General features: G+C 42.0%; 2 protein-coding genes and 1 long non-coding RNA gene across 8 annotated transcripts; 1 reads left to right on the top strand and 2 right to left on the bottom strand.

The window, feature by feature from the left end:
• Positions 1–20536: 20536 nt before the first annotated feature.
• Positions 20537–24610, bottom strand: LOC141497859 (uncharacterized). The gene is made up of 3 exons (XR_012471466.1): positions 24401–24610; positions 23283–24282; positions 20537–22808 (listed from the first exon to the last, which is right to left on the bottom strand). It is a non-coding gene; the product is annotated as an uncharacterized LOC141497859 (long non-coding RNA).
• LOC141497833 (5-hydroxyisourate hydrolase-like) lies at positions 20545–24760 on the top strand. Of its 5 annotated transcripts, none has more exons than XM_074200688.1 (5): positions 20667–20820; positions 21721–21854; positions 21944–22083; positions 23343–23478; positions 24451–24760. In XM_074200688.1, the coding sequence occupies exons 3-5, from the start codon at positions 21953–21955 to the stop codon at positions 24538–24540; spliced, it is 357 nt and encodes a 118-aa protein (XP_074056789.1). In that variant the 5' UTR covers positions 20667–20820; positions 21721–21854; positions 21944–21952; the 3' UTR covers positions 24541–24760. The 5 variants fall into 5 exon arrangements, with proteins under 5 accessions (XP_074056804.1, XP_074056789.1, XP_074056796.1 ...); XM_074200681.1 differs by lacking the exon at positions 20667–20820 and adding an exon at positions 20831–21117; XM_074200703.1 differs by lacking the exons at positions 20667–20820; positions 21721–21854 and adding an exon at positions 20545–20634.
• A 303-nt stretch (positions 24761–25063) lies between these two features.
• DRC4 (dynein regulatory complex subunit 4) lies at positions 25064–50351 on the bottom strand. Of its 2 annotated transcripts, XM_074200656.1 has the most exons (11): positions 50242–50351; positions 40726–40827; positions 40182–40379; positions 39754–39960; positions 37661–37715; positions 36814–37019; positions 35947–36114; positions 35415–35501; positions 30718–30927; positions 28539–28604; positions 25064–25473 (listed from the first exon to the last, which is right to left on the bottom strand). In XM_074200656.1, exons 1-11 carry the CDS (start codon positions 50242–50244, stop codon positions 25324–25326), a joined length of 1452 nt encoding a protein of 483 aa, XP_074056757.1. In that variant the 5' UTR covers positions 50245–50351; the 3' UTR covers positions 25064–25323. The 2 variants fall into 2 exon arrangements, with proteins under 2 accessions (XP_074056757.1, XP_074056764.1); XM_074200663.1 differs by lacking the exons at positions 37661–37715; positions 39754–39960; positions 40182–40379; positions 40726–40827; positions 50242–50351 and adding an exon at positions 37271–37360.
• Between the last annotated feature and the right edge of the window lie 9260 nt (positions 50352–59611).

Genomic DNA, 59611 nt, shown 5'->3' on the forward strand with positions numbered 1-59611 from the left:
AATACCCTATAGCAAAAACTGTAACCTTTAATATGAAACGTTTTTTTTAATTCCTAAGGAGGAAGGAGGTAAAAAGGATCTCGATATCACAGATGTCACAAAGAATGTCCTTTCCCTTTCCTGGACGTCAGTTAACTCCAGATTTTGGCAAATGTTGGGACCCCTCAGGTTTCACTCTCTTGGGGATTGACAGTAGAAGCCAATGGTGATCTCTTCCTGTCTCTGTTTTCTTATTTCTAAAATGAGGAAAGATAATCCTAAGGAGATATCAGCTGAAATTCTCTTTAGATGTAGGGACCAGAAAAAGTCAGATGCCAAACTCACCAAGGTCCCCTGAGAGCAGAAAGAAAAGAGAATTGGAGCTCATTCCTGGTTTCCCAGCACAGGCTGGTTGGGTAGTCTACCTCACCTATGTCTTATTTGAAGTCAATCAGAGAAAGAAAACCAACAGTCACAAAATGGATAAATTAGAAGTTGGTTATTTATTTTATACAAGGATTGATTTTCTTCAATAACATGCTCTTCCTGTGCTTTTTGAATGGTTCAGATTTACAAATAATTCTTCAAGAGTATAAGTATTATAGAAAGCAGGGCATACCTATGTTTTTGTACCAGTCCCTCAGAGGTTAAGTCTCTACCTCAAGTTGTCATTGCTAGAAACCAAATAAAATAAAATAAAATGAAATTTTTAAAAAAGATCATTTAAGGGGTAGTTAGGTGGTGTAGTGGATAGAGCACTGACCTTGGAGTCAGGAGGGACCTGAGTTCAAATTTGATCTCAGACACTTAATAATTATTTAGCTGTGTGACCATGGGTAGTCACTTAATCCCATTGCTTTGCAAAAACCAAAAAAAATTTAAAAAAATTAAAAAAGCTGTCATTGCCAGGCTGTCTGCTTCTGTCCTTGCTCCTTTCTCCTGACTGCCCTGCCTTGGTTTGGGGTCTTATAGTTTGTTGACTGTAGTGAGTAAGCTTTGGTCTACATTCAGGCTCCATAATTTCTTCTCCGGATGTGGATGACATTTTCCATCATAAGTTCTGTTTGTTTTATAGGTGTTTTGTAAGTATTAAATATCTGAATCCACATTTGAACTAAGGTCCTCCTGACTACAGGACCAGTGCTCTAGCCTCTGTACCACTAGCTACCCCTTCAGCATAAGTCTTTAAGAATAGACCTCCTTACTCACTAAACTGCTGAGAGGAGCTGCATCCAACATAGTTGATCATCACACAACTGGACTCTTAATGTGTACAATGTTCTACTGGTTCTGCTCATTTCACTCAGCATCAGTTCACACAAGTCTTTCATGCTTTTCTGAAGTCCACTCCCTTATAATTTCTTTCAGAACAATAGCACTCCATCATATACCATAATTTGTTCAGTCATTCCTCAATTGATGGACATCCCCTCAATTTCCAATTCTTTGCCTCTACTAAAGGAGCTACTATAATATTTTTGCGCATGTGGATCTTTTCTCCTGTTTTATGATCCCTTTGGGATACAAACCCAGTAGTGGAAGGGCAAACAATTTTGAAAGAATTAGCAGTTCTGAATAGTATAATAATCATTCACCACTCCAGCAGACTAATAGCGCCTGATAAGAAGTGAACTCGGTGAAAAGTGACCCATTTTTTTCTGGACAGAGCCAAAACAGAATTTTTTTGCTAGACCATGCTTGTTCGTAACAGCACACACAAAGGGATTTTGTTTTTTGTTCTCAACTGGGGGTGGGAGGTTATGCTGAGAGGAAGAGAAAGTAAATTCTTGCTGATTAAAAAAATTAAATATAATTAAAAAAAAAGAAATATGGTCAGAACAAGTGCTTTAGGAAGGTTAGTCAAAGAGAGTGTAGAAAACAACAGATTGGAAATAAGGAAAAGATTGGAGGCAAGACTTAGACATTAAAAATCAGGGAAATGTGGAGTTTTTGAGGAGATATCAGAGTCGAGCCTCTCTCATTGTGTCAAAGGCCTTTAGGATCATCACTACCCTCACCACCTGAGTTAAGAGGATTTTCAAATTAAGGACAATTTTATTCCCAGGTCTGTGTACTCACTCCAGTCAATAAACTATTTTCACTTTTTAAACTTGTTTTATGTTTTTTTCTTTCTCATGGTTTTTCTTCCCTTTAGTTTTGATTTTTTTTACAACATGACTCATTTAGAAATATGTTAAACATGATTGTACATGTATAATCTATATATTATTCACTATCATAGGGAGGGAGGGGAAAGAAGGGAGGTAGGAAAATGTGGAACTAAAAATCTTACAAAAAGATGAATGCTGAAAATTATCTTTGCATGTAATTGGAAAAAATAAAATGACATTCAAAATTGTTTGCCTTTGCCATATTGTCTTTCTATAAGTTGCTCTCTTGGTTCTGTTTACCTCAGTCTACATCAATTCATTCAAGTTTTCTCAGGTTTCTCTGAAACCATACCCTCCATCATTTTTTACAGCATAATAGTATTTCATCACATTCACATACCATAAATCATTTAACTTATTCCCAATTTATTTCCATTCTTCCCACCTCTAAATGTTTTATTTTTGTACATATTTAATTAGTTTATTTTGCTTAAGACTAATCCCTCCCCAATTTATCCTCCCAATTTTAGTAATGCTAAAAAAATTCTTAATGACTAATCTCCCCTTCTCCCTTCTTCACTTTTCTATTTCCCTGTTGAGTGAAATATATTTCTGAACTCAGCTGTGTTTATACACACACACACACACACACACACACACACACACACATATTATATACATATATATATATATATATATATATATATATATATATATATTCTTTCTTCCTTTGATCAGTTTATATGGGAATGAGGTTCAAGTTTCAGCTGTTCCCTTCTACCCTCTTTAACTTGTTTATTTAAATGTCTGTCTGACTATAATACTATGCCTATCTGAAATAATTTTCCTAATCTTCTTTTTCTTTCCTTTCCTCCCCAGCATATTTCTCTTCTTGTTACATTCTTCTTTCAAAGTCATTAAAATAGGGGCAGTTAATATAGGGGCAGTTAGGTGGCATGGGGCAGCTAGGTGGTGCAGTGGATAAAGCACCGGCCTTGGAGTCAGGAGTACCTGGGTTCAAATCCAGTCTCAGACACTTAATAATTACCTAGCTGTGTGGCCTTGGGCAAGCCACTTAACCCTGTTTGTCTTGCAAAAAAAAAAAAAAAACACAAACCCAAAGTCATTAAAACATAATAGAACAACTATCTAGTCCTTGAATCTATTTAGATTCCCTCTATTACCGCAGATGATGATAGGAATCATCTTGCCATATTAGAATGTAAGCAGTTTATCTTTTTTTTATCCTTTATCATTGTTCATTTGTGTTTATATTTTTATTTTTATTTTCACTCCTGTGTTGTTACTTCAGAGTTTCTCTGAAGCTCTGGTGTTTTCATCAGGAATGCTTGGAAGTCCTCTGTTTCATTAAAGATCCATTTTCTGTATATACCCCTTGATCCCCCAATACTACTACTGGGTCTATACCCTGAAGAGATTATGAAAAAAGGGTAAAAACATCACTTGTACAAAAACATTCAGAGCAGCCCTGTTTGTGGTGGCAAAGAATTTGAAATTAAGCAAATGTCCTTCAATTGGGAATGGCTTAACAAACTGTGGTGTCATGGAACACTATTGTTCTATTAGAAATCAGGAGGGATGGGAATTCAGGGAAGCCTGGAAGGATTTGCATGAATTGATGCTGAGGGAGATGAGAAGAACCAGAAGAACATTATAAACCCTAACAGCAACATGGGGGCAATGATCAACCTTGATGGACTAGCTCATTCCATCAGTGCAACAACCAGGAACAATTTTGGGTTATCTGCAATGGAGAATACCATCTGTATCAGAGAAAGAATTTATGTGGTTTGAACAAAGCCCAAAGACTATTACCTTCAATTTAGGGGAAAAACACCATTATCTTATTATGTAATTTTTCTATCTCTTATACTTGATTTTTCTCCCTTAAGGATATGATTTCTCTCTCATCACATTCAACTGAGATCAATGTATACCATGGAAACAATGTAAAGACTAACAGACTGCCTTCTGTGGGGGTGGGGGGAGGGAAGCAAGAATGGGGGAAAAATTGTAAAACTCAAAATAAATAAAATCTTTCTAAAAAAAAAAGATCCATTTCCCCCTGCAAGTAGGGATAAACTTAGTTTTGATGGCTAAGTTATTCTTGGCTATCAGTCCTTATTCTTTGTCTTCTGTGGGATCGTATTCCAAGTTCTCTATTTCTTTATAATTTTGACTGCTAAATTCTATGTGATCCTGACTGTGGTTCCTTGAAACTTGAATTCTTTCTGTAATTTGTTGTATTTTTCTTTGACCTGGAAGCTTTGGATTTGGCTATAAAGGTCCTGGAAGTTTTAAATAGTGGGGTTCCTTTTATGTGATAGCCAGTGAATACCTTCTGCTTCTACTTTTGTACTCTGGTTCTAAGAGATCTAGACAATTTTCTTTTTTTTTTCTGTTTTTTTTTTGCAAGGCAAATGGGGTTAAGTGGCTTGCCCAAGGCCACACAGCTAGGTAATTATTAAGTGCCTGAGGGTGAATTTGAACTCAGGTGCTCTATCCACTATGCCACCTAGCTGCCTCTAGACAATTTTCTTTTAAGATTTTTTTTTTTTTTAAGATTTCTTGAAATAGGACACCTAGTTTCTTATTCTGACACTTAGGTATTGAATGGTCATGGCATTCAGATTTTTCCAATGATTCTTAACTTTTTTCCTCCTAATTCTTGTTATTTTTGCTTTGTGTTTTTTTCTATTTTTTCCTTTTGATTTTGCTTAAACTAAAATTTCTTGTTGTCTTATGAAATCATTGGCTTCTATTTGATCCATTCTAATTTTCAGGGAGTTTTTTACTTGGTTAAGGATTTATACCTCTTGTGCCAAATTATTTTCTTTCTAATTCTTTCTTCCACAGCTCTCATTTCTTTTCCATTTTTTTTCATTTAGTACTCTCATTTCATTTATCAAAATATCTTTCCTTTTTTTGGTGATTTCAGATTTCTTTATAATTTTTTAGATTATGCTAAATTAACTTGGTCTTCAGTTGATTTTCCCATTTCTTCCTTTTGAAGGTCTCTGTTAGACTAATCATTTGCAAACTTACATTGCTTCAGCATCTCACTGAATCTCCATGCCTTGAGGTCATCCTGTACTCTCTAAGAATTGCTTCATTTTTGTAACATCAGGGGCTGAACTGCTGCGACTGGTGATACCTTGTCTAGGTTATTTGGGGTTCCTGGTAAGTGATGTCACATAGCTGAAGTTGCCAGTAAAGGTATGACCAAGAGTATGCTCAGCTTCTGATGTGATGGTAACCATATGAGGTGGTGCAACTGCAGATCATGGGGTTGATGCTGGAGAGTGAGCTGTTGGTTGTAGCCCAGCTCTCATTGGGGATGCCTGGTGACTAGAGAGAGGAGGTCATCTGGGAGGTTCCTGCTTCCTCCATAAGGTATCGTTTATTCCTGGACTTAGGAGGAAAGTAAAAGATGAGAGGCTGTGTTGCTTTCTTAGATAAAACATTTTTAAAAATGTTTTTATTGACGTTTTCTGTTTTCTTATATCATTATAGTTTCCCCCAGTATTCCTCCTCTACCTCTTTTAGAGAGCCATCCCATATACCAAGCAGTGTTTTTGTTTTTGTTTTTGTTTTTGCAAGGCAAATCCCAGCTAAGTAATTATTAAATGTCTGAGGCTGGATTTGAACTCAGGTCCTCATGAATACAGGCTGGTACTCTATCCACTACACCACCTAACCACCCCCAAATAGTGTTTTATAAAAGACAAAAAAATAAAAGGAATAAGAAAAAAATCAGCCAATCAATCCATACATTGAAAAATTCTGAAAATGTGCCATGTGCAACACCTATGAACCTCCCATCTCCACAAAGGAGTGCTTTGGAGGTGTCTTCTATACCTTCACATATAAATATTTTAACTCTTGCTTCATCTTTTCCAGGTATTCTGGTTGAATTTGTGCCCAAGATATGTTTTACCTTGAGACTTTGCTTGTGAATGATTTGTAATCATTCTCTTCTGGGTTTGGTTCTTGGGCATCCCTGTCAACAAAATAGTTTTTTATGGTGGATTTTTTTTTCTTTTTGGTTTGCTCATTTTTTTCAACCTACTTCTTAATTTGAGTCTTATTTTAGGGAAAATTTAGTACATTTCTGGAGGGAAGGTCTGGGCTAGTTCTGTTGTCGTTTTCTTGAGTGTTGTATTATTTCAGAATCTCAGGGACAGTTCTAACTTGAACCTGGTGAGCTTTTAGAGCTCCCAAAATGGTCTGATCCAGGGCAAAGTTGATTGTTGCCCCCCTGATCTGAGCTCTGTAAGGTTTTTGATCAGAGTTTGAGTTTGAGCAACAATGAGTGTTATTAGTTTGTTGTTGTTCAATAGTTTCAGTTATATCTGACTTCATGACCCCATTTGGAGTTTCTTGGTAAAGATACTAGAATGATTGTCCATTTCCTTCTCCAGCTTGTTTTACAGATGAGGAAACTGAGGCAAAAGGATTAAATGACTTGCCCAAGGTCACACAGTAAGTTCCTGATGTTGGATTTGAACTCAAGAAGATGAGTTTTCCTGTCTCTAGGCTGGGTCCTCTATCCACTTTTCCATCTAAATACTACTAAACTCAACCCCTATCAGTCAGCTGGAAAGTTCTAAATGGTTCTAAGTGACAGAACTACAAGTTCTGCTTTGACCTGGGATTCCTGCCCTGGTTATTTCATCTTCATATTGGTTTAGAAGTTAGAACTGAGATCCTGCTTTGCTCCTAGAATCTATTTTTAAATTTGCCTTACCTAGGACCCCCAGTTGCCTCTTACCCCAGAATATTACCCTTGAGCCGAGATTGCCTCTAACTAACCCTAAACAGGTTAGTGGGTGACAAAGTTGCCATCTGCTCCCATAGCAATGTCATATTGATGGTCTTAGAACCTCATTCTACCCTTGGGCACCGTCTGTAGGCACTGAAACGTTTCTCAAGTGCCCACGGACCCCTCTAACTCCTGATGTTGACCCAGAGTAGAAAAGTAACTCACTGTGACTCTTGTTTATTTGAATTAGGATTCAGTTCACAGCATTTTCTAGATATGTTGGGAGGAGTTAGAAGTAAATGAGTAGAAAAAATTCTTCCTGCTACTCTACTATCTTCCAAATTGTCTTTCTAGTAAATAACCTTTAGTGGCTTCTGATTACCTTTGCAAATAAACTATAAACTGTTTTGAGAGCTTCCACAATGTGGCTTCAGTTTATCTCCCAACCTTATCCCACACTATATCCCTTAGTATACTTTTCATTCAGCCAGACTAGATAACTCTCTAACCCTTGTCCTCAATGAGGATAGACTCAAAGTCTTCCAAACCCAACTCAGATGCCACCTCTTCCTCCCTAACCCTTCAGAACAAAACTGATCTTTCCTGCTTTAAAATACTCGTGGACATTTATTCGGACCTCTCTTTTGCATGTATACTTATCTGGGTGCATGTCTTTCCCCTTTAGACTGTGGAATCTTTGAGAACAAGGTCTGCACCATGTTGGAATCATAGAATTTAAAGGTGAAAGCAACGTTAGAGATCATTTATAAGTGTCTTTGCATCCCTACAATGTTTCTGCACAGAGGAGATCCAAGAAATATTCTTTGAAGTGAAGGAGTGAATAAATTACTCTCCAGACTCCAGAGCATAGTCTGCCACTACTGTTAAGACCTACAGAGGTTAGAATGATTGAAGTTCATGCTTCCCCAAAGGACAGTAGTGTAGCCAGTCTTCTCACATGATTTTTCACATGATAAGAAGTCTCTAAGTTAACTTTTGGAGAATTTCTCACTTCTCTGGCATATTGCCCCCACTGAGATAATCTTGGAACTTTATTATCTGATCCCAACCACTCTGTTGCCCTCAACCCCCAGAGATGAAAGGTTCACAAGACTCAAAGAATGAATCGTCTTTTTTATAAGTCAGAAAAAACAAACAGAGCTTGCAGAGAGTATCTGGAAAACAAGGCCACCCACTTATGATCAATGCTCTCTCAGAGGCTTCAGTCTTTTCTGGTCTTACTATGGATGGACACTCAGTTTCTATTGCCATAGAATCTACATTATATATAGTATATAATTACTCATTGCGAGTGCTCCCTCAGCCAGCTACACAGACAGCACCCAGCATTTGTTGGTCTGCCTACAGTTCTCCAAAGCTCCCAGCGGATGGCAAGGGGTGCCTAGCCCCACTGGTCCTTCAATGGTTTTCTGCCTGAAGGCCACTGGCTCTCTACTGCCCGAGAGTCATTGGCCCTCTTCTGCCAATTAGAAGTGTCCCACTCATGGGAACAGCTAGGTGGCACAGTGGAAAGAGCACTGGCCCTGGAGTCAGGAGGACCTGAGTTCAAATCCAAATTCAGACACTTAATAATTGCCTGTGTGACCTTAAACAAGTCACTTAACCCCACTACCTTAAAATTTAAAAAAATCCATTCAAAGAAGTGTCCCACTCAGGATTCAGTCCCAAAGCCAAGTGACTCCCTTATCTTGGTGGAGGAACTTAACTTCACTGCCTCCAGATGTGAATGCAATGTCAAATGAAGTAGCTCCATTCTGGACTTCTACCTGGAGTTCTATTTTTGCTTATCTCCATTAGATCATGTGTTCCCTGAGGGCAGGGATTGTCTTTTGCCTCTTTTTAATATCTCCAGCATTTAGCACAGTGTCTGGTACATAGTAGGTGTTTATTAAATATGAACTGACTCACGGACTAAGCGCTAGACTCTCCAGTGGCCAGGAACATTCTGCCTCTATGTCCCAAATATCAATGTCAAGTTAGGTCTGTGTGGTCCCACAGTCCTACAACCTCTCTTCCCCATCTTGTCCACATCAGTACCTTGCATGGGTCTATATTTGGTCCTTTTAAGCATTACAGGGGAACATGTTCTGGCTCTAGCAATGGAGGGGCTGAGTTTGGGTCCTGCCCCAGACATGGTCTATATCAATAGGGCAAGTCACAGTCTCTCTAGGCTTCCCTGCCACATCTCCATGTCTTCTCCTGTGACATTGTAAACAGTAGGAATTGTCTTTCTTATTCTTTGTATCCTCAATACTAAGCTTAGTACCTGCCAGACAGTCGTGTTTAATAAAAGTTTATTGGCTACTGAAGGTGTCTTGGTATCCAACTGAGTAAAACTCTTCAAATTAAACAAGATTTGCTTCCTATGTCATTTCAGACTGGCAGATGGGAGTGGGAATAGGGATATGCCAAGTATTTTCTTGGCATTGCCCATTGCAGTGGAAAACAAAGTTTTGCTCTCCACACAACTTTAGAATCATAAAATCTAGGAACTTGAGAGGACTGTAGAGATCGACTAGTAGTTCCTTACAAATGAGTAAACTGAGGCCCAGAGTTGGTAAGTGACCTACTCAAAGCTAGTAGCAAAAATTAGAGCTTTCCACCATACCACACCCTCTCCATTTGCCTGATGATAAAGTGTGGTAAAGATGGGAAACTCGGGAAACTCACTCTTTCAACCAAACAAGCTTTGGGAAGAAAAGAATCAGTTATTACTGAAACAAATAGAATGACTCAGAGCCCCTCCTTTCTTCCCTCTTTCCATCTCCCAGGCCCTAAAGGCATAGGGAGGGAGTTGAGGACAATGCAGCCTACAGTGTTCTCCGTTCTATTCTCAGGTTTCAGGGGGAGTGCCTTTCCCCTCCCACTGTCCTCCTAGGGCCATCACCCAAAGGTGCCTATCCACAGACTCAGCCTCTTGCAGAGAAAAGTTGGAGATGGCCATTTGACAATGAAACCATGTCCCTGTGCTTTCCCACCCTCTTCCTACATAGCAAACACTCCCTTAAATGGTGCTATAGATTGTCTCTCTACCTTCTCGAGGCTAGAGTCATTTGACTCATCTTCTGAAATCTGGGAAGGAAATCTTAAAATTCTAAGAGCTGGAAATGGGTGGGGAGGGAAAGAGGAATAGCAAGAACAGATTTTGGTCATACTCTAGTTTCTAGGACAAGTCATAATTGTGGGACTCAAGTGCTTTTTATATACCTTTCAAGATCAGAACAATGGCCTTTTTGGAATGGGCCAGAACTTTATCCAATTAAAGTTTTACCTCCAACTAGCCTCTACCATCTCAAGAAATGTGATTTATTGCTCCCATGATGAGGGTGGAGGTGCATCACCATTCTTCCCCAACAATAACTCATAGTATTTTAAGATTTATAAAGTACATTGCCCACAAAATCTCTAGGAGCTAGAGTTGTACCCTGGTAAGTACAAATACCAAACAACTGAAGTGATTGGTTCAGGTTCACACAACCAATAAATATTTGAACTAGTATATCAATCAAAATTTTTTCTCACCTTGGTTTAATATTCTTTCTATGACAGCTCTACAGTTCTTATCTATATCTTGAAATAAATATCCTAGTTTATCTACCCAAAGTAATTTGTTTTGGTTTATTTGTTTTTGCAAGGCAAATGGGGCTAAGTGACTTGCCCAAGGTCACATAGCTAGGTAATTATTAAGGGTCTGAGGCCACATTTGAACTCAGGTCCTCCTGATTCCAAGGGCTGGTGCTCTATCTACCTAGCCACCCCTACCCAAAGGAATTTTTTATTTTTTTCATTTACTATGGATTCCAAAATAGTATCCAGTAGTGTTATATTTTGTTCTTACTACATGATAGACCCACCTTTAGTGACCATTCATGTTCCTGATGATGTCTTTTATGCTCCTCTTTGAGCATTCTCAATATGACAATATGGTGTAGACTGCTTAGAACCAACATGCATTTTCTTATTTCTATTGGGGTTACACAGGGTCTCATTCTCTACTCCCACTGCTACCATTCTCCTAGACTATCAGAATAGCCTATTTGGTCTCCCTGCTTCAAACTCTTCCTTCCTTCCCTCCTCCATTTATGGCCAAAGTCATCTTCCCAAAGCATATAACCACTTTACTCAACAAAGTCTATTGGTTCCTATTGCCTCAAGGATCAGATATGAACGCGTTTTGGAATTTGAAATTTAAAGCTTTTTCATAATTTCATCTCTTTTTTGATTTTCTTAAACTTTGCTCTCCTCTTAGAATACAATCCTGGCATGGTAGCCTCCTGTTCTGCACCCACAATACCCCATCTCCCATTTTAGTACCTTTTCTGTATCGACCATCCTCCATTCTTGCCATGTATGCCCTCCCCACCTCCACCTCTAGGAACTTGAGTTCCTAGAGTTAAGGTGACTCAGGGTTAAGTGACTTGCCCAGGGTCACACAGCTAGTAAAGTATCTGAGGTCAAATTTGAACTCAGGGTCCTCCTGACTCCCAGACCAGAGCTTTTTTCACTGCTGCCCTTTCTGAGTTTTTTGAAGAATCCAGCAGAAGTGCTACATTCTATAGGAAACCTTTCCTGATTTTCAGTTTCCTTCTCCTTCACTAATGACTCCCTCTCCCATAATTACCTTACATATATTTTAAATGTATTATACATATATACATATATATGTACATATATATATATATATATGTGTATATATGTATTGTCTCCCTCATTAGAATGGAACCTTGTGGGGGTCAGGAACTATTTCACTTTTATCTTTTTGCATCTCTAAAGCATACCCCAATTCCTTGTATACAGTAAGTGCTTAATAAAATGCCTGAAAAATGCATTCATTCTGTTCTGTTATTCCCAGCTACATAGCATTGCCAAGTAGAATAGTGCTGTCAAAGAGATGGTCTTAGGGTGGCTAGGTGGTGCAGTAGATAGAGCACTGGCCCTGGAGTCAGGAGTACCTGGGTTCAAATTCAGCCTTGGACACTTAATAATTACCTAGCTGTGTGGCCTTGGGCAAGTCACTTAACCCCATTGCCTTGCAAAAAAAAAAATCCAATACAAAGAGATGGTCTTTAGCAGTCCATGATAGACAACAGTCTAGCCTAATGAGACTTGTCCTTTGTAACAACATCTTGGATTTTGAGCTCAGAGATCACCTAATCCAACATCTTCATTTTATTTATTATTTTTAGACTTTTGCAAGGCAAATGGGGTTAAATGGCTTGCCCAGGGCCACACAGCTAGGTAATTATTAAGTGTCCGAGACTGGATTTGAACCCAGGTACTCCTGACTCCAGGTCCAGTGCTTTATCCACTATGCCACCTAGTCGCCCCCCATCTTCATTTTATTGATGAGGACACTGGCCCAGAATTGAATTACCCATCCCAGGTCACACAAGGAACATGTATGTGATCAAGTGGGATCTGAACTCTACATCTCTCAATCCACTTCCAGTATTTTCCATTGTAGGCAGCATGTTATCTGGGCAGTAGTGTTAGGTTAGTCAGAAGGCTCTGATTTCAAATCTTCCTTGGAGTAAGGTAAGAATCATGAAGTGATGAGTTGAACGACTATGGACAAGTCAGTCCATCTCTCTTAGCCCCTTTCCTTCTCTGTACAAAGAGGAGGATTAGATTTGATGGCCTACCTTTTATTTTTGTTTTTGTTTTTGCAAGGCAAAGTGACTTGCCTAAGGTGGTGACCTACTTCTATGGCTTTCTTTTTTAAGCTCAAAACCTAAGATGCTATTGCTATGACCCTATAAACTTCCAGGGTATCACTGGGACTAACAGAAAATATGTTTTGAGGTAGAGGAGGCTTTCCTGAAATCACGTTACTTTTTGACTATGACCCTGGCTACACTGCCTAGAAAAGCTGTCCCCTACCCATAAGCTGACCTCCCAAATCCCCCTTCCAGTGTGCCAGGCAAAGGAAAGTTGATGGGAGCCATTCCAGTGATACCCCAGGACCTACTTTTCTCCATCCACAGACTCACACCCATGAAAATGCTCAAGAAGGAAAAGCTGTTAATGATGAAGCCAAACAAGTCAGTCCTTTTCAATTGGAGGAAGCTTTTCAGAAGTATAGGGAGGACAGGGTAAGCGGAAAGAGAATTAAAAAAGAATTTGTTATTAAACCAGAACACTAAGGAGCATCATAGCAACTCTATCTCCATATTTTTTCTCCCTAGAAAAAATGAAGAAATAAAACAAGGAGGCAGCAACATCCCCTCCCCTGGACTCGGGGGGTTTCTGGGTACTTTCACCAAGAGTCAGATGTGTGGGAACAAGTTGTAAATTGTTAGATTGACTTCATCCCAGTTGAACGAAGCCTTGTGCCTGTGGGGGTTTAAGTAAGTGCTGCAGATGAGTAGATGACAAACTGTAATAGCAGAGTCAAGGCTGAGTTTGAAAGACAACTAACACCTACTGTCTTGGAACTGAACCTTCGGTTCTAAGCTTCCTCACCAACACTTGGGCAAATGGTGAGCACACATCTGAGGCCAGGGCCCAGGTTGGCTTCCTTTCCTGCCTTAGGCCTCCACCTGGTGGTTGTTTAAATTCTAGCAACAGATGAGACAATAGAAGCTAAATAAATTTGATTGATACATATACAAACAAATATAAACTAAAACATAATATGTACATAATAGACTAAATTATGCTTAAATACAAAATAAATATTATATGTATATAGATATATATTATATCAAATATATACATAAACTAAATGATCTACATTTGTATACAAAATATACCTATGATGATGATGATGATGATGATGATGATGATGATGATGATGATGATAGGATGCTTGTTTTTCTTTTTTTTTTAGGGTTTTTTTTTTTGCAAGGCAAATAGGGTTAAGTGGCTTGTCCAAGGCCACACAGCTAGGTAATTATTAAGTGTCAGAGGATTTGAACCCAGGTCCTCCTGACTCCAAGGCCGGTGCTTTATCCACTACGCCACCTAGCTGCCCTGTCTTTCTTTTTTGAAAAGGACTGTGAAATCAGGTAGGTGATACCATGACAAACAGGTGAAATGAATTTGAGTAAGGAGGGCTGGGCTAAGTCACCAATCCCACTTTCTCCTCCAGAGCCATCTAGGTCCAGTGGTCAGATATGAATCAGGAAGACTGGAGATGGCCCTGGTTGTGAGGCAATCAGGGTTAAGTGACCTGCTCCTAAGGTCACATGGCTAGTAAGTGTCAAATATTTGAGGCTGGATTTGAACCCAAATCCTCCTGGCTCCAGGGCTGGTGCTCTATCTACTTCCCCACCTAGCTGCCTCATATAAATATGTATATAATATATATTATATACATAATAAATTAAATATCAAATAAACTGATATACTAAATATGTATATATAAAATTATGTATTGTTGTAAAATATACATACTGAAATGCTAGACAAACATCAAATAAATTAGAATATATTAAATATATATTCATAATTTCTGCTGCTGACTAAAAGGTTCTCTTGAACAGGCTAATAAAGGGGATGGTTTCTAATCATGCTATCTATCTAAAGGCAACAAGGATCTCATGGAGCATCTTATCTTATAGTACTTAGGATGAGCAGAAGAAAAAAGCACCCCAGCAATAACTATAGTTTACAACATAAGACAGAAGAAAAATTCTATGAAGACTCAAGAAGAACCTTCAAATTAAATCAGTAATTAACCTTTCCACATCTTGGGGGTTAGGGATGTAATACCCCAAAAACTCTATATAAAATTTTTTGGTCCTTCCTTAGTATCAGAAAGAAGTCTGAATTTTAATGGTATTAAAAATAAAATATACTTATATTATATAATACTATATATAGTATGAATTTCTGAGTTTCTAAACCTTTTTCTGTGTTATCCACAAAATTCTCCCAAAATTCACATTTAATTTCTTTTGCCAGCCTGATATATAGGAAAACCACCATGCAGAAAGTCTTGCTTTTATATAAATATACAATATATATATTTAAATACTTGGTGACATCAGTACAAATATTACAAAGATGAGTATAGGAGAGGATGGCCAAAAACAAACCAATATAGGTTGGGAAAAGTGACTTAGGATTAAGAAATAAAAATGCTCATAGACATGTAGAACACATAGAAACTATGTCTATATATGATGGATAGTTTCCTTTTTTTAATTAATAAAAAATTTTCTCCTCCTCCTGACTCCTCAGCACCAACTAGAAAAAAAAATAGAAAAACAAAACCTTTTTAAGGAATATGCCATCAAGCAAAGCAAATTCCTGTATTGTCCATGTCCAAAAATATGTCTTATTCTGTACCCAGAGATTATGACCTCTCTGGAGGTGAGTAGCATGATTCATTATCATCAGTTCTCTGGAAATGTAATTGTTCTTGGGTTCTTAAATCTTTTGAAATTGTCTTTAAAATGTTCTTGCATAAATTGTTCTTCTGTTTACACTCATTTCACCCTGCATACAAATCTTACTAGATTTCTCTGAAACTATCCTTTTTTTGGTCCTGTCATACAGTAAAACAGTGTTCCATTAATTCATATAATTTGTTCAAATCATTCCTCCAATTATTGTCACCCCTTTAGTTTCTAGTTCCTTGCCACTACCAAAAAAACTACTTTAAATATTTTTTGTATATGTGTGTCTTTTTTTCTGATCCTTTGGTTTCTCTGGATAATTACACCTGTCAGAGGTATCACTGGGTCAAAGTTTATACACAGTTTAGTGACTTTGGGAATATGGTTCTAAATTCATTTCTAAAATGACTGAAATAATTCACAGCTCTACTAACAATGTATTAATGTGCCTATTTTCCCACAGTATCCCCAATATTTGTCATTTACCTTTTTTTTTTATCATGAATAATGTTTTCCAAGAGGAGAGCCAGAGTGTGCTTGGTCATGGCAACATTGGATAATATAATTTTTTTTTGCAAGGTAATGGGGTTAGTGACTTGTCCAAGGCCACACAGCTAGGCAATCATTAAGTGTCTGAGGCCACATTTGAACTCAGGTCTTCCTGACTCCAGGGCTGGTGCTCTCTCCTAGCCTCCCCTGGATAATATAATTTTAAAAAATGAAATTTACTCTATCTTGAGGGGAATGTCCAACTACCAACATATCATTTCTTGATTAGCTCTGTTCAGTTCATCCAAGTAAAGATCATAATTAAACACCAACTTAGTAATTTAAAAAATATATAGCATGAAATTAAAAATAGCCTTGATCTACCCATTTAAACAAGTTACTGATGCAGAAGAATGGGAAATGTATAAAGGAACAGAAATCCACATGAACTATCACCACTTTGAAAAGAGACTTAACTAGTAATGCAAAGCATTGTCTGAATTGATACAAATCAATTCAACCTACAAATACTTAATTTTTTTGCTAAAAATATGGCAACCAAGGACTGCTTTAGAATAGTAAAACCTCTTTCAAACTCTTATAGAAGTTGTGATCATTTATGAATAGTATCTTTCATAAAATACAAAAGTTGTGGAAGGGAAATTTAATTTTAAATTTAATAATTTATTTTTTCCCAATTACACAGAAAAACAATTTTTAACATTCATTAAAAAAATTTAAGTTTCAAATTCTCTCCTTTCCTTCCTCCCCTCCCACTCCATTAAGACAAGCAATTTGATATAGGTTATACATGCGCAGTCATGCAAAACATATTTCCATGTTATTAATGTTGTAAAACACAGGCAAAAAAAAAAAACTAGAAAAAAGGAAAAAAATATTCTTCAGTTTGCATTCAGATCCATCAATTCTTTCCTTGGAAATAGATACCTTTTTTTTTTTTATCATAAATCCTTCAGAATTGTCTTGGATCTATTTGTATTGCTGAGACTAGCTAAATCATTCACTGTTGATCATCATATAGTATCACTGTTCCTGTTGCCAGAGAGAGGGACAGCTGTGGTTTGTTTAGTGAGGAAATCACAGAACTCTCTGCCTCAGGGAGGTAAGAAAGACAGACTTTAATTTACAAGTTGCACAAGTTTCACAAGTGACTAACACATTCACAAATTAGGTTCTTTGGAGAAGCAGCAAGATAATAACTTTCAGAATGGATTTAAAGGACAGACTGATTACCAGAAGCCAGGGGAAGAAGGGCTAGAGAGCGAAGGCAGGAAACCATTGATCCCTAACAGTAGTCACAGAGCAACCAAGTTTAAGTACTTTAGCGAAGTGAAGGCAAGTTTCTAAGAAGGTTAAGCAAAAAGAGACAATTATAAACTGGGAAAGAAGGTGAGTTTCTAAGGAGATAGTAGATTCTAAGGGGATAGTCAAGTTAGAGAGATAATTACAAGTTGGGAAAGAAGGTGAATTTCTTTTTTTTCCTTTAATTTTATTTAAGGCAATGGAGTTGTGACTTGCCCAGGGTCACACAGTGTTTGAGGCCAGATTGGAATTCATTTCCTCCTGACTCCAGGGCTGATGTTCTATCCACTGCACCACACCTAGCTGCCCCCAAATCCTTCCAGGCTTCCCTGAATTCTCATCCCTCCTGTTTTCTAATAGAACAATAGTGTTCCATCACATATTTGTACCTTAGTCCCCCAAAAGGTGAATAATTTCTAATCTGTCTTAGTACTACATATCTGTTGTTCTGGTTCTGATTGGATATATGAGGTAAGAGTTGGTGACTGGAAGGATGGTGGTTTCTGGAGGAGTCTGGAAGTGGTAGAGGAAAAAATGAGTTCTCTTTTGGAGATGTTGCATCTGAGGTGCTTATAGGATATCACTATTAATGCTAATATCTTTTGTTATAAATCATGGAATATCACATTCTCCAAAGAATAAAATCTTAAGAGTCACCCAAAGGCCAGTGGAGACACATATGCTAGGCACAAGGTGATTGATGGAGAGAGAGGTCATTTCTAATAATGGAATCTAAGTATATTTCATGGTGGTGCCAGCATCTAAGTGGGTCATCACGTGGACGGATGAATTTGGAGGGATGGCATTTCAGGTAGAGGGAATTGTATCAGCAAAGAAGCAAAGGGAAAACTTCAAGGAAGTTTGGTCAAGGCTAGGTTCAGTTCGCTTAAAGTTTGTGTCAAAGTATAAATATCCATTTACCATATGCTGCTATTCACCATTGCTACTCTAAACTAATTGTGGTTTTTCAGGTACAGAAGGATACAATGCAAATCAAATGAATTCAGTAATATTTATTAAATACTTATATATAAGATGCTCTTCTGGGTCCTAGAGTTAGAAAGACAAAAAACAAAGCACTCCTGGCCCTCAAGGAGTTTCCATTCTCTTGGGAATTTTAATTTTAATTTTGTAAAACAAGTAGCTAGACACTAATCCAGAAAAAGTGGTCATATTCTACTCTGGACATTCTGAATAGAAAACAGAGACAAAAAGGAACAGCATCTACAATATTAGTGGGGGCAGGTTAGTTTGGTTACCATACTATGGAGCGTTTATATGCCATCAGACTATATTTAGCTTGCACCTGTGTAATTTCCTGAAAATATTAAATTTTACCTTTGGGGGAAACCCCCAAGACCTGTTCATAGAAAAAGAATTCGCTAAGATCTTTATCAGCTAGTATCAAGTTTAGATGAGGAAAGTAGGGTAAGGAATACTACATTAACTGCAAGAAAGTCTCTGCCCTTGCTCTACCTCATCTTTTTGTTTGTTTGTTTGTTTTTAGGTTTGTTTGTTTTTTGTTTTTTTTTGCAAGGCAATGAGGTTAAGTGGCTTGCCCAAGGCCACACAGCTAGGTCATTATTAAGTGTCTGAGACCAGATTTGAACCCAGGTACTCCTGACTCCAGGGCCGGTGCTTTATCCACTATACCACCTAGCCAGCCCCCTACTTCGTTTTATAAGGACTACTTTCATTAAACCACTACCACAGGTTTATATGGCCAGAATTTGACACTTTTAATCATAATAGGTAATGAGGTTTTGTGTCTCTCTATTTCCATGGGAAGAACTACTCCAGTTAAATTCAGCTCTGTATTTGCTGATTAAATATTAAGAAAAATATTACATATGACTCCAAGAGCAGAATGTCTCTGGTTAGCCCCACCCTTCCCCCCACACCATACCAAATGATTACCTGATCTTTCTTCAGACTCTCTTTTTGCCATAGATACAGGATAATCCTGACCTCACACAGAAACTTCAAAGTGAGACATCTGCCAGAAAACCCAAATCCTCAGATGTCATGACCTTCTAGGCACAGTGAATATTTGTACCTTAGCTAAATTCTGAGTCAAGGTACCCACTTAATTGGAGGGTAGAAAGATGGAAATGTGGGTGACCCTGAAAATTTTCTGCATTATCATAGTTCTAAGGAGCACATATTTCTTTTTTTTCAGTTACTAGTGGTTTTTGGAACATGATCTCCATCCATTGTTATGCCTGGGGAGCCTTCAGGTATCTGACTATAAGCTGGCCCAAGATGGATGAGATGGCACCTAAGTGAGGGGGGTGGGGAAGGTCCAACTATTCTCATTCTATAGCTGAAAATTTGAAAATATATAACTTAGGGGCAATGGACAAAGATGTCATACTGGTGTTGCTGCCAGAACACCCCCCTCTTCTCCATGTTTCCAAATTGGCAGTCATGAAAAAAGGAGTCCAGAAAGATCTAAAGAATATTCCATTTGACACAATTTCAGTTCAATAGAGGTGAGCCGAAGACATCATCACCTCTGGGGGTGTTTCATTTTTAATTTATGTATTTTGAATTTTATACTTTTCCCCTCATTCTTGCTTCCCTCCCCCCACCCCCACAGAAGGCAGTCTGTTAGTCTTTACATTGTTTCCATGGTATATATTGATCTAAGTTGAATGTGATTAGAGAGAAATCATATCCTTAAGGGAAAAAATAAAGTATAAGAGATAGCAAAATTACATAAGATAACGTTTTATTTTTTTTAAATTAAAGATAATAGTCTTTGGTCTTTGTTCAAATCCCACATTTCTTTCTCTGTCTCCAGATGGCACTCTCCTTCGCAGACAGCCCCAAATTGTCCCTGGTTGTTGCACCGATGGAATGAGCGAGTCCTTCAAGGTGGATCATTGCCCCCATGTTGCTGTTAGGGTGTACATTGTTTTTCTGGTTCTGCTCATCTCATTCAGCATCAGTTCATGCAAATCCTTCCAGGCTTCCCTGAATTCCCGTCCCTCCTGGTTTCTAACAGAACAATAGTGTTCCATGACATACATATATCTGGGGGTGTTTCTGTGATAAATGGGTGTTGTCTATGGGAAAGACTGCTCTAGACAGTCACAGTTTCTAAATGGAATGTCCCCTTGGCATCTAATACTATTTGGGGGTGCCTCTTCCTCACTTATCCCCTCCCTAGTCTGTCTGAGAAGATCCCACTGGTCAGAGATTCCTACACAAGGACAAAATCCAAGAACAGCCAACAATTGTCTGTTCCCTTTCTTAGCTTCTTTGTTCTTTCTCCCCTTCTTCAGAACCCTTAGCCTTCAGGGGAGATGAACTGTTCTGAAGAAAAGGGGAGGGGAGGAGAGGCAAGAAGGGGCTGGACTAGGGCACAGACTTGGCTCTTCACCTAATCTCCTCCCCAGTCCCTCCCCCTGGGTCCGCCCGCCCCTGCCTGGCCTGACCCTGGCAGTGTGTCTAACTGGTTGGGCCGCATCCCTCCCCCTGCCTTCACATCCTGTTCCTAGGTGCTCTGGGACCTCTCCCTGAAGAGATTTCCTTTTTGCGGGGCCAGCTTCCCTGTAAGCCCACCAGGGCAGGCCACGCCCGGGTGGGTAGCACGTGGGCTCCTACTGCCAGGATGTCAGGCGGCTGGGCTGGGGGAGGAGGCAAGAGTGACTTAGACCCAAATGGGGCGGGCTTTAGCTAGGGTGATGAGCCACGCTCGTGGCAGGAAAGCAAAGACCCCCCAAAGCTCTCTCTCGTGCGCACTGACGGGGCACTGGGGAGTAACAAAGTAAGTAATCTCCCATCTGCGGCAGCCCCCACATACACCTTTCCAGGACCCTCTTTTTGAGAGCCAGGCTTAGGGGAGATGACGTCCAGTCTCTCCCTCAGCTGACCCTGCCCTGCCTGCTTGGCCTCAGAGTGGTTGCTCAGGGCACCACCTACCAGGTGAACTCTCTGAGCACAGGCCTGCTGATTCAGAGCTGGGCAGGGACCCTAAAGATCCTCCCACAGCTTCCCTTGGGAAGCCTGTCCCATGAGTGCTCTCCGGCTGCACCTGGTCCAGCAACATCTCTGCCCCCGAGAGGTAAGAGGAAGGTCCAAGGGCTGGAGGATGAGGCAGTGTGCGGATCAGCAGGTCGCCTGGGGGTTGGAATGGGCACAGGACAGTCTAGGCTGGCCCACCTCTTGGCCAGGGGCCCTTTCTCGGGCTCTCTATAAACCTGTCACCTAAAACTTCAGCCCCAGGCTCTGCTTCTCCTCCAGGAGCAGCTCCATAAAGCTTAGACAAAAGTACACCTGCCGCTACCAGCTGCCCAGTGCTTGTGTTGTACACCTGCCGCTGCCCGGTGCTGGCTATTCTCAGAGAAGCACCAAGGGCACAGGGCAGGCCAAGCGATTGGTTTCTATTTCTAATCTGGGAGGAAATTCCCTTGAGGACTGTGCCTGTCCTTGATCGAGAAACAGCCATGAGAATGCTGTTTATACAGCACTTGAGCATCTTGTAGGCCGTCTCGTTGCTCCTCACAATGGCCCTGTGAGGCTGGTGCTGTTATAGCTCTCATTTTACATAAGGGGACACTGAGGCGCAGAGGTTAAGTGACTTGCCCAGGGCCCCAGAGAGGGCCGAGGTCAGAGCCCTCTCTTGGCTCGGTACCAACCTCCCCAGGGCTGTGTCTTCCTCTTCTAGCTGATGGTGAGCCAGCACCCTGCGTCTAAGCCCCAGGAATCACCGTATCGGGTTTCCACAGTCCTGGGAGTGTGCACCCCACAACTCAGGACATTTGTTTGTTCTCTAAGAAGTTGCCTAGTCATCGGGTCCAGGTTAGGCAGCAGAGGGGGTTGGGCTGGGGGTAGGGGCAGGAGAGGGTCGTCGTCCTGACTGCAACCTAAAGTCCTTGATCACCACACAGAGCCAAGACATGGAGGGGGCGAGCAGCCCACTGACCACCCACGTCCTGGACACTGCCTCAGGCCTGCCTGCCCAGGGCCTCTGCCTTCGCCTCTTCCGCCTTGGAGAAAGGAGCCGACAATGGACTGAGCTGAGGAAAAGGTAAGGGGGCAAGTGGGAACTGGGTCTCTGCCCCAGCCGCATGGCAGGGTCTGCTCTCTGGGCATGGCTGTGGGAGGAAGAGGACGGAAGGGAAAGGAAGAAATGACTGAAAGAAAGCTGTGCCCACCAAGGGCAGGAGCAAGGCCAATGCCTGTTCTCCTCCTCCCTGGCTGTTTTCTAGGCTCCTCTGTGTACAGGTGGTCCCACAAGGACCACAGGCCTGTAGAGCCTGTGATGGGAGGGCCTAAGTCCACCCCTCCAGTCTTTCCCCACAGGCAATGACCAGTCTGGACTGTCCCTGGAGGGGAAGGGGAAGAGTGGGCTGAGTCTCGTGTGAGGCCTGCGGCTCGAGTCTTGGGGGCTGCTCCTCTCTGCTGAGTCCTTTTCCAAGGAGCCCTTTCTACCCAAGAGGCAGCAGCACCGGCTTAGGGTGATCAGATCCTTGGCTACAGAGCTTGGAACGGACCTCAGAGCCGCATGTTCTCCTTTTAAAGGGGAGGAGCCAGGTCCAGGAGGGGAAGTCCTGGGGCTGGGCAGTGAGGGCCTGGCATTGCCAGAGCATCTCTGGCTCATGCAGGCCCATGGGCCCAGGCCCGGACTGACCTGGGCTTGAGAATGCGAGGAAACCTGACGCAGAAGGTCCCTCCTTGCCTCTGTCTCCTTGATTTTCTTCATTTGTGAAGTTGTCTATCTCCCTCTAGTGGCCATTTCTGACGGATCTGGGGCTGTGACGGAAGAAGCCGGGCAGGCTAAGTGCGCAGGCTGTCAGGGGAGGGCCTTGACCTACACTCAAGAAGGGGAGGGGGACGTCCTGAGCTGCGGTGGGTGGGCCACCCTCTGGGGACTAGGCAGCAATGGAGCTTTGACCCTTGGATTCTAGCCTGAGCTTAACTGTTTTAGAAGAGAAAAGTTCGGTTTGGGCCTGAAAATGCTTTGATTTGGTTTCTAGTTTATAAAAAATTAATATTTAGATCAGGCTTTGATAATTGAGGGCTGAAGCATCCGTGACTAGTTTTGGGGGATCAGAGAAGTTGTGGCTTTGCTCACCCTGGGCTGACGTGCAGCCAGGATAAGGTAATGGCAAGAATTCCCCCGCCACCCATAGTGGGCCAGCTCCCCCGGGCCTAGGTCCCGGCCTCCGAGGCCTCTGCCCCAAGTCTGCCAGGGCCCTGGTTGGAGGGGAACCACACGGGGCTGACCTGAGCTGGGCAGGTGAGAGCGCCTGCCTTTTCTGACCTTGGTGGTTTTCCCTTCTCTAGTTACACCAATGCTGATGGCCGATGCCCTGGACTTTTAACTCCCGAACAAATGGAGACTGGCACCTACAAGCTGTACTTTGACACGGAAAGCTACTGGAAAAAGATGGGTCAAACCAGCTTCTACCCATACGTGGAGGTAAAAACTGATGAAGGGGAGGAGAAGGTATACAGAAAAGTCTCAGTGTGAGACCAGGGAGTGCCACACTCAGTTTTGCCATCAGTGGAATAGCTAATCCTTACAATTTTTGAGGTTTGGCAGATCTAGTCTTATTTTAGCCTCACAATCACCCTAGCAACTGGGAGCTCTGACTATGCCCATTTTACAGATGAGGGAATTGAGACAGAGACTTGCCCAGTTAGGAAGTGTCTGAGGCTGCATTTAAACTCAGGTCTTCTTGACTGAGTCTGGCTCTCTACCCACTGTGCCTCTCAGGCACCCCGGTCACTCTATGACCCTGAAAATTCCTGCTGGCGAGTTTCTACAACTATCTCCAGATGCCATCAGTGGAGATCTGTTCCTATCCAGACCGGCCTGTCCTGAGCGATTCTCGTCCAAGTATATCTAATTAGCTGGAAGTCTTCCTCATTTTCTCTGCATAATGAGCATATTAAAGCCTGTCTCACCAGTAGTACAGGGAAAACACAAACATCCAAAGACCTTTGAACTCCCAGAAGAAAGACACTGGAGTGCCAAGATACAATTAGGCTAGGAGCCACCCCACTACAGACTGTGGACACACCTCATCTACATGCCCCTGGCCGGCTTAGGGTTAACTCTTACTCATGCTTCCCTTTGAAGGGGAGAGCCCAGCCAGCCTACTCTCCTACCTCCAGTTCTCTTGTGGCGGCTCTTGATTAACCAGACTCATCAAAGCCGAGCACTCCTTCCTCAGTGTCCTGAGATCCTTCCTGAGGGAGGTTTCTGCTCCCTGGGGAGGCTCTGAGGAAGCAGAACAGAATTGGGGGTGGGACTGGACCACAGAGATCTACCCTCTCATTCTAAAGAAGCCCTTTTCACCGTGTCTAGGTGCCTGCTGAGCCTGGGCTCACTCACCCACCTGTCTCTCTGTCTCTGTCTCTGGTCTCTCCTTCATTCTCTGTCTTTCAGGTTGTTTTCACCATCACAAATGAGATCCACAAGCTCCATGTGCCCCTGCTACTGAGTCCATTCTCCTATACCACCTACAGAGGAAGCTAAGGGAGCCAGCCTGGGTTGCCCTGCCTCCCTACCAACTCCAAGCCCACCTCCCCTCCCCCTGCCCCCCGCCCCTCTGCCCCCCAAGTCCCCTGCTGTTCAGTATCTGAAGTCTCACTTTCTACAAGAGCCAGACAGCTCCTTCCCTCTTGGGAGTTTCACCACAAGCTGCTGTGATCATGTGGTTGAAGAGATCAATAAATTCTGTGCTGATTTCTCTGCAGGGACTGCTCACTCCTTCACTGTCTCCCCAAGGGTCTGAGGGTCCTCTCTGATCAAAAGCCTGCCCACAGCACCCCTGAAGACAGAGGCTTGCAGCAGGGTGGGCTGATGGCTACAGGTTCTGTCCAAAGGACTCAGAGGAAGAAAAGACTTAGGAGATCTTGGGGGAAGCCACAGTCAAAGGGGATGACAGGAGAGCAGATCCAGGAAAAGAATATGCAGGGAGGTTTTGGAGCCATGGGGGGTGGTGCAGATCTTTCTAGATACTTAAGTGGGGGATCATTCACCAAGAAAACACAGCATAGTTTCTCTCCTATACCCAGGCCCACTTTAATGCAGCCTTGAGGCAGAGTCAAGGCAAGGAGACATAGTGTACAAGGTAAAAAGTTTTCATCTGCTGATGATAAAGTTTTTAAAAAAATAACCAACCTTCAGTCTATGAAAAAGGGTGTGATCTAGAGCCACCATCTCTGGAGGCTTTTGCCAGGCCTTCAGCCCCTCAGTCTTGGGCAGTATCAAGGCCTAAAGAATGTAGAGGGGAGAGCAGACCATGGTCCATTCAGGCTACGTTGGTGTTGACACAAGCCCCGCGGGGCCAAGTCCCAGGTTCTGGCCTATCATTGATGTCTCCAGAGGCTTAAACCCTATGTTATCCAGAGGGATGCCAAAGGCAACAAGCTTGGCTTCATAGGTTCGCAGCAAGTCATTGTGTGCCTGCAGGAAAAGAAAGGCAAAGGAAGGTCAGGTGTGCAGCCACATGGGCTTTCATTCCCAAGCTGACTTTGACTTGGCTTTGTCATTGTGGTTTTTCCCTTTTTTTTAAACATTACTCTCTGCTCCCAATGGCTCCTCCATGCCAACCTAAAAGAACCCTCCCTTGTGAAAAATATGTACCAGGAAAAATCAGGACCTGGCCCAGTCTCATCTTAAGCTCCTGTCACCTCCTGTTCATAACCTCCCAGGCCAGACTTCATTGTGAGTCTTCTAAAATTACTGTCAGCTACTGTACTGATCATTTAGTAAATCTTTTATTGTTTTTTCTTTGCAAAACCTTTTTTTTTGTATTTTCTTTTACATTATTGAGGTCACCATGCAAACTATTCTCCTAATTTTATATCAGTTCAGACTTTCCAAGTTTCTCTGAATTCTTCGTATTCATCATTTCTTACATCAATAAACTTTATTTTTCACTTAACAAAGACATGTTTTCTTATCCTCTCACCCTACCATTTAATGAAACAAAAAGCAAAACAAAATCCTTGTTTCATACTTAGTCAAGCAAAACAGATTCTATATATTGCACTAATATTCCATTACATTCAATTACCACAAGTGGTTCATCAGGTACTCCCAGTTTTCCCCAGTTTGATTTTTGCCTTCTGTATAATTCGACCTTTCTTTCTATCTGAGACTTCCTTGGAGGTATGTCTACACCCGGCAGTGGCTATCAGTGGGTCAAAGCTATGTGTGATTCAGGGACATTTTTTAGTATTGTTCCAAGCCATTTCCCAGAAAGTTTCAACCTTTTCTCTACTGCATTTTTTTACTGGACTGACTTGTCAAAAAAACACATGTAGATGTTTGTTTTATGTTTCTTCCCAGATCTTAGGGGTGCCTGTGGTATGGGGAAAGGGAAAGTTAAAATGGCCAAAATGAGGGAAAACTAAGAGGAGGAAGGTCTCCTCCGATGAGTAAGAATTGACAGTAGACTTCACTGGAACATGCTCTTTCCAGATTTCCTCCCATGCTTACCTTTGGGTTTATGTACAATGTGGCCAGAAATGTAGTGGGAACTTCTGGGAACCTAGGCAGGCCTGCTGGCCTATCTTTTAGTTACTTGGTGTGGCTACCTCTAGGAGTTGGTGTGACTAAACTGCATTGCTTATAGCAGAAGATAATGTAAGTCACTGAGAGTGATACAGTTTGATAATCTTCTCATAATGAATATGCTTCATCTAAAAATTCCCTTCACTAAGAAAAAGAACCAAAGCACATTCCTGTGGTACACAAGAGTTAGGCAAGACAGAAAATACATTGGGGTCAAAGTACCAGGGAAATGTTGGGAGCTGGAAAAGAGCTGGGGAGAGTAAACAAGGTCAGCAGCTACCGGTGCTCTGGTAGGCAAGAAAGTGAAAATGGTGGCAAAGAAAGAAGCAGGGGTTGATGAGAGAGAAGGCTGAGATGGAACCACAGATTTGGAAGCAATGTAAGAGCAGAGCTGGGAAAACAAAGTAGTGGGGACCTGCTAGGGAATGATCCAACAGGAGCACCCCTAACTGGTCTGTAAAAAGGCTGAAATGAGGAACCCCTCTCTATTGACTCCAGCACTTCCAGGGTCTTAAGATTCCATCAGAGTGACTGCCTTCTCCAATGCAGATCGCAAGCCCCCCAAAAGGTTCCAAATGACCATGAACCTCCCTGATTTATCCAGGCTGGATAAATCTTCAAACATCAACCATACTGTCCATCCTTGGGTCTTTAAACAAAGACTTTTTAACTCTGTGGGACCTTCCTGGGCTGGGACTCCACTGTCAAAGGCTTTTTGCTCTGCATTCAGATTCTGGTGTACATTTTAACACACAAACAAGTCCTTTAGCGTAAGTCATGAAAGGTCACAACAGGCCTGGCGGGTGTCATACAAAGCCTGTCACTATTCACCCCAAGAGAATTAAACACTTAACCTTAAGGCAGTTACTTCGGTAGGTCACTCTTCCGTAAATCCCTCGGCTGTTTGCCAGCACAGCTGTGAGAAGACAGCCCCATGGGCCTGGCATTCCCTGGGCTTAAGTCACCGACTGAATAGCCAAGTCAGAAAAAAATGGTGGACCAAATGGCAGCAGTTCAGAGCTGTTTGAGCAGCTGCATCCAATTATTTTAAGTCAAAAGCAACAATTCCTAGAGTGTGATATGGAAGAAAAAGGCCCCAAATTTGGCTGCGACCCGAGACAGAGATCAGGGCCAGGAAGAGAATCAAGAGTTTCATGGAGTAAAGAGCACATTAAAGGTCAACTAGAGGCAGCCAGAATTACGTGTAGGCTTGGAGACAAAGACATTCTGACTGTGAGGCAGAAGAAGATGGAAAACTGATATAGGAGTAAAAGAAAATCCAAAAACATAAGGCAGGAACTTTCAGGCAGGACCCCAAACAGTGACAAGGATGAGATGGAGAATTGGAATGACCCAGGAGCATGTATAAAATGATGACCTCAAATCATTCATTCACTGACATCTCTGTGCATGATGCTGTTGGACCTTGGAGATAAAGATTAATCAAGATATGCCACCCAATTTAAACCAAAGAAGAAATAAGCCCATTTCTGGTAATTTTCCTCCTCCTCTCCAGGACAGTAGGTAACTAAGTGAAGAGCGCAGTTTAGAAGACATATCTCACACCTCCCTCAAAGGAAAGATGGTCACAGGATACAGAGGTGAAAGGGACCTAGACAAGAAGGTTGCGTCCAATTGGGTCATGTGCCTTGCCTGACATTCCCCAAGGCTTCAATGGTAGACCTAGAATCAGAAGCCAGGACCACAACAGAGAACCTAAGCACAGGGTGGTATGGGAATTTGGAAGGCCAACGAACACTGATTCTCCATGGGCACCAATGGTTCTTGTGTCACTGCATAAGAACTGGTACTGATTTGGATAAGACTGGAAAGGACATTTGGGAAATGAGGTGGTGCCGGCAAATAAGGACCTGATGCCTTTGGAGACTGTCAGCATCCACTTCCCTTCCCTCTTATTTGCCCCAAAGCCCCTTCCCCAGTCACCATCTCACCTTGCAAACCCGGGCAAGCTCATACTGCAGGTCCTTGATAGTGCTGTTTTTAGATTCCAGAACATCCTGAAGAGGGAAATCAAAGAGGTTGGCTATGAGACCTGAGTCAAACAGAGCTGCAAAGTCCAAAATATCTTGTTGTTTATGCACTTAAAAAGAGATCTCAAAACAAGGGTGGGCAGACAAGCACCCCAGGGCCATGCCCAGGAGACCTCTGGTCCACAGCTGCTTGGACCACTGGTTTAAGAGTCAGATCCCCCTGGGGGGAAGGCGAATCTTTCTTTCCCTAGTAAAAATAGAGTTTGCTTCATATTTGTCTTCCCCCTGAGCCAAGGATGTGACTGTGTCCTGTGTACCGTACTCACTGGTCTCATACTATTTCTGACAGCTTCCTCAAGCTAATTAGCCCTCCTGGACTTTTTAACTTTGAGAGCAGAGCCTGGCCATGAGAGGAGCAGAAGGCACAGATCTACCACCAAAAAGTGGGTGAGTTTGGACAAATTGTTTGATTTCTCAGTGTCTCAAAATGGCTCATCCATTAAGGGAGAAGAAAACGTTATCAAATTCCCTGAAGATAGGGGATAAATCCACTAATCCCTCAAGGTGCCTCCTCCCTCTCAGACCTCAGGGTCCAGATTTTCTGAACACAGCTTCCATAGAGGTGCTCTATTCCAATCCCACAGGCCATTTTCTGTTGGAAGCTGTCTCTATCAATAATTGGATTAGGATTACAGATTGGAATCAATTTAGTCAGACACGTTTTATGTTGGCTCCAAAGGAAACAGCTTTCCTCTACACAGAATCTAAACGTTCCCATCAGAACCAGTTCCATTCTGCTTTCTAAACATGGGGAGGGGCAGGATGTGCCCTTCACAGATAGCAAAGGGCTCTACTTCTCTTGCATGTTATTCATGGCAATGCAAAAATTGTATAGACTTATATACAGGTGGGTAAAGCTTGGGGAGAAGCAATGAGAGGTCACCAAATAAGAGAAGAAAGGTTAATATGTTGAAATATTCTGCCTTCATCCCTTCTGGAGGCTTCAAAAGTTCAAGAGCAAGACCAGGAGAACTTTGTCCGTGAGCACAGGAAGATAGCAGACACCCTCCCTACTTGTGGCAAACCATGGGGGAAACTGAGGACACCTTTCACAGTGGTGACCCCTTAGAGTGTTAATGCTAAGCAAACATAATCAAGTTAATTCTGCTTCAAGGACTGACCCCAATTGAAACTCTAATGGTCATAAAGATGAGAAGCACTCCACAAACCAGGAATGGGAGCTCTCTCCCTATTTAGCAGGCAGTACAAACTCAAGAAGTGGCAAGTGCAGGCAAGGCCTGTGGGAAAGGCAGCGTTCTGATGGTTCTGGATCTGTCTCTGTGCTGGTGCCCCCACAATGGCTCATTGCCTTGCTTGATCTCCGAGTCTCTCAGTCCCACAGTGCCATGGGGCTGCTCAGCAGCAAGCACTGACACAAGGCTTCTTCAGGTTGTCAAAACTTGTACAAGTCTCTCCCACCCAATCCTACAACTCCAGTGTCTGCAGTCTCCTGTGGTAGCACCACGAAGGCCCTCACTCCACTCCACCTGCTCCTTTGGAGCCTTAGAAACCATGTTGCTGAGCTTTCACACCTCTTGCTCAGGGAGACTGAGCCCCAGAGTACCCTAACTTGCCCAACCAATAGGGAGTGGAACTGGGAGTCACTTTTCACTCCACTTACCCAGGGACTAAAGCATGGAGAGGAAGTCCTAGGGTCCTGATCCCTAGAGGAGTCATGAGGGAAATGTCACTTGCTGTCCTATTCTGAGACTAGTTGTGTGATTGTCCCCCCACCCCCTTCCTCCCAGTCATGTCAAAAAATTGTGACAGCATCAATCTCAACAAGAGAGCCAGCTGATAGCTCTCTTCTCCAGCCATTATTTATGTTCCCAAGAGGGAGGGAGGATGAAAGCAACCATCAAAGAAACTTTTAGGATCTCCTTCTCCAGCCTATCATCACTTAACTGTCAAAGAGACACACCTAGCTAAGATGTTTCAATGGACATGATCGAGAAGACAATATGTAGAGCAGGACTGTTTCTGGAGTGAACCCTCAAAAACAGGGCCACAGTGGATCACCCAGTCTTATGGGAAAGCACAGCGAGTCAGCACCCAAGAAACCCTTCTGAAGAGCCCATACCTCCAGCTTTCGGGAGACCACCGAGAGGGCTTCAGGGTCAAGGTTGGAAGCTGAGAGAATCTCGTTCAGCTGCACCTCCTTCCTCTCCATCATGTTTGAGAGGGTTAACAGCTTGCGCTCCAGGAGCAGATTCTTGAAGCCAGTCTTCTGCTGAACTTCTTGGATGGCCTTTTCAAACTTGGCGTACAGATCATCTCTCTCTTTTTGTACCTGGCTCAGGAGATGGGGACATGGGGAGAAACCAAGTCATCTCTCAGGGAAATTGTTCATTAACAAGACCCACAGCATTCTCATAATTCAATGAAGACAGATGAGCTATGTTTTTAATCATCACTCCAATGAGAGTGAAAGAAGGCTACAGCAGAAAATATTCATGATTTTTTACTGTGATCATGCTAAAAACCCCAGCTTATATTTCATCCCAATGTTTCACAACTGCATCCAACCCCCCACTATGACCAGGAGGCGTTTTCTAGCCCACAGAATCAACATGAAGACTTTATCTTTCAAATGGACATTGTGAAAGGATCTGGACAGGGTGAAAACTAGAGGAACTATGCTCTGAAAGATAAGAGGTAGAGAGCAATGGTGGATCTCAGTCCTATCTCAGAGAAGACTCCTGGGCTTCCTCCTCTCTTCACCACTGTTTAGTCATGTGGTCTTGGGCAAGCCACTGGACTGTCCCATGCCTTTAATTTCCCAGCTAAAATTAGGAGCATAATGTCTACCACAGGGCAGCTAGGTAATACTATTAATGCAGAGCACAGGGCCTGGAGTCCAGAGGACCTGAATTCAAAGCCAACCTTAGGCACTTACTATGTGTCCCTGGGCAAGTCACTTAACCCTGTTTGTCTCAGTTTCCTCATCCGTAAAATGAGTCGGAGAAGGAAATGGCAAAAAAAACTCCAGGATCTCTGCCAAGAAAACCCAAATGGAGTCATGAAGAGTTGGACACAATTAAAATGACACAACAATAATAATATCAACAAGTATTTGTTGCAATCTTGGACTCTCCAGTGTACCGCTCCTAGAGAACGATTACTTTTATTATCTGCCTGTGAACGGTTAAAGTTTCACAAACTTCAAACCTAGTTCAACAATCATTGGGCTAAAGGGTTCTCCAAATTAAGAAGCTGTGTGATGTGCTGAGCAGCTAAGTGGCACAATGGATAGAATCAAGATGTCTTGATCAGGAAGACCTGAGTTCCAGTCCAGCTTCAGATACTTACTAGTGTGAGACTTGGGCAGGTCATTTAATATCTATGTGTAAAAAAAAAAATCCTGCAAAAATGGGGACACACTGGAGAAACAAATGGCAAATCACTCTACTATCTCTGCCAAGAAAACTCTTGGAACAAAGTTCATGGGATTATATAGAGCTGGACACAACTGAACAATAACAATGGCTTGCTAATTAGAATTTTCTTTGAAAATATTATTAGCAAATTTTAAGTCATATGTCTTTAGCTGTATCAGGACAAAGTTTTTTTTCTCTGATATTTGATGCTAAAAAAACTTTTAAAATTAAATAACAGGGGCAGCTAGGTGGTGCAGTGAATAGAGCACTGGCCCTGGAGTCAGGAGGACCTGAATTCAAATCCAGCCTCAGACACTTAATAATTATCTAGCTGTGTGGCCTTGGGCAAGCCACTTAACCCCACTGCTTTGCAAAAAAAAAAAAAAAAAAAGAAAAAAGAAAAAGAAAAAATCAAATAAAAAAACGAAAGATATCAAAATTCAGTAGGTTACATTTATAAACCAAATTACAGTAAAATTTCTCATTCCTACTTCACTTTCTTCTCATACATACTTGTAGGCTAAGTAGGGAAAGGAAGGCTCCTGGTCTCATAATAATACTATGAGGACCAGGATCTTAACATTATAAGCTGTTACAAAATGAGCTTTCATTCTCAGATCTCATTCTCTTCATGCTGAAGTCAGTTAAGTCAATAAACAAGTATATGATGTGTATGCTAAGCATGGGCATATAAAGAAAGGCAGAAGGATTCCCCTCTCTCAATGGGGGAGATAACATGAAAACAAACAGGGACATACAACAGATATACAAACCAGATGGAAGATGATCTAGAAAAGAAGATAGCAGCAGATGGGAAGTCTCCTCCCCATATCTACCAACACAAGAAAATGGATCCAATATCCTGGGACATTCCATCATTTAAGTCTATCAGTATCCTAATTATAACAGACATCATGTCTAATGCATTCTCTGAAGATGATATAACTACCCATCACTCTACCTATCTATCTTTCACTGTGTTTGTGATAAAAGTCAAGAACGTGTTTCTGGGAATTCTATATGAATCTTTAATTGGTTATATTCAAATATCACCAATTTAATTATTTTTATGCATTTTTAAAATTTTTTATTTAAGGGAATGGAGTTAAGTGACTTGCCCAAGGCCACACAGCTAGGCAATTATTAAGTGACTGAAGACATATTTGAACTCAGGTCCTCCTAACTCCAGGGCTGGTGCTCTATCCACTGCATCACCTAGCAGCCCCCCTAATTTAATTATTTTAAAAGGAAAATAAATTCCCTAGAATATCAAAACACTAATCAGCCTTATGTCATAGGAGCATTTCTGCTGCAAAAATTTCACTCTAATACAGGAAACTGTCTACCTTTTGTAGTTTGTAATAATGATTCAAGTAACATTTTGAAAGAGAATCACAACCTAGGAAATTCAGAAAAATACAGGACAGCCTTCACCTGCCATATATTATTTTTTCCTTTGATTTTTGCAAAGCAATGTAGTTAAGTGACTTGTCCAAGGTCACACAACTACGTAATTATTAAATGTTTGAGACTGAATTTGAACTCAGGTCCTCCTGACTCCAGGCCAGTACTCTATCCACTGCTCCACTTAGCTACTCCCCATATATTATTGTTTAAACAATTATAAAACCTTGTTCGTCTATGGATGTCATCAGTGCCCAAGAGTTCAGTTATCATCTGGACACAGATAATTCATACAGCTTGAGACTTTCTCTTGAGTTCCAGGTCTCCAGACAGTACCAAATGCCTTTTGTACATCTCCAACTGGATGTCCCAAAGGCATCTCAAATTTAAGTTCATTCTTTTCTCCCAAACCCTATCTTCCTTCACCTTCCAACTACTGATCCAGGCTTGCAACATCAGTGTCTTCTTTGATTCCTCAGTCAGACTCACTCCAAGCTGGTGTCGAGGCTTGTCTTTATTTACTGTCCCAAGATCTGTCACATATGGGACCTTCTTCTGACACTCACACAGCTTTTGCCCTGGTGCAGTTTTCCACATTTCCTCATGCTCAGACTGCTGCAGGTTTCTCTGCCTCAAATCTCCCTCCACTTCAATCTCTCCTGCCTCCACTCAACTGCCAGGGAATTTCCTAAAGCAAGGTCTCACCACATTAATGTCCACTGGCTCTCTATTTCCTAGAGGATCAAGTACAAAATGCTCAATTTGGCATCCAAAGTCCTTCCTTATTTGGCCTCTTCTTACCATCCCTTTACCTTCTTTACTCTCCTGTTATGCCAGCTCCCATCTCCCTACTCCATGGAGATGTTCCCCACTCCTGCAATGGGCCTTCTCTACTCCTATCTGCCTCTGCACTTCCCTGGCCTCCTTCAAGACTCAGTTGAAATCCCACCTTTGGCCAGAAGTCTTTGCTGGTGCCTTCCCTCAGCTACTACCTTCCATTTATGTTGTACATCTATATTCATTGTATACTGTCTCCCCCATTAATGTGAGCTTCTGGAGGGCAGGCACCATGTTCTGCCCTTTTTTTCTGACTCCCTAGCACTTGACACAATATAAGCACAGAAATACTTATTGGTGACTCTTGAGCACAGGAGGAAACAGCTGCCAATAAATGTAGAAGCAGTCCAACAAGAGATCAGCCAGGACTTCAAAGCCCTGGTTGAGGGGCAGCAGCACCAGGAAGCCGCCCTTCCTTGTCCCTCGGCTGGGACGTGTCAAAGGTCTGGATCAGTTCAGTTTTTTGGTTTCACTGGACAAGTGGTTCAAGTTTCCACTAACTGGGGAGTGACTTTCTTCTGACTCAGAACACCACAATTTATCTCTTAATGACTACAGTCTACAAACGCAGGACCTGGGATGGCCCAGAGAACAATGAAAAGACTTCCCATAGACAACAGGCTGACACTGAGATTAGGCTCAAAGACTGATGACTCCCAATGTTCTATCTAGCCCCATCAAGCTTTTCGAGTTGACATTCAGGAAGTTGTGAACATCATTCTCTGAGGATCACAGGGAGTGACCTTTGTGACGTTCACTCATGACAAGCAAACACTGATGAATCCTGCTAGATCTCGGGAAGGGGAGGGAGAAATCCAAACACAAAGTCAGGCTCCTATTTACCCCCTGGTAAGGATACACCAGCCATCATCCGCCTAGAGGCCCTGAGGACCAGCCAGCTGTCCCAAGCCCAGAAGCCATGCATCCCTCTCATGGTCCTCCCTGCCCCTGAGGATACTTCAGTTGTTCTCTCTTGGTGTCCCTGTCTTGATCCACCCCTGGCCCTGAGGACTAGCCCACCTGCCCAGAGGTTATGTGTTTCTCTTGGAGCCTTCCCCTGTTCTTGAGGACACTTCAACTGTCACCCATTCAAAACCATGTGTCTCCTGCCCCTGAGGACATTCTGTTCTACCCTCTTCTCACAATGACTATTTCTCACCTTGATGAACCGCTGCTCTAACACTTCATGCTCCCACTGCAGGTCTTTTAATTCTTTCTCAGTGACTTTTAAACGGGCTTTTGCACTCTGGAGAGAAAATAAGAGGGTAAGAGGCAGAAAAACGGTTGGGCCTACTCAACATCAGCTCAGTGCAGACTCCTGGGAGCTGGCAGGGCTAAAAATAACCCAAGAAAGGTGAAGCTCCAACCTCTGAGAAGCTGAAGACCAAGCAAGGCAGCATCTGCTGCCAACTCTCTGCCAGGGAGTGTTATCCGGACTGAGAAGGGGTGCAGGGGGTCTCCCCCTCCGTCCAGACTGCTCTCCTTGAGATCCTTCAGCAGTCTTCCTGACTGGTCCCACAGGGACTTCCAGGGAAAAGGAGGGGAGCATCCTAACCACCCAAAACCCCCAGGCTTCATCCATGAGCTCAGAGAACAAGCAGGATCAGTTGGGTCTCAAAGAGGCACTGACTCATGACCGCTGCCTCTCTGGTGACCCCAGAATGCCCAGAATTGATCCTAAGAAGACTCACGGCCAGGGCGTTTTTATCCTTCTCATAGTTGACTAGCTTCCGCTGCAGCTCCAGCAGTTCCTCCCTGGCCTTCTGCAAGGGATCTGCCAGCCTCTTGTTCTGCAACATCACCTCAGCCATCTCTTTTTCTAAATGGTCTTCCTTCTTTTTCATGTCTTCCATTTGCTCCTGCAGGGAAAAGAAGGAGCACATAAAGCAGCCAAGTAAGGATGGGGAAGCAAAGATACCTCTGTTTGCTGGTGAAACATCCCTAATTAGCAGCTGGACACATTTGGGGAACTGACTGGTCAGATTATGGAGGTAAAACAGACTTCAGTGTCTCAGTGGGGAAATAAACATAAATGTGCATGGGAAAGAAAGACTAGCTACAAAAATAGCTTAGAATTGGCCCAGCACAGTGGGTGTTGTGCTGAAGGCCAGGGTTCAAATCCAGCCTCTGACAGGGCTTTGGGGAACTGCCTAGGACTTCTCTCCTAAGCAGCAGGTAGGCAGTGACCTGTGCTGGTGGAGGAACATACAGGCCTGCAGAAATAAAGCCATCTGTGTAAATGGAAAGCCCTTTTTTACCCTCAGCTCCTGGGAGTCTGGCAGGTAATATAGCTGGAGAGCCTGAGGCTTCAAGGCTGGATGGCCTGGCTGGACTGCACAGCCAACAGGCATTAGGACTTCCCCATCTGCCGTTGGTGGGCTGATTCCATGCCCCTGACCTCTTCCATTAGATCCCCCCCCCCCCAACTCCACAGGGCAGATGCAGTCCCATAACCATGAGACTGAGTTCTCTGGCAGATGATAGCTGGGTCTCTAGAAAGCTTCCCAGCAGGCACCAGGAAGGACTGCTGGAGAGGAGAGGAGCAGTGGGCGACCTACCTTGAGGGAGTTGATGAGCGCCAAGTTGTTCAGGGTTATGTCATTGTAGTAGTTCTTGATGTCGCTGAAGGCCTTCTCGTGGTTCCTCATCAGGGTGTTGATCTGGCCATTTTTTCTCTCCTCCACCTCATGGATCTCTGTCTTTCGCCGAAGATCTAGCTCATCTCGAAGCATTTTCATCTTCTTATCATACTTGGCCTCAATCTCTGAAGGAAAACAATGCATAGAGCAGGTTAGCTGGGGCAGACAGGAACCACAGAGTCAACAAGGACTAATGGACCTACACTCAGGGACAACATATCAGGCGCATTTTCCACGTGGTTCTTCTGGATTCCAGAACGTTGAGCCCACTGCCCAATCCTCCTGTGGAAATCAGTACTGAAGTACTGAATGAAGCAAGACCTGTCTTGCTATAGACTGGAGAAGATTTACCATTGGACACATGCAGGGAACTGACCCAGGAGCCTGTAGTGAGAGCTGAGCAGAGGCCAGAAGCAGGGAGAAGGTCATTCTAAGGAGTGTGTCTGAATGGCTCTGGAGAAGGACCACATGCAGACCAATGCCCCCTTGAATCCTGAAGAAGAGGTATAGGGCATCTTGCAATCTTGCAAAGTCTCCATATTCTTTTATAACTGTCAAAAATAATACATCCTGCATTTGGGGGGAAGCAGAGTAGCTTTGGGAATGTCCCCTCCTCCCTTTTTTTTGAATGATAGAGGCTTCATGACAGCAACCTTCAAGATACTCTTTGTATCCCCAACACAAACACTCTGCTGGGAAAAAAGTGGGGTTTGCTAGGCCTTCTCAGCACAGCAGAGACAGGGATTTACAAGCATCTACAACAAACCTCGTACTTGTCTCTCAAAGTCATTCCTCATCTGAGTAATCTCCTCATCATGTTTCTGTCAAGAAAAATGACAGTGTTACAAAAGCACCATCAAACTCAATGGTCAATTCAGGGCAGCTCTACCCAGGTCAACTAGGTACCTTTGTTTCCTGGAAGACTCTTTTGCTTGGGTGAATCAGTTTCCCCCTCCATATTATGGGAGCAAACATTATAATGGATGAAGTGATTCTGAGACCTATCATGTTCCAAAGCTTTACTATCCTAGGAAAAAGTTAGACCTGAATTTATGGTGACATTATGAAGACCATGTTGATTCCTCATGCACAGGATCTTATTTAAGTTCCTACCCAGAAGTCTAGTCTAGCCACACCAGGCCTGTGTTCTGGATTAAAAAGCTAATGACTAATTCCAACATCCATTTTCTAACATAGGATGCCATAGGATGCTGTTAAGAGGGAGAACCATGAGCTCTGGTGATAAGATTATAGACTATGTAAAGTGGCCTTCTCTTGCTTCTCCTATTTAATGGCTGCAATGAAGAACTTGATTTTAAAGTTTATAAATTGCTTTCCCCAAGAAAGTGAGGCAGATGAAGCAAGCATTGTTATCTCTGTGTTTTAGATAAGGACATCCAAGCTCTTAAGTCTAACAAGAATCTATTATTGCACAGCTAAGAAGCATTTATCACAGCATTAGAATCCAAGTCTCCTGCTTTTGGCTCCAGCACTCAATGCACTATGGCTCTTCAGAAGCATCATGTTAGCCATCTAAAATGTTATGCTCTGATTGGAGAAATGCAAATTAAAATAACTATGAGGCAACAGATTGGCCAAGATGACAAAAAGGGCAAACAATCAATGTTGGAGAGATTATAGGAGGACTGGGACATTGATGCATTGTTGGTGGAGTTGTGAATGGATCCAACCTTTCTGGAGAGCAATATGGAACTATGCCCAAAGGGCAATAAAACTGTTCATACCCTTTGATCCAGAAATACCAATACTAGTCCTATATCCAGAAGAAATCATAAAAAATGGGAAAAGTCTCACATTTTTCAAAATATTGATAGCAAGTCTTTTTGTAGTGGCAAAGAATTAGAAATTGAGGGCATGCCCATCAATGGAGGAATGGCTGAACAAGTTATGGTATATGAATATAGAATACTATTGTTCTATAAGAAAACAAGAATGATTGGACTCTAGGGAAACACAGAAAGAATTACACAAACTGATGCTGAGTGAAGGGAACAGAACCAAGAGAACAATATACACATTAACAACAACTGATCAACCTGGATGGATACAGCTTAACTCAGTATTTCAGAGAGCTAGGATAATCCTAGGAGACCGGTTATGGACATTATCATCCACATCCAGATGAAGAAAAAAACCAAAGAAAAACAAAACAAAAAACAAACTACTGAATTTATCTTATGGTTTTTCCTTTCTATCTCATGGTTTTCTGCTTTTCCCTTTGTCCTAATTCCTCATCCAGAAAATGTCTAAAATGGAAACAAACATGTTAAACACACATGTCCATGTACAAAGTTCACTAGACTGTTTGCCACTGAAGGGAAGGGGGTGGGAAGGGGTGGGTGGAAGAAAACTGTGTAACTTATAAATATGCATGCAGATTAACATTTAAAAACTTCATAACATAATTGGAAAAATAAAATAAAATATCAATAAAAATATTATTAAAATATGTTCCACTGATGTTATACATAGCAGGGTGGTCATTCTAAAAAGCTCTCCTGAGGCACTAGCAGGGTGTGTGTCTCTAACAAAGGCCACATCTAACATCTCCTCCTGTGGGCTGGGCCCATCAGAAGGACCATCTCTGCCACCTCAGCATGACCAACATTATTATAGGCCCAGATGCTGGATCTATGATAGCATGTTTCATTTTACATCCTGTCCCTCCTCATCCAATCACAATCTTGAAAGAAACATGACGTTCAACAAGAATTCCCGAAACGATGTCTAATTTCAGAATAACCCAGGGAGTCTGTGGCACTCTCTCTGAGTCACTGGGACACCCACCATCATCCTCTTCCCCTCTGCAGATATCTCAGCCTGGGCATGCACACTCACCAAACGCAGGTTCTTCACCACCACTTCGTTGGCTAGCTCCTGCTCCTTCAGCTCCACCTTGAGTGTGCGCATGTTCTTGCGCAACTCATTCTCCTGGGTCCGGTGGTCCCTCTGCGCCAGTTTCAAGGACACGGTCCCTTCAGCTTTCATCTCTGTCAGGTTATTTTGGTGTTCATACAGCAAATGCTTCACTTTCTGTTTGTAAACCTAAAATAAAAGACACAAGGCTGATGGGCTCTCTACTGCCTACATCAAGAGAGAAATAACAGTCAAAGCTCCTCCCTTAAAGCCCATGTTCTGAAGCTTTATTTATTATTTATTTATCCCCCCCCCCTCGAGTTGGGGATACACCCAACACTCTGGAGGCACTGCAGGTACAGAGAAAAGAGCCATGATGCCAAGCACAAGCAATTTGGGCTATCTCTCACTTTAATTTCCACTTGATGCCTCTCCTCAGCCTCCTCCATCTCTCGGTCCTTATTCCGGAGTTCTGCCTTCTTCTCCTCCAGCTGCCTCCTCGTGATGTCCCAGAAGGTGTGGATCTTGTCTCTCTCTAGCTGAAAGTAGTTGCGTTCTTCTCTTTCCCTGTCCAGCTCCTCCCTAATCCGTAAAATGTGCTCCTCCACCTATAGAATCAAACAAGGTGGAGAAGGAAGAACCAAGGAGAACAACAGAAATTTTTTGAATCACTGATATGAAATATAACTAATTATTCTGTAGCACATCAATCAATCTGTAAGGAAACCAAAGCACTTAGCAGAAATATGCTGTGCTTAGGAAGAAGGTTCAGTGTGGGGTTTAAATTTTTTTAATGACTTTAATGCTTTAATGCTTTAAAGGCACTTTGTCTTCCCAACTATACTTCTCGGAGACCTGAATTGCCTGCACAAACACTGGGCTCACACCTAGGGCTAGCAATCACAGACCAAAGATGGTGAGGGAGGCTGGCAGAGCTCCAGGCCTGGCTCCTACCTGGTCCTTGTTCATTTCTTCTGGTGGGATGCCATCGACAATGGGTGAAGTTTTTGCTTTTCCCTTCTTTCCTCCTCCTCCTCCTCCCTTCTTTTTGGGTGCCTGAAATAAATGGAAAATCAGAAATGAACATATGGCAGTCACATGGATGAAATGATTAGTTCTGTGGATAATTTATTGACTAATATTTATATAAAGAGGCTTTCTGATACGCCACAGAGAATATCCACCTCCTTACAAGTTAGGATATCATTCTTCCCAGCAGAAATGCTGGCTCCAGGGAGGTGAAGCTAAAATGACAAAGGCAGGGACTCACCTGACCCAAACCACTCCAAATACATTTAAATAATGCCTCTAATCAACTTCTAGAGTGGCAGAACCCACAAAAAGACTGAGTGAAACAACTTTTAATTAAATTTTTATTTATTTAAGGCAATTGTTTCACTCAGTCTTTTTGTGGGTTCTGCCACTCTGGAAGTTGATTAGAGGTATTCTAATCATTTTTTTTAATGTCCTAGCTCACTATTGATAGAAGAAATGTAGGCTGGAACAATTCTGAGGTACTACTACCTTATAGATATTGTTTTCATTAATAGAACAAAAGGAGAAAATGACAAATGATGGAAAGGATATAGAAAAAATGAAACACTGATGCACTGTTGAAGGAGTTGTGAAATGATTCGACAATTCTGTAGAGTAACTCCAATCTATGCCCAAAAAGGGCTATAAAACTATGCTTTCCCTTTGGCCTAGAAGTGTCACTACTATATTCCAGAAGAGATAAAATATGAAGAAAAGAAGCTAAATATATAGGGATAGTTATAGTAGTTCTTGTCTGGTGGGGGGGGAGTTGGAGATTGGGGGACAGCCAGCTTTTGAGGAATGGCTGAACAAACTGTGGTATGTGATTGATATGAAATGCTGTTCTGTTATGGGTAATGATGAACAGTAAAAAACTTACAGGAGCAGATGCAATGGGAAATGTACCTTATACTAAGTAACAGCAATGTTGCAGGACGATCAGCTGTGAGGGACCTATCTTCTCTCAGCATTGCTGTGATCCAAGAGAGAACTCTGAAGGACTTATGATAAAGAATGCTATCCATCCCAATTACAAACTGAAGCACGCTTTTTTTTAAACTTTATTTTTCATGATGTTTCCCTTTCTTGGGGAGGGAAGGGTTACATTTACTTTTACAACATGACTACTGTGATGTTTAAAAAAAATACCCGCTGCAAGGAAGTTCTACTTCAAATGCTGTTTGCCACAAAATTCTTCCAATGTTCCACACTTTAATCCCATGCGTGTGGCCACTTCATCAGTTAACCATTTATTAACCCCTACTATGGGTTAGCTCTTGGAATAAAAAGGTAATAAAGGCCCCAGGGCCTGCCCACCATCTGTTCTTCTGGGGGAGGGCAGTACACACACATCCCCTCATCTCTACAACAAAAGGAGTTATGAAGAAGATACAAAAGAAAAGAGGAGCTCTAGCAGCAGGGGACCAAGAGAGGCTCTGTGCAAGAAGGGACAACAGCTTGGTGCTGAGGGTTGCTAAAGAGTCTAGGAATGGCCCTGAGGAAAGGTCATCTAGGCGAGACATGGCAAACACAAAGAAGCGGAGTCAGTAGGCTGGTTGGGCAGAATGGGGAAGGTATCCAGGCTGGATTGAGGACAGAGGCAGCTAGGTGGCTCAGCGGATAGAGCAGCAGCCCTGGAGTCAGGAGGACCTGAGTTCAAATGTGGCCTTAGATACTTAATAATTGCCTAGTTGAGTGACCTTGGCCAAGTCACTTTAACCCCATTACCTTAAAAAAAAAAAGAGAGGTTGAGACCAAGTTATGTAGGGCTCTCAATGCCAGGCAGAAGAGTTTCTGGTTTTTTTTCCTAAGGGAAATAAGGAACTATGGGCAGTTTTAGAGCAGGGGAGTCACATGGTTCAAGTTGTGTCTTAGAAATATCATTTTGGCATCTGTGTGGAATATGGTTTAGAGTGTGGAGAAATCTGAGGCAGGGAGATCAATGAGAAGGTCACTTCAACTGTCTGGACCTGACCTACCAGGTCCTGGTAATGTGAGCAGAGAAAGGAGGACAGATGCAAAATGAATGAATAAGATGAATAAGATCTGACAGCTAAGTGGAGGAGTGGGATAAAGGAGGGTGTGAAGCTTCGAATGCCTCTGAGGTAGGAAACCATGATTATTAGATGGCTGGTACTGTCCTCCATAGAAACATGGAAATTCAGAAGGTGGGGAGTGTGGGGGAAAGAGAAATACTTTAGTTCTTTAAATTCTTAGTTCTGAAAATTCTTTAACTCTGTTTTAGACACACTGAACTGGAGATAGCTATGGAACATATGGTTTGAAAAATAGCTCAGGAGAAAGCCTAGGACTAGATCTGGGAGTCATCTACTTTAAAATTATAAATAAACTAAAGGGAGCTGACAAGATCATAGAAAGTAGGAAGAGGAAAGGAAAGGGGAGGGCAAAGGAAGGAAGGAGAGGAGATAAAGGAAGAGGTGGGGAGAGGAGAAAGTAAAAGAGGAAGGGAAAGAAAAGAGGAGGAAAGGAGAATGGAAGAGGGCCGAGGAGAGGGTCTTGGGATAAATTCAGTTAAGATGGATGAAAATCCAGCAAAAGATATTACAGAGAAGTCAGACAGATAGAAAGAAAGCCAGAGGGGCAGCTAGGTGGTGCAGTGAATAGAGCACCGATCCTGGAGTCAGGAGGACCTGAGTTCAAATCCAGTCTCAGACACTTAATAATTACCTAGCTGTGTGGCCTTGGGCAAGCCACTTAACCCCATTGTCTTGTAAAAAGCAAAAACAAGAAAGCAAGCAAGCCAGGAGAAACAGTGTCACAAACAACCCAAGGGAAGAGACTAACAAGGAGGAGAGGATGGCCAATAGTGTCAAATGCTATAAAGAAGTCAAGAAGAATGAGGTTTGGCCGGGGCAGAGACAAGATGGAAAGGTAGAAGAAAGTAATGCCATGAAGTGCTGCCATGAAGTGCTACCCTACCCTTCCCCTTTGACTCCTATAAACCAATCTAAAATATGAACTAGGGGCGGCTAGGTGGCGCAGTTAATAGAGCACCAGCCCTAGAGTCAGGAGTACTTGAGTTCAAATCCAGCCTCAGACACTTAATCATTACCTAGCTGTGTGGCCTTGGGCAAGCCACTTAACCCCATTGCCTTGCAAAAAAGCCCTAAAAAAATAAAAATAAAAACGAAATAAAATATGAACTAGACTGAATCCTGATGTAGAAATCCAAGAAAAAGTTACAGTGAATAATTTTTCCAGCTAGAATTGGCATGATCTTGCACCACTAGATCACATCAGTGCTGTGGGAGGGGCTGGGCACCTGGGCAAGTAGTCCCAGCTCCATATGAGGCAACCCCAGATTCATACTGCATCAGGTACCACAATGGAGACAGGTAAACTGGCAGCATTGTTGTTCAGGTCATAGCTCCAGGGTAGACTGAGAGAGGACCTGTCTCTCCCCTTCCTTTCCCATCCTTGGGATCTCAGGCCCTAAATGATATAATGAGGGAGTAGTAAATTCAGAAGCCAGCAGATTCCTGTGGCTCAGAGCCCAGGAACAGAACAGCCCAGGCTGAAGCTTCAAGAGGGAATCCTAGACTAAATGGGGCCTGGAAGTCTAAGCTTTCCAACAAGCTGACCATGGCTCATCCAGCAGCCATGATGGATGATAGATTTATCATTAGTACAAAGCCAAGCCCAGGGGGCAGCAACCAGATTTTGCCTCTGAGATCTTAGAATAGCATAGCATTCAACATAACAAAAAAGTGTCAGGAGGACCAATTCAAACTTTCCCGACACAAATTGATCAGAGTTCCTCAGTCTTTCAAAGTTATTTGTCTTACCATATTGTTGTCTTTGTATAAATTTTTCTTCCTTTGGTATCATGTCTGTGTATGCATGTGTGTGTGTGCATGTGTGTGTATAAATCTGAGGGTATGCCTATAAATTGGGGAACGGATGAACAAGTTATGGTATATAAATGTGTTAGAATACTATTGTGCTATTAAATAAAGGCAGATAGTTTCAGACATACTTTGAAGACATATGAACTGATGCAGAAGGAAGAAAATGGAACAAGAAGAACAATTTATACAAAGACAACAATATGGTAAAGACAAATAACTTTGAAAGAACTCTGATCAATACAATGACCAATTGCAGTTTCAGAAATTCCTCATGAAACATATTACCTCCTGACAAAGGGGTGATGGACTCAAGAGTAGAGACTGAAACATATTTTTAGTAATAAGGGTTTTGTTTTTCCTATATTCTCAATGGGGAGTGAGGGGAGCTGGTAGTAAGAGGAAAGAGATGGAATTTTCCTGATGGGAAAAATATATTCTTTTTTTCTTTTCTTTTTTTTTTAGGTTTTTTTTGTAAGGCAAACGGGGTCTAAGTGGCTTGCCCAAGGCCACACGGCTAGGTAATTATTAAGTGTCTGAGACCGTATTTGAACCCAGGTACTCCTGACTCCAGGGCCGGTACTTTATCCACTATGCCACCTAGCCGCCCCCCAAAAACATATATTCTTTTCTAAAAGGAAGACAACCAAAGATTGCCAAAGATTATAAAATCAAATTGACAATTGTTGTGGGATACAAGTTGTCAACAGTGCTGGGTCCAACCATTCTAGAAATCAATTTAAATCTATATTCCTCAAATAAACTATTGCATACCCTTTAACCCAGAAACCAAAGAAAAAGGGAAAGGACTTATACTACCTAAAGATATTTAATACAACCCTTTTTGTTGGATTAAAGATCCTGACACTGAAGGAGTACCCTCTTAGAGGAAAATGAAATGTAAGAGAAATGTAAGAGAACATATTATTGTACCCCAAGAAATGATGAAAGTGATGGTTTCAAAGAAGCCTAGGAAGTCCTGTAGGCCAGAGACTGAAGTGAGCAGAACCAGGAGAACAATTTCTATAATAATAGTGACAATACTGTAAAGACAATTACTCCAAGTCTTGAGAATTTTGATCAATGACATGATCAACGATATCAACTATAGCAAATCAATGATGCTATTTACTCTTAACAGAGAAGCAATGGGCTCATGGGACAGAATCGGACATTAGGGGGCATGGCCAAGAGAGCGAAGGAATTGCTTGTCTATGCTTATTTTTTATGCGTTTTTAAAATTAAATTTATTTTTTGGTAGCATTTTAAATTCCAAACTGTCTCATATCATTCTAGGTTTATGTAAGTGTCTATATTTGCCAGTGTTTGTTCAGTTCAGAATAATTAAAAACTAAGAATTCTTTTGGAAAAAAAGGTTTGCTAAAAGTTCATCTGATTTGATAATTAGGACATTACTGTTACCTTTGGAAGCACATAAAGTAGAAACATGTTATGATTCGAATAGGGAAGCCATTAGCAAATGTTCAGAACTCTTGCTTTCAGATTGATGATAGATTCCTTCCTTAGACAGGAAGAAAACTATCTTATCCTTATAAATATAACAGCAGAGATTGAAAATTAATGAAAGGAGAGCTATTCCAGGCCTGGTCATGATGGATGGCAAATGTCTTTCTAGGATCAGTGCAAAGTTTTGCTTGGAGACCTGGCAATTAATCTGCTTTCATTAATCACTACCCAGCTGCACTGGGAAGTGCTAATGAGCATATAAAGCTTGGTTACCAAGGCAGAGAAACTGCAAGAGGAATTTTAATAGGTCAAGGAAAAAGCAACATTAAAATAGTAGAAACTGAAGGAAATAAAAAGCTCCATTTCCCTATTTTTTCTTCAAGAAATTATTTTTGTTGATGTCTTTGCTTTAATATCATATTTATTTCTGAATACCCCTAACCCAGTGAACTTTCGTTTGTAACAAACAATGCAATACTCTTTATTTACAGTTACTCTGTTTCTTCAGGGAAAGAAAAGGGACAGCTTCAAAGAATACCTCTCTGAAGAAGTTTGGAACTTAGGTAGCATTTTGTTTCGCAACCCAGATGCTCTTAATCATATATTATAGTTTTCTGTATATATGTATCTACAAGGATGTAAACTCTAAGAGCAAAGAACCATGCCTTAGTGAAACTTTGTGTCTCCAATCCCCTCTGCCCCCTTCCCCAGGACCATGAACTTCAGATACATAGCAGGAACATAATAAAAGGCTGGCGACTTGTTGTATCTGAAGGAAATAACATACAGCTCTAGAACTAGGGAGTTACCTACTATCTATGGCACAATGCCAGGAAAACTGACTGGTTCATTAATGATTTTAAAAAGAGAAGAATGGGATTCTCTTTCCTTTTTTAAAGCTGCCTTCATTATTCCTTTAATGGTACTTAAGAGTCCACTTCTCAAATACCACATTGCCCCCATTCTTGTCTTCTCCTTTGAATTTTTCATTGTGTCTGCTCCACTTTTGATATCAAAGAGTCCTAGAATGCTAATGCTGGAAGGGACTTGCAATCGCCTCTTCAATCCCCTCAGTTTAGAGTGGAGGCAATGAAAGCCCTGGGATGTTATCAAAACTGCTTTAGGGCCATCCAGGTAAAGCCAGAGTAGGAAAAATATTTTTTGATTCTAAGTGCAGTGGCAAATTCAGGACAGCTTCTCTAATACTTGTCTATTTAAAAAGATGGTGATAGCTCAGGGCCACTTGACTTCCAACCCTCACTCTGAGATACTCATGACTTGTAGGGACCCTTCTGTAGTCTATCATTGGTGCTAAGTCTGCTAAGTCCTGGTTGTCCCCCCAGAGATGATGACATGACAGGGGAGGCAGTTCTGACTCTGACAGGAAAAGAACAGTTATAAATGAGAACAGGTAAGGTACACTGTCATTTTGGATCTTTGTCACCCCTATCCAGGTTCCTGGGATTCAGAACTGGAGGGGGCTTTAAAAACTGTCTAGTCAGCTCCCTACTTATTTTACAGACCAGGAAACTGAGGCCAGAAGAGAAGGAACTTGTGTGATCTTGCACAAGAAGCAAATTCAGAATCTGAACTCTAGTCCCTGAACCACAAATCCAATATTCACTTCATTGGGTCACACTGTCTCCTTCTTATACAAGGCTCTGTAATTCTTGCCAAAGGAAGTAAAAAAAGCAAAAAGGGTCCTTTGTTTGGAAAGTTCTGCTGGTAGGCAGGGCTCCTACTTTGGAGTCAAGGGGTCAGAGAATCACAGGCTTTTGAGCTCCAAGGCTATGTGCCTGGAAAGAGACAAGAGATCTGAGTTCAAGTCCTATCTCTGTCTCATCAGACAAGCTCAGCAGTTTCCTGCAAGTCACTGCTTCTCTCCGAGCCTGAGGTTCCTTATCTGGAAGATAGGGACAATATCATTGGTAGCCAGGTGGTGGCATGGACAGAGCTCTGAACCTGAGTCAGGAAGTCTGAGTTTGAATCTGTCCTCAGACACTTCCTAGCTGTATGACCCTGGATCAATCACAGAATGTCTCTCTCAGCCTTAAGTTTCTCATCTGCAAAAAAGCAGACATCAATAGCCCCTACCCCCCAAGGTTGTTATAAGGATAAAACTACTCAAAAAGCAGGGTGTGCCAAAAAAGTCTCTGTTTAAAATTAAGCTGAGTCTTAAACTGAAAACTTTAAAAAAAAAGCTTTGCAAATTTTAAAGACACCTCTTTCTAGATGTCATATTATATACATACCTATCTATTTAGATATATCTCTGTTTCTATCTAGATGTCCTATGATATATATTGGTAAATCTATATAGCTAAAGCTCTCTATAGATATTTATTTGTCTCTGTTTCTATCTAGATGTCATATTATATACATGTGTCAATAGATATCTTGATGTAGATATTTCTATCTAGCTCTATGGCTATCTGTATGTCATTATATATGTACATATTTATAACTGTATATCTAGACAGATGTCTCCATTTAGATGTCATATTATATAACATGCTATATAAATATGTATATCTGTAGTTAAATATATGAAGATGTCTATATTTCTAGCTAGCTATATCTATATTTAAATGCCATATTCTATAACTGCATATATTTATAACTGTATATATAGATATATAGTTATATCTCTAGATAGAGATATATCTGTCTTCATTTCTAACTAGATAATAATATATGTCTTGCCAATCCTATGCTTGCCAAAAAGACTATTTTATGGAATTGCAATTGCTCGGGAATGTCACAAAAAAGGGATACAAGGACTCTCAAGGATTCTCTTAAGAACTTTGGAACTGATTGTGCACAGGATCACTCAGCATAGGGTGCTGTCTTCTGTGAGCGAGGCAGAACTGAAACAGCTCAAAGGAAATTCACTGCAAGTTTAGAGAACTCACACCAGGAATTTGCATAGAGAATTTGTGCCCAACCTGCAGTAGAGCATTCTGAGTTTCTATTGGTCTGATTGACCACAGTGGTAAGACCCTAACATAGGAAGGTCATTTTGGTCCTCTTTGAGAACAAAGGACAACCATCAACCAACCAATCAATAGTTATATAGATAACTAGAGAGATATCTCTATTTCTATCTAGCTGGATCTGTGTCTATCTAGGTGGCATATACCTATGTATATACAGAGCTATATATGTCACATTGTAGAAGTGCATATTTCTCTCTATTTCTACTTAGATATCACATTATATATCTATGTTTCTATAGCTATATATATAGATAACTAAATATCTAGAGATATACGCCTTTTGAGACTTGTATAACATGATTCTTGTAGATATACAAAATCTTTATTTCTATTAAAAAGGGGAGTCCTCTGCTTTCCCTCTAGATATAACTTCATCTATGGCTCTGTTTTTATGTGGGCATATTACATACCTATGTATGTTTCTCTAACTATGGACACCGCTATCTAGACAGATCCTTAGAACTACCTCCTTCCCTCTGCGGATCTCTGTCCTTGGGAGCTTCTACAGCTGCGTGTACGGATCTCCAGGTATCTCTGGCTACAAGGCTCCCGTCTCTAGCTCTGTCCTCACCTGTCTGTTAGGCCCCTCCCATGCCCAGGTGTGTTTCCAGCCGTCTATGCCGCTCTCTGCAGACACAGCCCTTGCCTTCCAGATCTGGAGCATCTATCACAGCACATGCCCGCGTGTGGCACAGCTCCCTCCTGACCCGGCCATGCCCACTAGGGAGCCTGCCCCTCTAGAGTCCTGCGGGCAGTCTCTCGTGGAGTGGGCACGGGCACGCATGCCCACCCGCGGTGCCCACGCACGTCTCTACCCGTGTTCACACCACTAGCAGTGATTTACATAAATGTGGGGGCGCGGCTGCGCGCATGTGGGGACTGTGTGTGACTCGGGGTCAAGGGGCGGCGCCCACAAGGGGCCCCCGAAGGCCCCGCTCGGAAGCCCGCCCTGGCCCCGGGGCGGTGTGGGCCGACGGCCGCTGTGCCATGCCGGGCGGCACTCATCTGGGCCGAGCGCGAGTGGGGGGTCCCCGCGTGGGTCACACGGGGGAGAGAGGCCCCGAGTTCGAGCCCCGCCCGCTCCTGCCCCGCCGGGCCCTCCTCACCATCTTGGTCCACGCGCGGCCCTCGGCCTGTCGGAGCCTGGGGAGGAAGCCCGTCGCCTAGCAACTGCCGCCGGCCTTTCCGTGCGAGATCTCGCGCGGCCTCGCGAGATCTCCCGCGGCTCTCCCGCCCCTCTCCGCGGCTCCCGCGGGCGGCGGCCCTGGCGACGGCTGCGATCGCGTCCCTAGCAACGGGGCCCGGCCCTGGGCGTGGCCAGGCGAGGTCCCCGGGCCCCAGCGCGGCGGGCGGGCGGCCCGGCCTGTGGGAGAGCAACATTGTATCAGCCCGGCGTCCCGGGCCGCTCCGGGCCAGGAAGGAGGCGGAGGCGCCCAGCCCGGGGGCTCCGTGCCGGAGCTGGTCCGAGGCTCCCCCAGACCGAGGGAGAAGCAGCGCCCCAGGTCCAACCCAGGGGCGCGTAGTGGCCCCCGCGTCGCCTTCCTCCGTGTTCCGCTGATGGCGTGTACGTTTGTGGCTATGGCCATCGGGGCAAGACTGGGACCGGCTGCTTTGCAAGACTACAGTCCAGGACGTTGAAGACCCCAAGATTTGAGACTTCATGTTGACCCCCCTGCAACCCAGGCTCATCCTTGCCCGGACTCTACAAGACTCATGACTTGCGGCTTTTGTCTGCCATGCGTTCATGAAGACAATGTGAATAAAATATATGAATATGAATGAAATGAATATCCATGCATGTCTTTGTGTGAATAATAAATAATAATAAATAACATAATAAAATCAATCCAGTACACTTTCTGGTTTACAAAGCCCTTTTCATACAGTCTCCTTTGAACCTCAGAACAATCAAGTGATTCAAAGTAACCTCAGACAGTATAAAATACCTGGGAGTCTATTAGCCAAGGCAGACTCAGAAACTTTTTGAAAACAATTACAAAACACTTCTCACACAAATTGAATCAGATTTAAATAACTGGGCAAACATCAACTGCTCATGGACAGGTCGAGCTAATATGACAAAAATGACAATTCTACCAAAACTAAACTACCTGTTTAGTGCCCTGCCAATCAAAATTCCAAAAAATTACTTTAGAGTTAGAAAAAGTTGTAAATTCATTATGGAGAAATAAAAAGACAAGAATCTCCAGGAATTTAATGAGAAAAAAGTGCAAAAGAAGGGGGCTTAGCCCTACCTGATCTAAAATTATATTACAAAGCATCAGTCATCAAAACTGTCTGGTATTGGCTAAGAAATAGAGTGGTGGATCAATGGACTAGACTAGATGCAATAGCAGGAAATGATTATAGTAATCTGCGGTTTGATAAACCCAAAGAGTCCAGCTATTGGGATAAAAAACTCTCTTTAATAAAGACTGCTGAGAAAATTGGAAGTTAGTATGGAAAAAACTTAGATTAGACCAACACCTCACACCCTGTACCAAGATAAGATCCAAATGGTTACAGGACTTAGACATAAAAAACAATACTATAAGCAAATTGGAAGGTCAAGGACTAGTTTACCTGTCAGATCTATGGAAAGGGGAACAGTTTATGACTAAGGAAGAGATGGAGAACATCACTAAAAGCAAACTAGATGATTTTGATTACATTAAATTAAAAAGCTTTTTCACAGACAAAACCACTGTAACCAAGATCAAAAGAAATGTAGTAAACTGGGAAACAATCTTTACAACTAATGTTTCTGACAAAGGACTCATTTCTAAAATATACAAAGAACTGAGTAAATTTTAAAAAAAAAGCCATTCCCCAGTTGACAAATGTTCAAAGGATATGCAAAGGCGATTTACAGATGAGGAGATCAAAGCAATCCATAGTCATATGAAAAATTGCTCTAAATCATTATTTTATTTGTTTATTTATTTTTAGACTTTCTAAGGCAATGGGGTTCAGTGGCTTGCCCAAGGCCACACAGCTAGGTAATTATTAAGTGCCTGAGGCCGGATTTGAACTCAAGTACTCCTGACTCCAGGGCCAGTACTCTATCCACTGCACCACCTAGCTGCCCTTGTAAATCATTATTTATTAGAGAAATGCAAATTAAAGCTTCTCTGAGGTACCACCTCACACCTCTCAGAATGGCCAATATGACCAGAAAGGATAATGCTCATTGTTGGAAGGGTTGTGGGAAATCTGGGACACTATTACATTGTTGGTGGAGCTGTGACCTCACTTGCACAAAAATATTTATAGCAGCCCTGTTTGTGGTGGCAAAGAATTGGAAATCAAGTAAATGTCCTTCATTTGGGGAATGGCTTAGCAAACTGTGGTATATGTATGTCATGAAACACTATTGTTCTATTAGAAACCAGGAAGGATGGGAATTCAGGGAAGCCTGGAGGGATTTGCATGAACTGATGCTGAGTGAGATGATCAGAACCAGAAGAACACTGTACACCCTAACAGCAACATGGAGGCATTGATCAACCTTGATGCACTTGCTCATTCCATCAGTACAACAATCAGGGACAATTTGGGTCTGTCTGCAATGGAGAATGCCATCTGTATCCAGAGAAAGAACTGTGGAGTTTGAACAGAGACCAAGGGCTATTACCTTTAATTTATAAACAAAAAACAAAAAACTAATCTCTTATTGTCTGATCTTGCTATCTCTTCTACTTTATGTTTCTTCCTTGAGGATATGATTTCACTCTCATCACATTCAATTTGGATCAATTTATACCATGGAAACAATATAAAGACTGGCAAATTGCCTTCTGTGGGGAGTGGAAGAGGGAAGTAAGATTAGGGGAAAAAATTATAAAACTCAAAATAAATAAAATCCTTAAAAAAAAAAGAATTTGAGAATCATCTTTTAAAAAATCATGTGAGATACATGGTTCAGCAAACTGTAAGACTCAAAAGATCACAGACCACAGAGCTGGAAGGGACTGTGGACAGTATTTAGTTCAACCACATCATTTTGTAGATTTAAAAAACTCAGGTCAAACTAATACATTGTTGGTGGAGCTGTGTACTCATCCAATCTTTCTGAAGAGCAGTTTGGAATTATGCCCAAAAGGCAACAAAAATGTGCATACCCTTTGATCCAGCAATACCACTACTGGGTCTATACCCTGAAGAGATGTTGAGAAAGGGTAAAAACATCACTTGTACAAAAATATTCATAGCAGCTCTGCTTGTGGTGGCAAAGAAATGGAAACTGAGGGAATGTCCATCAATTGGGGAATGGCTAAACAAACTGTTGTATATGTATGTGACAGAACACTATTGTTCTATTAGAAACGAGGAGGGATGGGAATTCAGAGAAGCCTGGAGGGATCTGCATGAGCTGATACTGAACTAGATGAGCAGAACCAGAAGAATATTGTACACCCTAACAGCAACATGGGGCTGATGATCAACCTTAATGGACTTGCTCATACCAACAGGGCAACAATCAGGCACAATTTTGGGATATTGGCTATGGAGAATGCTATCTGTACCCTGAGAAAGAATTATGGAGTTTGAACAAAGACAAAGACTATTACCTTTAATTTTTTTTTTTTTTAGGTTTTTGCAAGGCAAATGGGGTTAAGTGGCTTGCCCAAGGCCACACAGCTAGGTAATTATTAAGTGTCTGAGACTGGATTCGAACCCAGGTACTCCTGACTCCAAGGCCGGTGTTTTTATCCACTATGCCACCTAGCCACCCCCTTATTACCTTTAATTTTAAAAAAAGTTATATTATTATGTAATTCTGCTATATCTCATACTATGCTTCTTCCTTAAGGATATGATTTCTCTCTCATCACATTCAACTTAGATCAATGTATACTATGGGAACAACGTAAAGACTAACAAACTGCCATCTGTGGGGGTGGGGAGAAGGGAAGTAAGAGGGGGGAAAATTGTAAAATTCAAAATAAATAAAACCTTTCTAAAATTAAAACAAAAACAAAAACTCATGTCAAGAAATCATCTTAGAGGGGTGGCTAGGTGGCACAGTGGATGGAGCACCAGCTCTGGAGTCAGGAGGACCTGGGTTCAAGTCCGGTCTCAGACACTTAATAATTACCTAGCTGTGTGGCCTTGGGCAAGCCACTTAACCTCATTTGCCTTGCAAAAACCTAAAAAAAAAAAAAGAAGAAATCATATTAGATCAAGAACAACCCTTAGAGACTGGCTATAGATAATGTCATCCACATCCAGATTTAAAAAAAAACAACAAACTATGGCATCTGAATGCATACTGTGTTCACTTTTTAAAAAACATCCTTTGTTTTTCCTAACTTTCTCATTTTTTCTTTCCCCTTAGTTCTAATTCCTTTTTCACAACAAGATTAATATGTAAATATGTTCAACAAGAATGTTCATGTACAACTTTTACCAGACTGCCACCATGGGGAGGAGGGAGGGAAGGGAAGTAGTAGAAAAATATGGAACTCATAAGTTTGCAAATGGATGAATGGTGAAAAACTAACATTGCATGTAATTGGAAAAATAAAGTTTCAATGAAAAAAAAAGAAATCATCTTAAGTTCCTTGGAAATAGAGATTGTTGCATCCTCCATACTTGCATGAACAGGTTCTAGGACTTAATTAAAGGCTTGTGATTGATCAATTCATCCAAGGTCATATATGTTAACAGCAGAACTGGGATTCACACACTCTAAATCCAAGACTTTTTTCACTATTCCACATTGTCTTTCCAATTTTACAGATGAGGAAAGTGAGTCTCAGAATGTTTAAGTGACTTGCCCAACATCACACGTTTAATAAGTGACAAAGCCAAGACTCACATCCAGGTCCTCTGACTCTCTAGATCTCATAATCTTTCTTCTCCCAAATTGCCTTTAAATATATATGTACCTGTGTCTGTCTGGAGGGGTAATTGCCCTTGCGGCCCCTCCATTTTGTGGACTAGTTTGCACCATTGTCCTTAAGTTGGTTAGCCCCAGTCACATTATAAATGGTGACAGGCCAGAGATGATTCCTCAAATTAGATCTAAAGTCTTGGCTCTGTTCACCTGCCAGCTAGCTGCCTGTTATATAACTTGAACAGTGAGACAAGGATCTGCTTTTTTTTTCCTCCAGAATAAAATGAGATGATATATAACCCTGCTTGTTCTTTGAAGATTCGTGCCTGCAGCTGTCACAGGATTAAATCAGAGAGATGATAGAAAGAGCCAGAAGACCTTCTGTAACATCTGAGCAAGGGAATCTATATGTGTCTTTAAAAAAAAAAAAGGTCAGCATATTATCATCACCTCTAATTAGTCTCCCCTGATACTTGAAATCAGAAATTCTCTTTCCTTTGCTTCTGGTTTCTGGCCCAGATTTTAAATCAAACTCTCTTTCCTTAGTATCAGGCCCAAAGGTACCCTCATTCTAACTGACTGTCAAAAGGATAGACCAGCAGGGATGACCCAGAAGGCAAATGCCACCAATCTGGAGATATCAGCAAAGTGATATCATGTTAACCTTTAATAAACCCCAAACTATTCTAGTAGCTCACTTGGGTAAGGCAGAATAAGCTTCTCTCAGTGGGTGGTTTTTTCTCTTTCCATTACAGTGCACCAAACATGGAGTTGGCATGTGAGACTTTGCAGCTTATACATCTTAATTCTGACCTCTTACTCATTAGAGCTCCATTTCCAAGGCTCATGTCAAATCCCTAGGGCACCCTGGGTAATAGAGCACCCTTCCCCTATTCCCAAATCTGGACATTTTTCTATGCTACCCCCCATGCCTCGATTGTTTTCCCTCCTCTTCATCTTTATCCTCACTTCTTCAAAGTGGAAGGCTTTCTGGATTCCCCTTTAATATTAGAGACTTCCCCTCTGACCATTAGCTCCAATTTAGCCTGTCTATGGCTTGTTAGTACTCTCTCCAATTAAAGTGCAAGTTTCTCGAGAACAGAAATATTTTCAGTACATACTAGTGGCTCCCTATCAACCTCCAGGATCAAATATAAAAACCTCTGTTGGCATTCAAAGTCCTTCACAACCTGGCTTCCTACCACCTTTCCAGACTTCTGTTTTAATACCTTACTCATTCACCGCATCATTTGTGATCCAGAGACACTGGCTTTCTTATTGTTCCTTAAATAAGATGTTCCGTTTCCCAACTTGATACATTTTTTTTTCCCCACTGGCTCTCCCTCATGCATGGCATTCTCTCCCTTCTCCATTTCCTGGCTTGTCTGAGTTCCTTCAAATCCCACCTAAAATCCTTCTTTCTACAAAAAACCTCTCCTGATCCCCCTTAAACTAGAATGAATTTCTTCTGATGATTTATTTTCAATTTCTACAGCAATTTATTTTTAGTTTTTCTGGACATAGTGTCTTGTATGTTGTCTCCCAATACACTATGAGTTTCTTGAGAGCAAGAAATGTCTTTTCAAATTTCTTTGTATTATGGTGGATGTTTAGTAAATACTTGGGACTGATTCACTGACATCAGACTTATGATTCCATCAGTGGTGGGAACTCCCTCACCCAAGCAATCCCCTATGTAACCTAGAGTAAATGATTTGCCCATGATGACATAGGAAGTGTCAGAGGCAGCATGTGAATCCAGCCTTCAGGACTCTAGGAGCAGCTGCACATTGGATGTCACAGAGCAATACAGGATGCCAACTTCATGAATCTCATCACAAACCAAGTGACTCCCATGCAAAATAGGCACATGTGTACACACACCATTTGTGATCCTCTGTGGTGTGTTCTTCCACCATGATGTGGACACAGATCCTCTAATTCCATTGATCTCGCTACTGACTCATAAAAGCAGCACCTTGGACAAAGTACTCAACCCTCCACCACCAGGAGAGCTGGGGCTGGTAGCTCGCTAATGTATGCTCAGAGAGATGCATTTATTTAGGGCAGGGTTGCCAAATTAAAGCTGAGTCTTTGGTGAATGAAGGTGATGGATTTAAGAAACTGTCTTCTGTTCTCCCTTCCAAACATTGATTAATGTAGAAGCTTTATGATGGGGAGGAGGAGGAGGAGGAGGAGGAAGAGGAGGAATTGGAGCTAGTTGGAAGAGTCAGCTCCACTCTGATGGGTCTAAGGAGTAGCGATAGGTTGATAAGAGACAACTTGGTCTTTGTGATGTCTGAGGGTGTCACTATATCTTATGCAGTCAGAAACCCAAACAAGGGGCAGTCACTTGCCAACTTCTGGATGCCAGGGTCTATTTGGCATAGTAAAGGGAGTAGCTCCCTCTCTCTAGAGGACTGGCGGCAAGAGAGATGGTGCAGCTGGAAATCTCAGGGAGCTAATTATTATTATTATTTAACACTGACTTAGCATCCACAATGTGTTAGGTGCTTTGAGACTGATGTACAAAGAACTGTTCTTTTGTTTCGAAAAATCTGCCTTGCAGTCCCTATTTAAATGATAAGGACAATGAAAAATCCCCCCCCCCCCCTGCTCTTCCTATGGTAACTGACTCTTCAGCTTCGGGAAAGCTACAGTTCTGAATTAATATTATCACAGAACTGTTGGAGAGGTTTATTTTGTTAATATCAATGCGGATTATAGAGATTAATATATCAAAGAGCTTAGGGAAGCCTAGCCCTGAGACTCCCCTTGGATCCAGACGGGGATCCCACAGGGACCTCTCTGCTTCTCATATTGCATTTTGGTTTTGACTATTAAAGCAGATACTCTATTCAAACGTGTAAAGACCAGGACATTTGATTTGGAATAGAACTGGGGTGTTCACACGTTGGTATCTAGAAATCCAGATAAATACCAAATCTCCATCCTTCAATTAGATTCAAATCAGGACAGGTTTTTATCACGTACCTACTTATGTGCTAAGAATAGGTTACAAAAGTTTCTTTTTAATCTCACCAAAGAGAGATTGTGAATGAAATAAAGGTACACAAACCAGGTTAGTTTGTCTCTTAATCCTTCAGATCAGACTCTCCACCCTCACAAAGATGATGATGATGTTTTTGTCCTTTGTTTTTGAAGAAGACCATGACAATCAGAGAGGTGATGCCAAGACATGCAAGTGAATTGGATTTGAGGGAGGGAGGGGGCTGTGCTAAGTCACCAGCCTCACTTTCTCCTCCAGAGCCATCTGGATTCAGTGGTCAGAAATGAATGGGGATGACTGGAGGTGGTCCTGGATGCAAGGTAATCAGGGTGACTTGTCCAAGGTCACACAGTTAGTGTGAAGTAGCTGAGGTTGAATTTGAACTCAGATCCTCCTGACTACAGGTCTAGTGTTCTATCCACTGTGCCACCTAGCTGCCCTGTACCCTCATCAATTCCTTAGCTGAGCTCTTCTGCCTAGCTTAGTTTCTGACACAGAGGAAAACTACTTGGTCTCTCTACCATTCTGAATTTTATGACCATATCTCTTTTGCTCCATTTAAGTTTAATAAAAAGAATTAGAAAGGCACCGAGGATGGGAAAAGAAGGAAAAACATATTGATATGGATTAGGACAGGAAGAATTGTAAGACGAAAACCAATGGAGGCATAAAAGTAAGAGAGTGAGTTTCCTGTATCCAGAATGTCTTCCTTTTTTATTTTTACTTTTTTGGTCTATTGATACAAAAATGAATGTGTCATAATCTTGGTCCTTAATGACTTAATATAATCATATATAAAGAATGAATGAATGATGTGCACGCTTGTGAAGTATAATAGGTATCATCCTTACAATACTTTAAGATTTACAAAGTGCTTTATAAATATTTCATTTTATTGTTACAATAACCCTGAGTGATCATCTCCATTTTACAGATGAGAAAACCGAAGTAGTCAGTGGTCACATGGCCTGTCCAGGGTCACACAGTTAGTAAATTGTGTAAATACAGATTTGAACTCGTGTCTTCCTGAGTCCAGGTCTAATGTTCTCTCCACCATACCAATTAGTTGTCTTGTGTGACATCTTATCATAATGTGGAAGTGAGCTCTAGGTCCTTGAAAAACTAGGCTGGGTGGGGGTAAATTCTGGCAGGTCTTATCAGTTTAGAAGGGTTTTGTACTCTAATTGGTGGAATCTATTATCCAAGAACCAAACTAGCTAAATATTCATCATGGGGTCACCTATCTCAAAGAATAACTTTTGGGGGCACAACAATTTTAGAATACCTTATCTACCAAATGAGAGAGAGGCTGGGATTTGAGCTGGTGGAATATGTAGCAACATTGATGAAATTATGATTTTAGGAATACTATAGTGAATGCCTGCCCCCCCCCACATGACTATTTAGATTTTTTTGTGTTTTGTTTCATTTTTATGTCCTTAAAAGTCTGGCCCAGGGCTTTGCACATAATACACACTCAACAAATCTTTGTTTTATTGAATCAACCAAATAAATCTAGTAAGGGATGCAAGAGCCCAGACTTGAACTTTATTCTCAGAGGAACTGATGATTTAGTCTCATTTATCACTCACCCCCATTCATCCTTCTCAGTTGTGAAAGCATGGTA

This window comes from Macrotis lagotis, chromosome 1, assembly GCF_037893015.1.
Source record: "Macrotis lagotis isolate mMagLag1 chromosome 1, bilby.v1.9.chrom.fasta, whole genome shotgun sequence".
Classification (NCBI taxonomy): domain Eukaryota; kingdom Metazoa; phylum Chordata; class Mammalia; order Peramelemorphia; family Peramelidae; genus Macrotis; species Macrotis lagotis.

Excerpts from the sequence above, each read along its gene's own strand:
- LOC141497833 (XM_074200672.1), top strand. The coding sequence starts at position 21,067 with ATGAGTGCTCTCCGGCTGCACCTGGTCCAGCAACATCTCTGCCCCCGA. Across the intron at positions 21,118-21,943 it reads AACATCTCTGCCCCCGAGAG|AGCCAAGACATGGAGGGGGC; the intron begins GTAAGAGGAAGG and ends ATCACCACACAG. Across the intron at positions 23,479-24,450 it reads GCTTCTACCCATACGTGGAG|GTTGTTTTCACCATCACAAA; the intron begins GTAAAAACTGAT and ends TCTGTCTTTCAG.
- DRC4 (XM_074200656.1), bottom strand. Across the intron at positions 28,605-30,717 it reads TGGTCTCCCGAAAGCTGGAG|GATGTTCTGGAATCTAAAAA; the intron begins GTATGGGCTCTT and ends TTCCCTCTTCAG. Across the intron at positions 25,474-28,538 it reads AGCTTGCCCGGGTTTGCAAG|GCACACAATGACTTGCTGCG; the intron begins GTGAGATGGTGA and ends CTTTTCCTGCAG.